Below are 72089 nucleotides of genomic sequence, written 5' to 3'. Positions count from 1 at the left end.
GACAGAGTGACTATATGGTATGATGACACAGAGTCTGTATGGCATGATGGCATAGTGTATGTATGGTATGATGGCACAGTGTCTGTATGGTATGATGACAGTGTCTGTATGGTATGATGACAGTGTCTGTATGGTACGGATGACACAGTGTCTGTATGGTATGGTCGCATGAAAAGGATGAGTGAACCGCAAATTCTTGGGGAAGATCACGAAGGGTTTAGAAACATCAGTGTGTGTTGACCAGATATTCAGCAACTATAGAAAAAATTCTGATTAAAACAAGTATGCAGTATCAAAGGCTTTCATGAAGGTGTCTGCTGGGCGCGGATTCTTATAACGGTCTGTTCACATCTTACGGTTGGTATCAAAGTCAAGCTATATATATATGCTTGAGGGAAGAGTGCCCTTGAGGATAGGGCAACCCTGGGGAGAGGGGAGGAAGAATACTCGTCCACGTCTTATCTCCTGCGTGTTGCGGGAGGCGACTTAAAAGAGGGACGGGAGCACTGAAGGCTGGAAGTTCTCCCCTCCTGGATGACAAATTTCGACATGGAGAAACAGCTGTTTCAGGAGACTGAAATGTGAGAAGTCAATGAACGGACGAAGGACGCCTGGTGACGACAGAAGTCAGCTCACACGACCCCGGGCAAGGTGAGGTAAGAAAGAAAATGATATAAACAATAACAATACATGACGAAGGAAGAGGAAGAGGTGGAGGAAAGGGACGTAAAGGAACTGTGTGTGTGTGTGTGTGTGTGTGTGTAAGAGAGAGAGAGAGAGAGAGAGAGAGAGAGAGAGAGAGAGAGAGAGAGAGAGAGAGAGAGAGAGAGAGAGAGAGAGAGAGAGAGAGTCACCGGACGAGGATTGAGATGATGAGGGACAAAAGGAATATGACTGTGAGGAAAGGAAAAGACAAGGAAGACTCGAAGGAGAATGAAGAGGAGGAGAGGGAGAAGAAGAAGAAGAAGAAGAAGAAGAAGAAGAAGAAGAAGAAGAAGAAGAAGAAGAAAGAAGGGAGGGGGAGGAGGAGGACGACGAGAGGGAGAAGAAAGAGAGGAAAAGGAGGAAGAGAAAGAGGAGGATAAAGATATGCTAATGATGATGACGCTGATAATGACCAAGATGACGATATTCAAGAAGAAAAAATAGTCTGTTACTCTTTAATACCCCTGAGAGCTCCCCCAGACGTACTCGGTACAAATCTGCAACATTAATAAACTTGTAACGACCGGTTCAAGCAAAATATAAGCCAACTAATTTACTGCAAGGCTCATTAATATGAATTTGTAATGCGCACGTATGTTCCCGGCTGCATACCAGCGTAATGCCCAGAGTAAAAGAAACTAAAAGATGAACCTAATCAAACCGACGTTTATTACAGTTTGCAAAGAATTTTCATGGCTTCTGCACAACAGAGTTTGCACAAAATACATTTTGAAGAACATGACCGTCATGGAGGGAAGATGTGCGGAGTCTTACGAGTTCTGCAACACCTCAGGGATTGTGGGATGTGCTCATACCCAGAGGAGAGCTACAAAGACAACCATTACAAGACGTTATCTGACCTACATCATACGGTGTTATACAACTACTTATCATACACACACACACGTTCACGTAAGGGTCCAGTGCTTTTAGTAATTCATTCATACACATGACGAAGACCAATGGTCCCAGCTCAGAGGCCTGTGGCACGCCATTGTTGACCTCAACTCATTTTGAGTACAACTCCCTCTGACATGCGTCCCTTGTGAGCAAGTGTCTGTAAAGTATAGAACAGTGCCTATGGTATGATGGCCAGTGTCTGTATGGTTTTTGCCAGTGCTGTATGGATGATGGAACTGTCTGAGGTATGATGACACAATGCTTATGGGATGATGACACAGTGTCTGGGTTTTAATGAAGACACAGTGACTATATGTATGATACACAATTCTTAGGATGATGGCCAGTGTCTGTATGGAAGACCAGTGTTTATGGTTATGGCACAAAGTCAAAAGTAGATAAAAAGTGTCTGTATAGTATTATGACACAGTGTCTGTAAAGAAAAGGATGGAATGACACGGTCTGTTGGTAGAACACAGTGTCTGTATGGGATGATGCCAATGTGCTTATGAAGATGGCACGTGCCTGTAGGTATGAGGCAAGCTGTAGGTAAAGAGGCAATAGGGCGATGGGAGAACAGTGTCTGTAGGAAAGATGACAAGTGCCGTATGGTAGATGAAAAGTCTTTTGGTATGATGACAGTGTCCCGTAGGTGTAATGGTTGATGACACAGTCTGTATGGATGATCCCGTGTTCTTAAGGGATGAGCACAGGCTGAGGATGATGAACAGTCTTTTGGATGATGACACAGTGTCTTATGGTAAAAATTCAAATCCGATGGTTGATGAAAGTGTTTAGGTAAGATGAAAAGTGTCTGTATGGTAGATGACACGTCTTTGGAATGACAAGTCCCATGGTATGATGGCAGTGTCTGTAGTATGATGACACAGTTCCGGGATGGGAGAGAACAGGTCGTATGAATGATGAACAGGCTTATGGAAGAGACAAGTGCCGTATGGTATTGCACAGTGTCGTTGGGATGATACACAGGGTCCAAAGGTATGATGGGCCCTGTCTGAGGTATGAAAAAAAGTGCTGTAGGGAAGAGGACAGGGTTCTGTATGGTAATGAAAGTGCTTAGGATGATGCACGTGTCTTATGAAAATGTGAACCCCGTGCTAATGGGAGAAAACAAGTCTTTTGGTATGATGACACAGGTCGTATGGAAAGAGCAAAGTGTTGTTGGTAAAAAGGCACAAAGTCTATGTATGATAAAGTGTCTGATGGTATGTGAACAGTGCGTATGGAATGATGACAAACGGGGCATGTCGGATGGTAATAGCACGTGCCTTTGGGAGATGCCTGTTTCGATGGTATGATGGCACTGGCCTGTATGGGGAAAGGGGAATTTTCTGTAGATATAAGGCCAATGTCGCATGGTATGAGGAAAAAGTGTCTGATGGTAAAACAAAGTGCCGTATGAAAAAAATGTCCGTATGGGAAAGGACAGTGTCTTATGGGGGATGAAAGTCGTATGGATGATGACAGTGTCTTATTTAAAATGACCGTGTCCCGTAGGAAAAGCCGTGCGTATGGTGATGCAAGTGCTTAAGGTAGAGACACGGTCGTATGGATGATGGCAAAATGTTGTAGGTATGAGGCACAGTTCGTATGGTAATGACAGGTTTTTATGGAAAGATACAGTGTGGTCTGCTCCATGTATCTTCCTGGTGATAGAGCTTCTTTACCAGTCTCCTATGTGGCACAGTGTCAGATGTCTTATAACAGTTCACATACTAACAGTCTACCCAGCCAGCCCGTACTTTTCCTTGAAATGGAGCTCACTTTCTCGAAGAAATCCAAAAGGTTTGTTACATGTGACCTCCATTCCCTACAACCATGCTGTCTATCACTCAGGAACTTTCTTCTCCGCAAGATGTCATCCATTTGCTCTCTGGTTACCTCCTCCAGTTCACTACAGACCACAACCGTCATGACGAAAGACCGATGTGCTGCTCAACGTATGTATCCTCCCGGTCTCCTTTCTTGAAGACAGGCATGACGTTTGCCATCTTCCACACCCTTGCCACTTCGTCATGTTTCCAGCGGCATCTTCAGCAACATTTTAAGTGCGTCTGCACATATGATCAACCAATATGGACATATTTCGTCAGGACCATGAGGCCTATCTGAGGCAAGATCCTTCAGTTTTCTCCTCATGTTCCCACTGGATATTTCAGTGCTTTCCAAGACTTCTTTCCCATCGCATCTCACTGGTGATGGAGCTATAATGTCTTCTACCATGAAAATATTTTTGATCTCTTCTTTCAGTTCCTTGCATATCTTTGTATTACCCTCTAAAACTGTTCCCTGTGAATCACTTAACCTTATTAGCTGCTCTTTAACTGACAATTTACTCCTAATGAATTTGTGGAAAAGTCTTGGGCTGTCTCCTGCTTTATTCACTTTATTAGTTTCGAAGTTTCTCCGTTCCTCTTTTCTTATCTTGCTATGGTCGTTTCTTTCTCATACCTTTTAAACGCTGGCGGGCTGGGGTGTTGCCTGTATCCTGTTCCACAGCACACTACAAGGCTTTCTCGGTTTCTGACTTCTGTTAATGAAAGTTCTGCATTTGAGGCCAGAGGTAACCATGTTGCTGCTCCTTCCCGGGAGATTTCCACCAACCCTCTTACCACACTGCTCTGGTTTCTCGCTACCGAAATTCGTTTCTGAATCCAAGTTATCACAGGAATCATTTTCTACATAAACTCCACGATTATATTTTCTCTTTGAGTTAGGCTCATCTTTCCCATCTTTATGTCCGAATTCATCACATAATCAAAACTCCAAGTTTACATGATCACTTTTATGAAAGGTGTATCATATATGACATTCTCACAATATCCATGCAAATATGTTTGTGAAGATACGACATAGTAATGATAGAGCATTAGTCCCTCCGCCTCTGTTGTGCTCACTGGCATGCCGGTATGAGAGATGGTCATGTACACAATGGAAATTCATATCCCCCCAGTCATCCAGCAACTGGAATCCTTCATTACTAGTACCTCACCACCTCTGGGAAATGCGTTTTCCAATGATTCTTCGCAGGATTCAGTATCTTCAATTCAACTATGATCTATGCACTTGTATGCATTCGTGCACAGGGGAAAAGATTAACTCATCACGGATTAGAAAAGACATTACCTATCTATTCCCATACCTCCCCACCAGCTCTCCCATCATACCTCACATCATAATTTGATCTAAGATGAAGACAAACGAGCGAGTCTTCCATCTCCGCACAGGACTGCAAAAAGAAAATCATAAACAAGGCTGTAAACATTTCTAATCAGAGTAAATGTTTATAATGGCCCCAAAGTTTACCCGAGGAGCCTTCATAAGTCTTACAAAGTTGCACACTTTGACCCCTCACGGATTCTGCTTGCACTGAGCTGAGGCATCAGATATTTACTGCAGAATTTCGACCATTTCAACCAACAAACACGCTTACTGCTATAGTGCTCCAGCCTGCAGGGGTACCAACTGCCCTCGATGGCGCTCCTGATCAGGGGTGCCAACACTGACGAATGTCCCAGCTGCTGAGGAAACCCTTGAAGAGATATAATGCACCTAGCGCCTCCTTCAGGAACACTTCCCTGACTCCAAATTCTATCACGGAGCCAGGATTCCCAGTGACCCTTAAGGGTGAGACCTTCATATCTAGGGGTCGTACCCTTCGTGATCGAGGGTCGACGCACCGTCAGGGTCAAGGGTCGCATCATCATACTCAAGGGTCGTACTATCGTGATCAAAGATCGCACCATCGTCTTTATAAGTCGTATCGTTGTGCTCAACAGTCGTACCGTCGTGCTGGACTGTTTAATGGACATAAGCATACACAGGCCCTCGAACACACATCCGGGTTCAACAGACGTGTGTGGCCATAGTAATAACCTCACCAAGTTTCGCTAAGGAGTGGCAGGGTGGCGGGGCGAGAAGACACAGAAGCAATAACGACCCTGCGGACTTGGCAATACTGTGACCTAAGAATGGGGTTCCTCCCTGGCAGGGGGTCTGGGGGCTGGATGGCAGGGAGGCAGGATCCGTGGGCAGCACACGGCATTGTACCACTGTAGATACATCCATACACATGATTCTCAAAGACGATTGTATGTCCAATGGTGCAAAACTTTCATCTAGTGTTTCTACATGGCTGTGCGCAACATAATAATAATAATAATAGTAATAATAATAATAATAATAATAATAATAATAATAATAATAATAATAATAATAACAATAATAATAATGAAAATAAGGGAGGTGTATATGAAATGTTTGATGGCAATATGTGTTGTGAGGTGGTTTGATCGAGTAAGTAATAATAGGGTAAGAGAGATGTGTGGTAATAAAAAGAATGTGGTTGAGAGCAGAAGAGGGTGTGTTGAAATGGTATGGTCACATGGAGAGAATGAGTGAAGAAAGATTAACAAAGAGGATATATGTGTCAGAAGTGGAGGGAACGAGGAGAAGTGGGAGACTAAATTGGAGGTGGAAGGATGCAGTGAAAAAGATTTTGAGTGATTAGGGTCTCAACATGCAGGAGGGTCAAAGATGTACACGGGATGGAGTAAATCGGAACAATATGGTATAAAAGGTCGACGTACAGACAATGGACTGAACTAGGGCATGTGAAGCTGCAACTGTAAACCATGGTTGTGGATAGGCAGCTGTGGTTTCGGTCCATTGCACATGACAGCTAGAGCATCAAAGTGAGCGAATGCGGCCTTTCTTCGTCTGTTCCTGACGCTAACTCGCTACCGCTGGAGCCGGCGATCAAGAATGAGGGGAGGATAACAATAATAATAATGATAATAATAATAATAATAATAATAATAATAATAATAATAATAATACATAAAATATCAAATTAAAGAATAAAATAAGATTGCTACATACTACTCAGTAATACGTAATGAGACAATACGTTTAGTGTCCTGCACAAATTCCCCTCCAAACCCCCCACCCCTCCACAAGGTCAGCCGCCCACAGAGGTACCCTCCTCCTCCTTCTCCGCTTACGACATGCCATTTACCAATGAGCATTTCTTGGTCGTGTGCATGACACGGAAACACAGGTCAGGTTGTCAGAGTATTAGTTAGTAGTCGCCTGAGAAATGACATACACAGTGTGTCATCATCACCACGACGACAAATGTGAGGGACAAGTGAACTGCCCAGTGATATTCACATGCCCCTGGGGACTCCCACCTGGTATCACAGCCCGCTGAATGAAGGCTGCATTCCTGACATGCTCTTAGTATACATCCCAGGGTTGTGCATTTCACCTCTCGGGCACGACACTTCGATCTCTGGGTATGATGGTGCGACCTTTCACCTGACCCGTAGAGGCGATGTCAAAGAAATAACAGGTCATCATACCACACGGGTCGTATGGTCGTGTTCAAACCCTGTATGGTCCCGCTCAAGGTTCGTACCGTCGTGCTCAAGGTTCGTACCGTCGTGCTCATGGTTCGTATCGTCGTGCTCAAGGTTCGTACCGTCGTGCTCAAGGTTCGTACCGTCGTGCTCAAGGTTCGTACCGTCGTGCTCAAGGCTCGTACCGTCGTGCTCAAGGTTCGTACCGTCGTGCTCAAGGTTCGTACCGTCGTGCTCAAGGCTCGTACCGTCGTGCTCAAGGTTCGTACCGTCGTGCTCAAGGTTCGTACCGTCGTGCTCAAGGTTCGTACCGTCGTGCTCAAGGTTCGTACCGTCGTGCACAAAGTTCGTAACGTCGTGTACAAAGTTCTTAACGTCGTGCTCAGGGTTCGTACCGTCGTGCTCAAGGTTCGTACCGTCGTGCTCAAGGTTCGTACCGTCGTGCTCAGGGTTCGTACCGTCGTGCTCAAAGTTCGTACCGCCGTGCTGGGGAGGCTGAATGACTTAACCCAGAAGGGTGAGGTCCAACGCATCTTGACTATTGTAAAAATAGAAAGAAAAAAAAAACGATAAAAAGAAACACAGCAAAAACAACACGCATTCCTCCGGAGGAGGAAATTGAGGAAATTGATCATTGTCCAACATACCAGAGATCATGAAGACCGTGATGTCGTAGGTCTTCCAAGATGACATTACTATATATATATATATATATATATATATATATATATATATATATATATATATATATATATATATATATATATATATTTATTTATTTATTTATATATATATATATATATATATATATATATATATATATATATATATATATATATATATATATATATATATATACTTTGTCGCTGTCTCCCACGTCAGCGAGGTAGCGCAAGGAAACTGACAAAAGAATGGCCCAACCCACCCACATACACATGTATATACATACACGTCCACACATGCACATATACAAACCAATACATCTCAACGTATACATACATATACAAACACAGACATATACACATAAACACATGTACATAATTCATACTGTCTGCCCTTATTCATTCCCGTCGCCACCCCGCCACACATGAAATGACAACCCCCTCCCCCCGCATGTGCGCGAGGTAGCGCTATGAAAAGAAAACAAAGGTCACATTCGTTCACACTCACTCTCTAACTGTTATGTATAATGCACCGAAACCACAGCTCCCTTTCCACATCAAGGCCCCACACAACTTTTCATGGTTTACCCGACACTTCACATGCCCTGGTTCAATCCACTGACAGCACGTCAACCCCGGTATACCACATCGTTCCATTTCACTCTATTCCTTGCACACCTTTCACCCTCCTGCAGGTTCAGGCCCCGATCACTCAAAATCTTTTTCATCCCATCCTTCCACCTCCAATTTCGTTCCCTCCACCTCTGACACATATATCCTCTTTGTCAATCTTTCCTCGCGCATTCTCTCCATGTGACCAAACCATTTCAAAACACCCTCTTCTGCTCTCTCAACCACACTCTTTTTATTACCACACATCTCTCTTACCCTTTCATTACTTACTCGATCAAACCACCTTACACCACATATTGTCCTCAGACATCTCATTTCCAGCACATCCACCCTTCTCCGTACAACTCTATCCATAGCCCACGCCTCGCAACCATATAACATTGTTGGAACCACCATTCCTTCAAACTTTCCCATTTTTGCTTTCCAAGATAACGTTCTCGACTTTCACACATTCTTCAACGCTCCCAGAACTTTCGCCCCCTTCCCCACCCTATGATTCATTTCCGCTTCCATGGTTCCATCCGCTGCCAAATCCACTCCCAGATATCTAAAACACTTCACTTCCTCCAGTTTTTCTCCATTCAAACTTATCTCCCAACTGACTTGTCCCTCAACCCTACTGTACCTAATAACCTTGCTCTTATTCACATTTACTCTCAGCTTTCTTCTTTCACACACTTTACCAAACTCAGTCACCAGCTTCTGCAGTTTCTCACCCGAATCAGCCACCAGCGATGTATCATCAGCGAACAACAACTGATTCACTTCCCAAGCTCTCTCATCCACAACAGACTGCATACTTGCCCCTCTTTCCAAAACTCTTGCATTCACCTCCATAAGAACCCCATCCATAAACAAATTAAACAACCATGGAGACATCACGCACCCCTGCCGCAAACCAACATCTACTGAGAACCAATCACTTTCCTCTCTTCCTGCTCGTACACATGCCTTTTCACTGCTACTAACAACTTGCCTACCACACCATATATTCTTTATATATATATATATATATATATATATATATATATATATATATATATATATATATATATATATATATATATATATATATATGACATTTTGAAACAAAGCCACCACAACGTTTATCTAAGCTGCATAAAACATACCGAACAATTTTGGGTCAAGACCATCCAGCCATTACCTCCTCACTACGATGCCAGGAAGCGGATATTAGACACTATCACCAACTACCAATCTCCTGTTGCTGACACTGATCATCTGAACGCAAGGGTAGACAATAATACTATTACAGGATATGACATGACGGGACAAAAATGTCGTGAGTAATGGGAGTAAAAAATTATATTCAAAAGAGAATAACAAAGCCAGAGAGAAGGAGGGAATGACAGAAGACTGAATACAGCGAAGACAAGCAACATACTACACGCGTTCTTAATACATACAACAGGAATGGAAGAAGAAACGAGAGATACGGACAGAGAGGACTTTCTATACCCGATGAATGAGATGAGGAACAGACGTAAGATGGAAGGGCAAATTACAACGAAGACCAACGCTATGTTGAGGCCTGGGTAAGTGTTAACGTTACGACATGTGTGGGTGTTGACGAAACTCCGTCTGCTTGGGGATACAATAAGGTTGTAGCACCGTCAGTTGACGTCATACGGTACAGTCTCATCAATGAACTCCTCGTTTCACGGGAGTCCATCCACTCCGTGCTACTAAGCACTGCAGAACCCTGGAAAGAAATAAACGGTCCTGGAGGAACATCAGAACCCTTAGAGAAAGGGCTCCTGAGACGGATGTGAACGTGTATAAACCTCGACCTGTAGTCCTGAAAATCGTGCGGGGACTGGTGAGTTCAGCACTAAATGAATATATATATATATATATATATATATATATATATATATATATATATATATATATATATATATTGTCTTTGCAAAGACGAATATCGTTCGAGGGTTAGATGCTGGTTGCAACACAAGAGAGATGTGCATATCGTCAAGGATGGAGGACATATATTGCTGGAAAGTGTTCTACCCAGTCCGTCAGATGCAAGACTAGTGTGACACGGTTTTCGAGGTGAACATCACCAAGAGCAGCAATATGTAATCCTCAGCAACAAGATGAAGTGTTCCTTGAATCCTTTATGGACGTAGAGAAAAATTTACGTCACTGGCTTATACCAGTCAGAGGCAACGGTACAGGGACTCAACCAGCCAGAACGATCAACAGAACAACAGTACAACGGTAAAGAGACTCAGTCAACGTGAGCAAGAGAAAAACATAACAGAGACTCAGCCAATACCTCCAACCGAACAACATGACAGGAACTCAGTCACCATAACCAACAGAACAACAGTACAACAACTCGGTCACCACAACCAACAGAACAACAGTACAACAACTCAGTCACCACGACCAACAGAACAACAGTACAACAACTCGGTCACCACGACCAACAGAACAACAGTACAACAACTCGGTCACCACGACCAACAGAACAACAGTACAACAACTCGGTCACCACGACCAACAGAACAACAGTACAACAACTCGGCCACCACGACCAACAGAACAACAGTACAACAACTCAGTCACCACGACCAACAGAACAACAGTACAACAACTCGGCCACCACGACCAACAGAACAACAGTACAACAACTCGGTCACCACGACCAACAGAACAACAGTACAACAACTCGGTCACCACGACCAACAGAACGGCAGTACAACAACTCGGTCACCACAACCAACAGAACAACAGTACAACAACTCGGTCACCACGACCAACAGAACAACAGTACAACAACTCGGCCACCACGACCAACAGAACGACAGTACAACGACTCGGTCACCACGACATTTCAGGGAATCAGCCACCAGGACAAGCAGAACACGACACAGCAGGGAACCATTAAAAAAACTCTCCAACCAACGAACTATGTGAACATCCTTCATACTTAACAACATCTAGGCAACGGAATCGCTCATTCCTGACAAGAGTTGCTTTTGGATCTGATCTCCTGACGGAGGCACACATCGTGATCGCATCTCTCACGGAACTCACACACAAGACTACATGGACAGCAAGGCACGAGTCCGCACTAACACTGTTATGCGATGGACAACACTGAAGGAGTTTATCATCACGGTAAAGACTCACTTATCAAAGATCTGCTTTATATCTTCCAAAGTGGTGGGTAGGGGAGGATGGGTGTAGTTATGGTAACGAGATGGAAACCCTTAACTTTGTGGCTGTCTCTCTCTCTCTAGGCCAACAGATGCGAACCACTGGATCGACCGCAGAACGACACAAACATAAAACTTCCAGTCTCGCGTTTCAAACTTTCTTGCATAAGTTGGAAGTGGACGAGACTGAAGGGCAAAGATAAAATCCTGCCAGGTAGTGCAGCTGACGAACACGTGAGAAGAGGGAAATGTATGATTTTCCTATGAAATAAGATCGTAATATAAGCTTTACATCGGATCGACAGGTTCTATATCGATCGGAGAACACAATGTCAACATTGCGATGCTCGAGACTGCTCAACTTTCAACCTGTGAACATGAAACATTATGAACTACGAAACACCTTTGATATCTCGTAAATATACCTGATTAATGAAGCTTCAGTGGTTACGTGTAGCTGCAGGATACGAGCACAAACAGCCCGGCTAATCAGACGAAAAACTGCAATTTAGTCTTTAAACAGAAGATATTATACATTCAATAATTAACGCCAGGTACACCAAGGTAAAGAGACAGATTGAATGGCTCACCAGTAATTAATGCAAACACATCTGATGACACATGAAATATAGTACAGAAAACGAGGACCAAAGACTGAGGGCTGAGGCCAGAGTGGTTCCAGTTCAACTCAAAGGCAGTGTGTTTCCAGCACCCACCGGAATGCCGAGATATTACCCACGCACATGTGATGAGTTCATGCTGTTACGTCACTCCCAATTCCTTTCTTATTTCACGGACATGAGCAATAACACGGCCAGAGTCTTCATGCGCCAAAACAGGCTGACGTAACACGTCAGGCAAGACGTTAAACCTTTAATGCGCCAATTACAAAACCCTCTCAGCACGCCAGGAACTCCGCCCGGGCCGTAATGCACCACTCATGAACTGAATTAACCCGCCAGGGAACCACACGCCAAGGTCGCATGGTTCCTCAATCGTGTAGCGGCGTCCGATACACTTCTGGCTACTCGGATCTCCTAGCGAGCGGGATGGCAGCTCAGCTTTAAAAGTGTCGGTCACAAACCTCATAGCCATGGGCGGAAACATCTCCCGTGATATTAGCTCCTAATTAAATCATATTCAGAGTTAATGACGTCCACGCCACGGTTTCCAACACCACGGACCCCCACACATCACCAGCCCCACACCACGACCCCCACACATCACCAGCCCCACATCAAGGCCCCCACACATCATCAGCCCCACATCGTACCCCCACACACCACCATCCCCACATAGTGACCCCCACGCTTCAGCAGCCCTACACCACGACCCCCACACATCATCCCCACACCACGACCACCACACATCACCAACCCCACACCGTGACCCCCTACACATCACCAGCCCCACACCGTGACCCCCTACACATCACCAGCCCCACACCGTGACCCCCTACACATCACCAGCCCCACACCACAACCCCAACACTATGGCCACTTTACCATTCCCATCCCCATAATCAGACCCACACAACAACGCCTGAACCACAACCCCAACACCATAACCCTCACATCAGAACCCCCACATCACCACACCCACACGAGCTGCCCTACATTACGCCACCCTCACTACCATCCTTCCGTCATGTTGTCCACACCACGACCCCCACAACAGTGTCGAGGGATGAACCCCAGACAACACACCAGACACCCTCCCCCACACAGTCCTGACACACCCTCACTCCCCTACTTACGTCAACCAACGCTACGTCACCATGGAAAAATCCACAGCCACTCGGCTCAATCTTCACCTGGCGTCGTAAAGATGCGTCAGTCTCGTCCACGTCTGTAAGTAAACTCTCATTCTATTGTACGACAAAGGGCGCAATGAGTCAGATAAGACACACACCATAACGAGGATGTTTTAAAGAAATAAACCCGAGTGTCCTGTTTTGTCACACGAAAGTTATGACGGAAAATAAATGATAAATTTCATTACATAAAACTCCAACATTACTGATAGCAGAGTATAGGGTGAAGAATTAGCCGATAATGAAGAATATATAAAAAGCACTAGAGAGAAAAAAATCAGAAAAAGATATTGAACAGAAACAAAGTCATACGAGTGAGGAGTTTAACACTGTAGAGTCGGTCTTCTGCAATGCATGTCAGTGTTGTAGTGCAATCATTACAAGGAGGAGGAGGAGGAGGAGGAGGAGGAGGAGGAGGAGGAGTGACACTTGTTAACACAGGGTCAACTAAAAACTGGGGAAATATGACAAATGTGTTCTGTATTGGACGTTGAAAGTTCATGAACTCCGAAAGTCATCCCATGAACCCAAGCTTGTTGAAAATACAAGGATATTGCCATGATAGGATGGGATGGAGAAAAGGTGTAGTGATGATGATGATGATGATGATGATGATGATGATGATGATGAGAGTAGTCTGGTGACGCAAAGGGCTGATACAGAACACACTATGTACGATACAATGCGTTGTTCATGCAACGCTCACACGCACGCACACACACACACACACACACACAACACACGTAAGCAGGCAGTAATGACAAAAACTGGGGAAAACAAGCGACGTTCGTGGGAAATATGTATGGTTATATGTCCTCGAACGGGGTAATGGCAGCATTTCCTCGTTCAAGGTCATAAATATTTTGCCAATGACCACATCTTCCCCTTCAAGGCCATATCTCACAACAATACATCCGCTGAACACGTACCTCTCTACAGTAATAAGCCATCGTCACAGCTTTAACGGGAAAGATGCAAGCAAAAGCTTACTTATTTCTAACCACAAAGATGTGGAACCTTCTCCAGTACATCACAGAGCCCTGGGAGGTGAGGCATCACCATCGGTACTGAGAGAGAGGAGCGTCAGGCTTCACCTTCACGCTGGGCAACTTGGCCTACCAGTACTCCAACGTTGGTGCGTCAAGTATGTGTTTACTGAGGCTTTATCTGCACCCATTCCTACTTTTAATCTTTCCGTCATGCCGCATAATTCCCAAGGTTCATTACGTAATTATAAAAGTCATATTTCAAAATGTTCGCCTGAGAATAATTGTCTCCCCCGAGACCCAGCGGCAACAACCCTCAGAAGCATCCTTGCCACCCTCACTCATCTGGGTCGCGATCGTGGGTTTGGGAACCACCGCCCTAGACTGATGCGGGTAAAACTGAACGTGGATGGCGAGAGATGGGGGATTATTAGTGCTCATGCACCTGGTCATGAATAGGAAGTTCATGAGAGGCAAGTGTTTTGGGAGCAGCTGTGTCAGCAGTTTTGGTGTACGAGGCCGGGTATTAGTCATGGGTGATTTAAATGCGAAGGTGAGTAATGAGGCAGTTGAGGATATAATTAGGGGTCATGGGGTGTTCAGTGTTATGAATGGAAATGGTGAACAGCTTGTGGAGTTGTTTGCTAAAAAAGGACTGGTGATTGAGAATACCGAGTCTCAAACTAAGCACTCCCAATCACCAGTGGTAGGTGAGGTGGCCAGCGAGCATTATTGAATTACATCCTATTTGATAGGCGTGCAAATGAGAGACTCTACATGTGGAAGTGCTCAGACAAGCAGCTGGTGGGGGTGTTTGGCCATTATCTTGAGGAGGCAAGTTCATGATTTGTAGAGGTTTTCGGAAAAGGGGTAACATTATGGGTGAGAAGGGAGTGGTGAAATTAAGTAAGCTTGGAAAAGTGACATGTGTGAAGAAATACCACGAAAGACTAAGTGCACAATGGAAAATGGAAAAAGGTTAAAGTAAACTAAGCTAGAGGAATGGGCGATGAAAGGGAGGGAAGCAGTGCCAGAATATGTAAGAGATGCATGTGGTATGTATGAGGCGGGAAGCGGGCAGATTAGAAAGGGTAGCGAGAGTAGGGGTGAAGAAGTAACGTTGCTAGTGAAAGAGAAAAGAGCCGTATATGGAAGGTACTTACAAGGAAGGAGTGCAAATGACTGGGAGAGATATAAGAGAAAGCAGCAGGAGGTCGACAGGAAGGTGCAGGGGTTGAAAAATAAAAATGAGAGTTGGGGTGAGTGAATGCGCGAAAAACGTGGGAACAAATGAGAACATTGGTGGCGACGACAAATGGGGAAGTGGTAACAGGTAGTGATGGAGTATTCTGAAGGACTGTTGAATGTGTTTGATGACAGGGTAGCAGATGTAGGCTGTTTAGAGCGGGGTGGTATGCGAAGTGAGAGAGCCATGGTGTGGATTAGGTATTTGTCTTTAAGAGAGTATGTGAGAAATACTTAGAGACAGATGGATTTCTGTGGAGCATTTATGGATGAGGAGAAAGCATATGATAGGATTAAAAGAGATGCTTTCCATGTCTTAAGGATATATGATGGAAGGTAAGCTGCTAGAAGCAATGAAAAGTTTTCAAGGGTGTAAGACATGTGTACGAGTAGGAAGAGAGGAGAGCGAGTGGTTCCAAGTGAGGGATTGTCTGCGGCAGGGGAGTGATGTCAACGTAGCTGTTTAATTTCATTATGGATGGGGAAGTGAGGGAGGTAAATTACGAAAGTCATGGAAAGAAGGGCGAGTATGCAGTCTGTAGATGAAGGGGCCTGGGAAGGTAATTAATTGTTCTTTGCTTATGATACAGCACTGAGGGACTAACTCGAGTGAGAAAATGCAGAAGCTGGTGACTGACTTTGGAGGAGTGTGTGAGTGCAGTAAATCTAGAGTAGATGTGAACAGAAGGTTATAAAGGCTTAGCAGGATTTAAGAACAGGTTACGTGGGCGTGAATTTCAATGGAGAAAATGTGGAGGAAGTGAACTATTCTAAGTACTTGGGAGTGGACATGCCAGCGAATAGAACCATGGAAGTAAAAGTGATTTACAGAGTGGGTGAGGGGGCGATGGTTCTGATAGCACAAAAGAATGTGTCAAAAGAGAGGACGCTATGCTGGAGGGCAAAAATGGTTATGCTTGATAGTATAGTAGTTCCAACAATGTAATACGAGTGCGAGGCATGGACCATAGATGAGGATGTGCGGAGGAGAGTGGATGTGTTGGAAATGAGATGTTTGAGGACAATATATGGTGTGAGGTGGTCTGATCAAGTAAGTAATGAAAGGGTACGAGAGATGTGTAGTAATAAAAAGTGTGTGGTTGGGATAGCAGAAGAGGGTGTGTTGAAATGGTTTGGACATATGGAAAGAATGAGTAAAGATTGACAAAGAGGATATATGTGTCAGAGGTGGAGTGAACAAGATGGAAGAGCAGGAACCAAACTAAAGACAGAAGAATTGAATGAAAAAGATATTCAGTGATCGGGGCCTGAACATGCAGCAGGGTGAAAAGCGTGCACAGAATGGAGTGACTAGAACGATGTGGTATACTGGAGTCGACGTGCTGTCAGTGGACTGAACCGGGGCATGTGAAGCGTCGGGTAAACCATGGAAGGGTTGGGTCTGGATGTGGACAGGGAGCTGTGGTGTCGGTGCATTACACATGACAGATAAGAAACTGAAGTGAGCAGATACAGCCTTTCTTGATCTGTTTCAGGCGCTACACTGCTAACACAGAAATCGGCAATCAATTATAATTAAAATAAAATGAAATATAATAATAATAATAATAAATAATTACAATACGTAGAGAAATATGATGGATAAAAGAGGAGCAACAATAAGAGCCAAAATCTTTCCAACTTATTGCAGAAAAAAAGAGAAAATCTAAGTAAGAAGAATTCCCACCGGATCATAAAAACTGCAGCTGACAACGCGGGAACTCCTGAGAGAAGTGGGGGAAACACCCACTCCGCACTTACGTCATATAAAGGAAACATATTAAAGTGTTTATAACGATATATATATATATATATATATATATATATATATATATATATATATATATATATATATTATCCCTGGGGATAGGGGAGAAAGAATACTTCCCACGTATTCCCTGCGTGTCGTAGAAGGCGACTTAAAAGCGGAGGGAACGGGGGGCTGGAAATCCTCCCCTCTCAATTTTTCAATTTTCCAAAAGAAGAAACAGAGAAGGGGGCCAAGTGAGAATATTCCCACAAAGGCTCAGCCCTCTGTTCTCAACGCTACTTCACTAACGTGGGAAATGGCGAATAGTATGAAAAAAAAATCTTTTTATATATTTCTAATGTACTTTGTCGCTGTCTCACGCGTTAGCGAGGTAGCGCAAGTAAACAGACGAAAGAATGGCCCAACCCATCCACATAGACATGTATATACATACACGCCCACACACACACACATATACACACCTATACACTTCAACGTATACATACATATACATACACAGACATATACATATATACACATGTTCATAATTCATGCTTGCTACCTCCATCCATTCTCGTCGCCACCCCACCACACATGAAATAGCACCCCCCTCCCCCCGCGCACGCGGGAGGTAGCACTAGGAAAAGACAACAAAGGCCACATTCATTCACACTCAGTCTCTAGCTGTCATGTGTAATGCACTGAAACCACAGCAACCCTTTCCACATCCAGGCCCCACAAAACTTTCAATGGTTTACCCCAGACGCTTCACATGACCTGGTTCAACCCACTGACAGCACGTCCACCCGGTATACCACATCGTTCCAATTCACTCTATTCCTTGCACGCCTTTCACCCTCCTGCATGTTCAGGCCCCAATTGCTGAAAATATTTTTCACTCCATCCTTCCACCTCCAATTTGATCTCCCACTTCTCGTTCCCTCCACCTCTGACACATATATCCTCTTTGTCAATCTTTCTTCACTCATTCTCTCCATGTGACCAAACCATTTCAATACACCATCTTCTGCTCTCTCAACCACACTCTTTTTATTACCACACATCTCTCTTACCCTTTAATTATTTACTCGATCAAACCACCTCACACCACATATTGTCCTCAAATGTCTCATTTGCAACACACCCACCCTCCTCCGCACAATCCTATCTATAGCCCACGCCTCGCAACCATGTAACATTGTTGGAACTACTATTCTTTTAAACATACCCATTTTTGGTCTCCGAGAAAACATTCTCGCCTTCCACACATTCTTAAACGTTCCCAGAACTTTCGCCCCCTCCCCCAACTTGTGACTCACTTCCGCTTCCATGGTTCCATCTGCTGCTAAATTCATTCCCAGATATCTAAAACACTTCACTCCCTCCAGTTTTTCTCCACTCAAACTTACTTCCCAATTGACTTGTCCCTCAACCATACTGAACATAATAAACTTGCTCTTATTTACATTTACTCTCAGCTTTCCTCTTTCACACACTTTACCAAACTCAGTCACCAGCTTCTGCAGTTTCTCATCCGAATCAGCCACCAGCGATATATCATCAGCGAACATCAACTGATTCCCTTCCCAAGCCCTCTCATCCACAACAGACTGCATACTTGCCCCTCTCTCCAAAACTTGCATTTACCTCCCTAACAACCCCATCCGTAAACAAATTAAACAACCATGGAGACATCACGCACCCCTGCCGCAAACGGACATTCACTGGGAACCAATCACTTTCCTCTCTTCCTACTCGCACACATGCCTCACATCCTCGATAAAAACTTTTCACTGCTTATACATATATATATATATATATATATATATCATAGGGGTGTTCCCGGACTCCGCCTGCTTGAGGCCACCAGTAATTGAAAAATCACCTTTAGTGGGGCTATATTACTGGGAATACAGTCTCATCAAAAAACTTCTCACTCCAAAGGGGCCTACATTTTCCTGCTACTGGAGGTGGTGGAATCCTGGCCTACAGGAGCCTTTAGAAAGAGGTTTTGGGTAACTAACACCAGGATTCTTTCACAGAAATTGGCCCTTTGGTAACTATAAAACAAATATAAAATACTATAGGTGTTACCGGACTCCGCCTCCTTAGGGCTAAACCGCAAGAGGACAGTCACTTCTGGCGAGACTGTACCATCGTCGGCTGACAAAACAAAAGTCTCGAAAAAGAATTTCTCATTTCAGAGGAATCCTTCTTGTCCCTGCTACTGAGTGTAACGCACCCTTGAAGCAGCAGGAGCCCCTGGATGAGGGTCCTGGGGCTGTATAATAATAATAATAATAATAATAATAATAATAATAATAATAATAATAATAATAACAATAACAATAATAACGTCTGTGTGTGTGTGTCTGTGTGTGTGTGTGTGTGTGTGTGTGTGTGTGTGTGTGTGTGTGTGTGTGTGTGTGTGTGTTCCGCCTAATCTTGGTGAAACCGTGAGTGACAAGTCACCTTCACAGGGCCGTATCATCGTCCTCTGACGAAGAAAGTACAGACAATCTCCTTCAGGAATTTCTGGAATGGAGTCCAGCGCAGCCTTGGTGCAGGTGCCCCTTCAATGGAAGGAGTCCTGGGGTTATAATAATACCCCACTTATTCCCTGTGTCGTCAATGTCTATATGAGCCGGGAGTCGGGAGCCGAAAACCCTACCCTTCTTGTATTTCAATTTCTAAAAGTTGGGAAAGCAGAAGGAGCCAAGCAGGAAGTGACCCTCCTCCTCGAGGTCTCAGGCTGGGGTGTCTGAATCTGTTTGGAGGTCACCAAGGTAAGGGAGAGATCGATAATATCTCTAGGGATACGAACCTGGATGTTCTGGCTCTGCGTGAAACAAAGCTTAAGGGTGAGGGAAGAGAATGGTTTCACAATGTCTCAAGGGTACCGTCAAGAGTTAACGAGAAGGCAAAAGCTAAGGAAGGGATAGCACTCTTACTGAGGGAGGAGTTGTGGGAGTATGCGAAAGAGTTTAAGGAAGTGAGCTCCAGACTGATGTGGGTAGAAATAAAAGTGGATTAACAAAGGTGGTGATTATTGGCGCTTATGCACCTGGAAACGAGAGGAATATGGAAAAGAAGCGAGTGTTCAGGGAGGAGCTGAGTGTTGTATCGGCAACTCTGATGAAAGGGATCAGGTACCAATGACGTGTGATTTGAATGCAAATGGTGAACAGCCACTGGAGTTGTATGCTGAAAAGGGATTAGTGGTCGGGAATACCTGGTTAAAAAAGGGTCATACATGGTGTAAGTGAGAAAGTAAATGAGATGGCAGGCGGGCAATACTGGATTACGTATAAGTTAACATGTGTATAAAGGAGACATTCCTGGATGTGAATGTGCTTGCAGGGGCAGCTGATGCGACCCCCGATCATTACCTGGCGAAGGCGAGGGTGAAAATTTGTAGAGGCTTTCGGAAAAGGGGAAATTATTTGGGTTGGAAGAGGGCGATGAAAGTGAGTGAGATTGGAAGAGAGGCTTGTGTGAAGAGTTACCAGGAGAGATTGAGTGTAGAATGGCAAAAGGTGAAACTAATTGAAGCTAGGAAAGTGGGTGAGGACTGGAGTACTTAGGGAAGCAGTGCTGATATGTGCGAGAGAAGTGTGTCATGTGCGGGAGTTGGGAGAAGGGTGGGAGAGATAGCGTAATGAGTGGAGGGACGATGAAATTAAGGTGCTTGTGAATGACAAAAGAGCTGTATTGGCGTTACTTGCAGGGAAGCAGTGCGGGTGACAGGGAGACGTGCAAGTGAAAGCTGTTGGAAGTCAAGAAGGCGCAAGGGCTGAAAAAAAGGGCAATTAGGAATACAAAGGCCAAAACAAGAGAAGTAATGGGAACATCGGTGAAGGGGGAATAGCACGTAGGATATGGCAACAGACAGAGATGGTGTACTGAAGAAACAAACTGAGTACTCTGAAAGGTTACTGAATGTGTTTGATAATAATGTGGCAGATGTGGGTGTTTGGGTCGGGGAGATATACAAAGTGAGAGTCTTAGCGAGTGGATTGTTGAACAGATATGAAAAGTTGCAAGGCGGCCGGAGTGAATGGGACGGTGGTTGACTTTCCCAGGAAAAGAAGTGACTTTTATTGCTAAGGTGATTAGGATTGCTACTGTATGTGTGGCTCAAGGTGGGGTGCTCGAGGCTTGGCAGGATGATTGTATACTGCCATCACATAATGGCACGCAAGACAATAGTGGAGGCTCGAATTATAAAAGTCTGTTCAGTATACGTGGTAAGTTGCAGAGGAGAAAAGTGGTTGAGGAGTTGGTGGCATAGTGGCATTACGTGTGGAAGAGGATGTCTGGACAAGGCGTTTGTGTTGAAGACTGTGTGAGAAATATCTAATGAAAGAGGGGGATTTGTATGTGGTATTTATGGATATGGGGAAAGCATATAATGGGTGTGATATAAATGCGTTGGGGAGAGGGGCTCCGGATATATGGTTTAGGAGAAAAGTAGTGAGGAAATTCTATCGAGAAAGACATGCGTTTCAACAGAAAGGAGATGAGTCAGTTGCTCTTTGCAGTTGACATGGCTCAGGTGGCAAACTCGAGTGAGAAACTGCAAAATCTGGTGTCTGAGTCTGGGAGTGTTCCAGCGTGGTGATGCCGCCTTTTCGCTATTCTAAAGCACTACTGTGATCACTCCTCTCTTGGGCAGTGCGCGTGTATCCCTCCACTATGTCTTGTACCCTTAATTAGCGTCTGGCTTCTACGTCCCACAGTTTCTGAGTAGAGACCAGCCACATGAGGATTGCTCGTACTGACAGCTCATTATATTCCCTCGAACTGCGGAGCTGTGGAATTCTCTCCTCTCTTTTATTGTCCTTCCTGCTACAACTTTTTTACCTTTGAACGTCAGGTTTACAAACACCTTGAGAATGAAGGTTTGACCCTTGGGTACGGTGGCCTCACCTTTGCAGGTCACCCTTCAGGGTCAGGGGAAGGATCAGCCTATCATACCCAAGTGTCGTAGGGTCGTGCTCAAGGGTCGTCGTGCCTTCGTGCTCAGAGATCAATCCGTCGTGTTCAAGGGTCGTCGTGCCTTCGTGGTCAAGGATTATCCTATCGAGATAGAGGACTACGAAAAAGACCCAATGCAAGTACAGAGTAAATACCAATAAACAAGAAAAAATGTTGAAGAAATCTGTAACAAATGGTGCGAACAAGAGCCCATGGATCATGGACGTGCATGAGCCGTGTTAAAGGAGAAAACACCACTAACACAGCCAGATGGCGAGGTAAACCTTCCCACACTATGAACACATCACGACGTTATCAGCAGTGTCCCACACCATGGATGTGCCATGTGAGGATTCCCTAGTCATGAACATTCCATGACAGGAACCATCTCGGATTATGTACAGGCACCATGAGGACCCACATGAACATGACTGTACCATAAGGAGCCACATGAACAATCTGTGATCATGACCGCACCATGAAAAGCCACATGAACCATGCCTTATCATGACCACACCATGAGGAGCCATAAGAACCATACCTGATCCTAACAACACCATGAGAAGCCACATGAACCATACCTTATCATGACCACACCATGAGGAGCCACAAGAACCATACCTGATCCTAACCACAACATGAGAAGCCACATGAACCATCCCTGATCATGACCACACCATGAGGGATCCCGTGAACCATCCATGATCATGACCACATTATGAGGAGCCGCATGAACCATCCATGATTATGAACGCATCATAGTTAGCAATATGAACCATCCCTAAATTAGAACTCATACATCTATGAGAGTGTGGTCAGCTCAACCAACTGAGGACGGGATCATAATAGTTACAGCGCGAAGGAATAGAGGTGAAAAACAGATCCAGAATATTAGGAGAGTGGTCACGGTGGTCAGGAGTATGGGTAAGGTGGGAGACAATTTGCTCTAGTTCAATGAGAAAGGAGAACGCGCGGTCTTCAAACCCTACATCATCCGTAAGGGAGAAGTTTAACCATTCCCTATGGTGAACGTTGAAATCCCCGAGTTAGAGGGCCACGTCTTACGGGAATGTCATAGCCTCATGGCAGGAGTTTAGATAGTCAAAGAAATATATAAGAATTGCTGAATTAGGAGAGCAGTAAGCGAAACAAAGGAAAACGTTCAGTGATAGATGGGAGACAGGCCTTAAGACACATAACATCAAAGTTTGAGGACTCAAGGTCCTTGAGGCATGGAACAGGTATGTTGATGTTGGAATAAGCACAAACACCACCTCTGAACTGGAATCGTGTAGTCACATCTTCAGGTGAGATACAGGAATACATCTGGTATCTTCCTAGATGTGATTGCAAAACGATAGCGCGCTTGGAACTTAACCTGTTTCATTTTTCCTCGTGGTTATAATCGTATCTTGATAATAGGAAGGACGTACAGTCTCTTCGAAGAAATTTTCACTCCAAAGGAGTCCATCATTTCCCCACTCAAGAAAGTAGCGCAGCCTTGGAGCTGCAGGAGCCCATGGAAAAGGGGTCTTAGTCCCCAGCATTAAGGGGTGCTAGAAATCTCCGGATTCCCGCCTGACTCTACCGCTTATGAGAGGGAGGGAGGGAGGGAAGGTGGGCTCTGACAGTAGTAGTAGTAGTAGTAACCTGCCGCCTTTTCCCCCCACGACCTTTCCCCTTCTGATCAACCTGCCTCTTTCTTTTCTCTGTACCAACACTTGTGATCTCTCTAGCAGTTTCTCTTCTGTTGAACACCTTGTGTGGAGTACCTCTCCTAATATCTTCCATGTTCCTGAGAGCCAACTGTTTCATGATGTTCTCACTCGCTCCTTCCTCATATCCAACTATTATATCCACTCACGATTCCAGTTCAGAGGTGGTGTTTGTGCTTACTCCAACATCAACACACCTGTTCCATGCCTCTAGGACCCTGAGTCCCCAAATACTACACCACGCCCTATCACCGTGACCTTACTGCAATGTATATGGTATACTTAATTTGCTGCTCCGAGCGGCTGTATCTCACTACACCTCTCCTAACTCCTCCAGAACCCGACCCAGCTCCAAGGGAGGATGAATGGGACAGAGCGCTCAGCCCTCAATGTCTCTCACCAAAAACCTCACAGTGTCCGTCTGCTTTCCGTCCCGTCAGTTTCCATCAGACTGGTCGGTAAAGCTGCAACATCCAGCCTAGAGGGTGTTCTCCCTGGACTCACTATATTTGTAAATTACAGTGGCTACCGAACCCCTCTGGGAGCTACCTTATACGACCCTCGAGCACGGAGGTGGTACGACCCTCAAGCACGAAGGTAAGGCCCTGGAGCGCGACCATGCAACCCACGGATACGATAATCTGGCCTTTGACGTGTACCCGAGAGAGTGAAGTAGAAGGATCGCACCGTCGTGTCCAATGGTCGTAACGTCTTCCTCAAGGGTCGTATTGTCGTCCAGAAGGGGCGTATCGTCGTCCTCAAAGGTCGTATTATCGTCCTCAAGGGTCGCACCGTCGACCTTAAGAGTCGTAATGTCGTCCTCAAGGGCTGCATCGTCGTCCTCAAAGGTCGTACAGTCGTCCTCAAAATGTTAAATGTGTTACATACATGCATCACAGATGAAATCCAAAAGGCCGCCAGAACAGATTAAAGTAACTAGTTTACATCCTATGCTAATGGAATTAATTACCTCCTTCACCAGAGGGGGAGCTGAATTAACACCCACACACGACTTGCCAGGCTCCGCCGGGTAATATGCGCCATACGATTGATTTTTGAGGCGGAGCCAATCGTCAATTGAGGTACGCAAGCTTGCCATACAAGACACAGATGATTACTGTAAGAAACGGGGACAATATCAACGCATATAAAAGAACCACACAGTCCAACCGTCTTGACTTAGAGTCTGGTCCTATACACGAGCGCTCTGCTTGTTAAACTTCCTCCAAGCTGACTACGTAGGCGCCCAAGCAACTCATTTCGAAATTACTCTGATGAAGTGTGGCAACCGACTGGCGGGCACAAGAGAGAGATGTGTAGATTGTAGATAAGAACGTAGGTTCCCATTACGTCCTAGACCATCCTTTCACATCTCAATAATATTCTCCGTCAATACACGACAACACAAACTGTGAATCTGATTTGTATTTCCAATACTCAGGAATTGCTTCGGCTTTTCAAGGAGTAATTTCCATGAAAGCCTTGTCCTCGTATTATATAATAGTCACGTTCGCTCCGAACTAAACAGTGAATTTATATAGCTATATACTTTTTGAGGAATATAGTTTGCTGATAAAACTTTCATCTTTATCGAATCAAAAAGAGCCACATTACCCTCTCCCTAGTATCTCTTTTTGAAATATATCTGGATCAATACCAAGGTTACTTCTGTGCAACAGTTCTTATCCAGATGAAAACACACACACACACACACACACACACACACACACACACAAAGTGTGTGAAAGGAGAAAGTTGAGAGTAAATGTGAATAAGAGCCAGGTTATTAAGTTCAGTCGAGATGAGGGACAAGTTAACTGGGAGGTAAGTTTGATTGGAGAAAAACTGGAGGAAGTAAAGTGTTTTAGATATCTGGAAGTAGACTTAGCAGCGGATGCAACCATAGAAGCGGAAGTGAGTCACAGGGTGGGGAAGGGGGCGAAGGTTCTGGGAGCGTTCATGAATGTGTGGAAGGCGAAAACGTTATCTTGGAGAGCAAAAATGGGTTTGTTTGAAGAAATAGTGGTTCCAACAATGTTATATAGTTGTGAGGCATGGGCTATAGATAGGGTTGTGCGGAGGAGGGTGGATGTGTTGGAAATGAAATGTTTGAGGAAAATGTGTGGTGTGAGGTGGTTTGATCGTGTAAGTAATGAAAGGGTAGGAAAGATGCGTGTAAATAAAAAGAGCGTGGTTGAGAGAGCAGAAGAGGATGTGTTGAAATGGTTTGGATAATGGAGAAAATGAGTGAGGAAAGATTGTCAAAGTGGATGCATGTCTGAAGTGAAAGGAACAAGAAGCGGGAGACCACATTGGCGTGAAAACTATTTTGAACGATCGGGGCCTGAACATACAGGAGGGTGAGAGGCGTGCAAGGAAACAGTGAATTGGAACGATGTGGCATACCGGGGGTCGACGTGCTGTCAATGGACTGAACCAGGGCATGTAAAGTGTCTGGGGTAAATCATGGAAAGGTCCGTGGGGCCTGGATGTGGAAAGGGAGCTGTGGTTTCGGTGCATTATACATGACAGCTAGAGACTGGGTGTGAACGAATGTGGCCTTTTTTTGTCTTTTCCTTGCGATACCTCGAGGGGGGGGGGGGGGAGTAGGAGGAGGAGGAGGAGGATATTCACCGTGTACCGGAGTAGCGACGAAAATGGATGAAGGCAGTAAGTATGAATACATACACGTGTATTTATGTATGTGTCTGTGTATGTATATGTACGTATACGTTGATATGTATATGGGCGTGTACGGATGTTCATGTATATATGTATGTGTATATGAGTGGTTGGGCCATTCTTCGTCTGTTTCCTTGCGCTACCTCGCAGTTAAGTATATATATAAATATATATATATATATATATATATATATATATATATATATATATATATATTTGGTAAGGCTATTTAATGTATGTATGACTCATGGTGAGGTGCCTGAGGACTGGCGGAATGCGTGCATAGTGCCATTGTACAAAGGCAAAGGGGATAAGAGTGAGTGCTCAAATTACAGAGGTATAAGTTTGTTGAGTATTCCTTGTAAATTATATGGGAAGGTATTGATTGAGAGGGTGAAGGCATGTACAGAGCATCAGATTGGGGAAGAGCAGTGTGGTTTCAGAAGTGGTAGAGGATGTGTGGATCAGGTGTTTGCTTTGAAGAATGTATGTTTGAAATACTTAGAAAAGCAAATGGATTTGTATGAAGCATTTATGGATCTGGAGAAGGCTTATGATAGAGTTGATAGAGATGCTCTGTGGAAGGTATTAAGAATATATGGTGTGGGAGGAAAGTTGTTAGAAGCAGTGAAAAGTTTTTATCGAGGATGTAAGGCATGTGTACGTGTAGGAAGAGAGGAAAGTGATTGGTTCTCAGTGAATGTAGGTTTGCGGCAGGGGTGTGTGATGTCTCCATGGTTGTTTAATTTGTTTATAGATGGGGTTGTTAGGGAGGTGAATGCAAGAGTTTTGGAAAGAGGGGCAAGTATGAAGTCTGTTGGAGATGAGAGAGCTTGGGAAGTGAGTCAGTTGTTGTTCGCTGATGATACAGCGCTGGTGGCTGATTCATGTGAGAAACTGCAGAAGCTGGTGACTGAGTTTGGTAAAGTGTGTGAAAGAAGAAAGTTAAGAGTAAATGTGAATAAGAGCAAGGTTATTAGGTACAGTAGGGTTGAGGGTCAAGTCAATTGGGAGGTAAGTTTGAATGGAGAAAAATTGGAGGAAGTAAAGTGTTTTAGATATCTGGGAGTGGATCTGGCAGCGGATGGAACCATGGAAGCGGAAGTGGATCATAGGGTGGGGGAGGGGGCGAAAATCCTGGGAGCCTTGAAGAATGTGTGGAAGTCGAGAACATTATCTCGGAAAGCAAAAATAGGTATGTTTGAAGGAATAGTGGTTCCAACAATGTTGTATGGTTGCGAGGCGTGGGCTATGGATAGAGTTGTGCGCAGGAGGGTGGATGTGCTGGAAATGAGATGTTTGAGGACAATGTGTTGTGTGAGGTGGTTTGATCGAGTAAGTAACGTAAGGGTAATAGAGATGTGTGGAAATAAAAAGAGCGTGGTTGAGAGTGCAGAAGAGGGTGTTTTGAAATGGGTTGGGCACATGGAGAGAATGAGTGAGGAAAGATTGACCAAGAGGATATATGTGTCGGAGGTGGAGGGAGCGAGGAGAAGTGGGAGACCAAATTGGAGGTGGAAAGATGGAGTGAAAAAGATTTTGTGTGATCGGGGCCTGAACATGCAGGAGGGTGAAAGGAGGGCAAGGAATAGAGTGAATTGGATCGATGTGGTATACCGGGGTTGACGTGCTGTCAGTGGATTGAATCAGGGCATGTGAAGCGTCTGGGGTAAACCATGGAAAGCTGTGTAGGTATGTATATTTGCGTGTGTGGACGTATGTATATACATGTGTATGGGGGTGGGTTGGGCCATTTCTTTCGTCTGTTTCCTTGCGCTACCTCGCAAACGCGGGAGACAGCGACAAAAAAAATATATATATATATATATTTTTTTTGTCGCTGTCTCCCGCGTTTGCGAGGTAGCGCAAGGAAACAGACGAAAGAAATGGCCCAACCCACCCCCATACACATGTATATACATACGTCCACACACGCAAATATACATACCTACACAGCTTTCCATGGTTTACCCCAGACGCTTCACATGCCCTGATTCAATCCACTGACAGCACTTCAACCCCGGTATACCACATCGCTCCAATTCACTCTATTCCTTGCCCTCCTCTCACCCTCCTGCATGTTCAGGCCCCGATCACACAAAATCTTTTTCACTCCATCTTTCCACCTCCAATTTGGTCTCCCTCTTCTCCTCGTTCCCTCCACCTCCGACACATATATCCTTTTGGTCAATCTTTCCTCACTCATTCTCTCCATGTGCCCAAACCATTTCAAAACACCCTCTTCTGCTCTCTCAACCACGCTCTTTTTATTTCCACACATCTCTCTTACCCTTACGTTACTTACTCGATCAAACCACCTCACACCACACATTGTCCTCAAACATCTCATTTCCAGCACATCCATCCTCCTGCGCACAACTCTATCCATAGCCCACGCCTCGCAACCATACAACATTGTTGGAACCACTATTCCTTCAAACATACCCATTTTTGCTTTCCGAGATAATGTTCTCGACTTCCACACATTCTTCAAGGCTCCCAGGATTTTCGCCCCCTCCCCCACCCTATGATCCACTTCCGCTTCCATGGTTCCATCCGCTGCCAGATCCACTCCCAGATATCTAAAACACTTTACTTCCTCCAATTTTTCTCCATTCAAACTTACCTCCCAATTGACTTGACCCTCAACCCTACTGTACCTAATAACCTTGCTCTTATTCACATTTACTCTTAACTTTCTTCTTTCACACACTTTACCAAACTCAGTCACCAGCTTCTGCAGTTTCTCACATGAATCAGCCACCAGCGCTGTATCATCAGCGAAGAACAACTGACTCACTTCCCAAGCTCTCTCATCCACAACAGACTTCATACTTGCCCCTCTTTCCAAAACTCTTGCATTCACCTCCTTAACAACCCCATCCATAAACAAATTAAACAACCATGGAGACATCACACACCCCTGCCGCAAACCTACATTCACTGAGAACCAATCACTTTCCTCTCTTCCTACACGTACACATGCCTTACATCCTCGATAAAAACTTTTCACTGCTTCTAACAACTTGCCTCCCACACCATATATTTTTAATACCTTCCACAGAGCATCTCTATCAACTCTATCATATGCCTTCTCCAGATCCATAAATGCTACATACAAATCCATTTGCTTTTCTAAGTATATATATATATATATATATATACATATATATATATATATATATATATATATATATATATATATATATATATATATATATATATATATATGGATGATTTCAGACCTCTTTCACCCGCTGCTTCTGAAGAGATGCGCACGACATATGTATAGAAGACACAAGTACTTGAAATCATGTCCTTCAAAGTACACACACACACACACACACACACACACACACACACACACACACACACACACACACACACACACACACACACATGTGGACAGATACACATGTAGAGAGACATATGCTCCTACGCTTCCAGTAGAGGGGAAGCAACAAGGCATCTCATGCTCTGTGACCAATAGGTCAAGAGATGTTGCATCCCCTTCAAGGTGAACGACCCAGTTCTCCAACCCCGAGAACACAGTACGTGGCAAGCCAGCATCCAGCTCTACCCTGCCACACATTTACTACAGGGAAAGCACATGGCAGACACACATACCACTACCCCTAATGGTCTCTATCGGGATGATCTGTTCACTATCATCACTTCTGCTCTACATACTATCCTTTAACTTTATCCCGCAGGTCTAAGAGAAGCTATCCTGGTTAGGTAGCAAAGAGGAGCATGTCGTATACAGACAGACATACGAGATGCCCCCATGGTATAGCGGTTAGCGTTACTGACCGCAAGTCAGGAAGGACCAGCCCGGGGTCGACCCCTGCATGAGTTCGAATCCTGGGCGCGGTAGTCGACCCAGAACCAACCCAGCTGTTTCTCCTACCCTCAAGGCTGGGCTATAAATGGGTACCCGGCTAAGGTTGGTGTGTGTGTGTGTGTGTGCGTGTGTGTGTGTGTGTGTGTGTGTGTGTGTGTGTGTGTGTCCTCGATTTGTTTCGAGCAATATCATTCCTTATAACAATAACAGCAGAATTCCTTCCATCCATCTGCATCACTACAGTCAGGATTTTGTACTCATATCTCAACCTCCAATCAACACTCAAGAAAATCTGTTCCCAACATTTTTCTTCTTTATATTTCTACATCAAGAATTACACAGATATACAGAGAGTAGAGACATCAACAGTGCAGTCTCTGAGCAAGATGGTACGACCCCTGAATACGACGGTACGACCATCTGAGCACGACGGTACGATCCCTGACCACGACGGTAGGACTCTCGCGCAAGGCGGTATAAGCCTTGGATATGATGGCCTAACCTTTAACCCCAACCCTTCCGGGTCAGGCTAAAGGTCAGGTCGGGCTTAAGAGGTTGAACCATTTTAGATTTTGTTTTAAAGGTGAATGAGATGACATGGGCAAGTAAATGCCCTAATCACTGCCATCTTACACACACCTTGTAATATACATATATATATATATATATATATATATATATATATATATATATATATATATATATATATATATATATTGCAAGAGGTCGCAGTGGTGCGCGTGATCTAATATATGCATAAAACCAAAGGAAAATGAAATACGATAAGTTACTTAGTGCGCTTTCGTGTAATAATCACATCGTCAGGGGAGATACAAGAATGAGATAGAAGACGTAGAACAGTCAGCTGATATACAATGAAGAGACGTAGCTAAGACGCCATTGGTAAACAAGCGTTGCCGGATGGTGGTGTTCGGGTCTGGCATCATGTCTGTCTTAAGATCTTTATTATGTGGACAAGAAAGGGAACTGTTTACAAATTTTGCCTACAGCAGAGCTATCCAGTTTGTATAGACCTTCACTAATATCAATGTTACAATCATTTGTGTATTTAATAATAGAAGATTTAATGATATTTCTCGTTGTAAAGTAGTCACAGTTAATAACTGAATTAGCGTTACACCAGTCAGCACAATGGTTATGACTTTTAACATACTTTGTTTAATCATGTGAAAAATCATGACCATTGTATTTGATATTAGTGACGGTCTATACAAACTGGATAGCTTTGTCATTGGCAAAATTTGTAAACAGTCCCCTTTCTTGTCCACAAAATAAATAATTTACGACAGGCATGATGCCAGACCCGATCACCACCATACGGTAACGTTTATTTACCAATGGCGACGTAGATAAGTCTCTTCCTTGTATATCAACTGAGTGTTCTATGTATCATATCCATTCTTTTATCTCACTGATGATGTGTTCACTACACGAAAGTGCCCCGAGGAACTTGTGTTTCATTTTCCTGTGGTTTTATGCATATACAACGTTATGTCTGAGAGCAAAAATGGGTATGTTTGACGGAATAGTAGTCCCAACAATATGGCTGCGAGGCATGGGCACGCACCCCTGCCGCAAACCAACATTCATTGAAAACCAATCACTTTCCTCTCTTCCTACTTATACACATGCCTTCCATTCTTGATAAAAGCTTTTCACTGCTTCTAGCAACTTACCACCCACACCATATACTCTTAATACCTTCCACAGAGAATCTCCATCAACTCTACCATATGCCTTCTCCAGATCCATAAATGCTACATACATATCCATTTGTTTTTCTAAGTATTTCTCACATACATTCTTCAAAGCAAACACCTGATTCACACATCCTCTACCACTTCTGAAATCACAGTGCTCTTCTCCAATCTGATGCTCTGTACATGCGTTTACCCTCTTAATCAATACCCTCCATTACAATTTCCCAGGAATACTCAACAAACTTATACCTCTGTAATTTGAACACTCACCTTTATCCCCTTTGCCTTTGTACAACTGCACTATGCATGCATACCGCCGATCCACAGGCACTTCACCGTGAACTATACGTACACTGAATATCCTTACCAACCAGTCAACAACAGTCACCCCCTTTTTTAATAAGTTCCACTGCAATACCATCCAAATCCCACCACCTTGCCGGCTTTGATCTTCCGCAAAGCTTTCCCTACCTCTTCTCTGTTCACCAAATCATTCTACCTGACCCTCTCACTTCGCACACCACTCGACCAAAACACCCTATATCTGCCACTCTATCATCAAAAACATTCAACAAACCTTCAAAATACTCACTCCATCTCATTCTCACTTCACCACTACTTGTTATTACCTCCCGATTAGCCCCCTTAACCGATGTTCCCATTTGCTCTCTTGTCTTATGCACTTTATTTACCTCCTTCCAGAACATCTTTTTATTCTCCGTAGAATTTAATGATACTCTCTCAGCTCAACTCTCACTTGCCCTCTTTTTCACCTATTGCACCTTTCTCTTGACCTCCTGCCTCTTTCTCTTATACATCTCCCAGTCATTCGTTCTACTTCCCTGCAAAAATCGTTCAAACGCCTCTTTCTTCTCTTTCACTAATAATCTTACTTCTTCATCCCACCACTCACTACCCTTTCTAATCTGCCCACCTCCCACGCTTCTCATGCCACAAGCATCTTTTGCGCAAGCCATCAATGCTTCTCTAAACACATCCCATTCCTCCTCCCACTCCCCTTACATCATTTGCTCTCACCTTTTTTTCCATTCTGCACTCAATCTCTCTTGTACTTCCTCACACAAGTCTCCTTCCCAAGCTCACTTACTCTCATCACTCTCTTCAACCAAACATTCTCTCTTCTTTTCTGAAAACCCCAACAAATCTTCACCTTCGCCTCCACAAGATAATGATCAGACATCCCTCCAGTTGCACCTCTCAGCACATTAACATCCAAAAGTCTCTCTTTCGCGAGCCTGTCAATTAACACGTAATCCAATAACGCTCTCTGGCCATCTCTCCTACTCACATACGTATACTTATGTATATATCTCTTTTTAAACCAGGTATTCCCAATCACCAGTCCTTTTTCAGCACACAAATCTACAAGCTCTTCACCATTTCCATTTACAACACTGATCACCCAATGTACGTACACCAATTATACCCTCAACTGCCACATTACTCACCTTTGCATTCAAATCACCCATCACTATAAGCCAGTCTCTTGCATCAAAGCTGCTAACACTCACTCAGCTGCTCCTAGAACACTTGCCTATCATGGTCTTTCTTCTCACGACCAGGTGCATAAGCACCAATAATCACCCATCTCTCTTCATCCACTTTCAGTTTTACCCATATCAATCTAGAGCTTACTTTCTTACACTCTATTACATACTCCCACAACTCCTCCTTCAGGAGTAGTGCTACTCCTTCCTTTGCTCTTGTCCTCTCACCAACCCCTGACTTTACTCTAAAGACATTCCAAAACCAATCTTCACTTTTACCCTTGAGCTTCGTTTCTCTCAGAATCAAAACATCCAGGTTCCTTTTCTCAAACATACTACCTATCTCTCCTTTTTCTCATCTTGGTTACATCGACACACATTTAGACACCCCAATCTGAGCCTTCGAGGAGGATGAGCACTCCCCGCGTGACTCTTTCTTCTGCTTCCCCTTTTAGAAAGTTAGAATACAAGGAGGGGAAGGTTTCTAGCCCCCCGCTCCCGTCCCCTTTAGTCGCCTTCTACGACACGTGGGGAATGCGTGGGAAGTATTCTTCCTCCCCTATCCCCAGGGAATATATATATATATATATATATATATATATATATATATATATATATATATATATATATATATATATACCAGCCTAAGCCAAATTACCCAGTTATCGAACACCGCAAAGGGAAGATGAACAACTGGGCTGGTTGTGGGTCGACTGCTGTTCCCAGGATTAGACAACGCTGATTAAATAGCCCTAAATTGTGTGTAAAATCTAATGAATTGCCTTCCCTCACCGGGAGTGGAGCTACACCAATACCCGGCCAGCAACGCTTGCCAAAATAACCCGCGTGAATGGTGCCTGATCCGTCCATGATGCGTCGTTGATCTCCCTCCTACGTATACACGATCGCCATGCACGGTGTGGACGATCGCCATGCACGGTGTGGACGATCGCCATGCACGGTGTGGACGATCGCCATGCACGGTGTGGACAATCGCCATGCACGGTGTGGACGATAGCCATGCACACTGTGGACGATCGCCATGCACGGTGTGGACGATCGCCATGCACGGTGTGGACAATCGCCATGCACGGTGTGGACGATAGCCATGCACACTGTGGACGATCGCCATGCACACTGTGGACGATCGCCATGCACAGCGTGGACGACCCCCATGTAAGGTGCCTAAAATCACCACAAAAGGCATGAGCAATCACCATGGGAGACAAGAACGAGTGTCATACAAGATGTACAGCATCCTCAACTGAAGTACACACGATCGCTTTGACAAGAGAAATAAGGACGCATTGCCAGTTGAAAATGGGACCAAAGATTTCTGCCGTATTTACAGCATTTGTGGGCCAACGGTCGTTCAACTCGTGAAACTACTCTCAAAGTGGATTACGACGAGGATAGGAAGGTGTCTCGCATCTTTCACGGTGTGGCCCGACACCACCAGCCGCCCTCACGCCTCCCTCTCTCCCTCGTGACGTGCAGCGGGTGAACGCTGGTGTGTGTGGCAGACAGTGGTGGAAACTTCGGGCGGAGGAGCGATTTAGTGAACGACCAGTAGAGAGAACAGGTACTTGAAGATCATGCCAGATGGTGGATGGTATGTGTCGCCCACACAATACTGTCAAATGAAATGAGTGATGGACGTGCTTCCTGCCCCCTCAGCAACACATAGACCCGTCCCTCATGTGGTGATAACCCACATGACCACTTCTGTGTGGTGTATGATCACACCCGAACAAACACAAGAACAAACGTGCATGGTGTCAAGCGTCCATCATCCCTTACACTACCACCACAAGAGGGACTAACAAGCACGACAGACCGAAAACACGGCAACTTTCTACCGTGACACCAGCGTTTTAAACAGTCTCCCCTATAATTAGCCTGGCTCAGTAAAATCCCCTCAACGCAAAAGAAAATGGATCCCTGTCAGCAATCTGCGAAAACAGGTACCGGCATACGTCAGCTATGGTGCTGTTCAGAGAGATCCCTAGCCCAAGGCTGCACCGTGAACACAACCTCTCTGAAAAGAGGAGGAATGAACCCCTGCGTATCTCCAAAATGAGCAGAAAACCATAAATGTCTCCAAAATGAGCAGAAAACCATAAATGTCTCCAAAATGAGAAGAGAACCTCAGTATGTCTCCAAACATGAGGAGGAGAGGACCCCATACGTCTCCTATATGAGGAGAGAACCCCATACGTCTCCTATAGGAGGAGAGAACCCCATACGTCTCCTATAGGAGGAGACAACCCCAGTATGTCTCCTACGCTAAGAAGCGTATACCCCGGTATGACTCCAACATGTTCTCCAAAATCAGGTTGAGTGAGCAATACTTGTCTCCAACTTGAGGAAAAATGAGCCCCAACTCTAACCTGAAACAAGAGGAGGAATCACTACGACCAGACAGTCTTCAACAAGAGACGTGAAGACCTTCAACTAGCAAGTCACTGAAAACCAACACATCTCCAACACGTTATAAGAATGACCCGCCAACATTAACCTCCAACACAAGGATGGAACTCCTAAACTCTATTGTAGAACGAACCTCGACACACCTCTCCAACACAAGGTAAGGAAACCTCCACAATCAGTATGACCCATAAAGTGAGCAGTGTGTCATCACACTGGGAGCACTCAAAACAGTAGCAACCACCACAAGATGTGAGTCCCAGCGCTGCCACTCTCCAGCACATGCTTAGGACAACCTCGATACTGCACTTCAAAACTAGGTAAGAAAAATTGCAACATACTCTCCACCACTAGGTGAGGAGGCCCCAATATCAGTAACACGGGCGGAAAATAAATCCACAATCAGTTCCATCCCGCCCACCCTCTAACCTTTCAACAGACCCCAACACATTCGTCTTCAAATTGGAAAAATTGGACAATCAAACATCTCGCCACTAACCTTAGTTAAGCATGACTAACACACTAGTCTTCAGCATATGGTAAGTACAACTCAACTATAAATTTCATCAGAACCTCAACACCAGTGCAGAACACACGGTATGGATTTCCCAAACGAATTTCAAAAGCGCAAAGGAGAAACAAGACTGCGAGTCTTCATTACATCGACCAGGTAAGGAACTCATACACTAGTCAACCAAACAGTGTAACGCATAGTTCTGCAGAAGGTATTACCTCCGGCAGTAGTCTGTGCTACACAGCACACGGTATTCATTCCAGCAATGGTCTGTACAAGTCAAAGAGAACCCTCCAAACTCTTCTCTAACAAAAAGCTAAAACTTCAAACACATCTCTAAGCCAAAGAGAACCCGACCACAAAAGCCGTCCCCAGAACACGACACTGGCAACTCCGGCAGTAGCAACCTTCACAATCACCGAACATCAAAGGCAACAGACGATTAGGGTGAGGAGAGACCCGGCAGGAGGAGGAGGCACACATCAAGAGCCTCTACTTATCTCCTCCAACAACAAAGGTTGGTCAGTGGTCCAGCATCTGTAGGGATAACTTCACGAAACTCACCCACCCGACGACACCGTCCTATCTCCATCCACTAACCTCCACATCTAATTACTTCCAGTGACATAAGAGCGGGAGTCTGGACTCACGCTACGGCACGCTAGCAGCAACAGACACACCCACCGCCCAAGTGTTACTACATAAAATGTTAATTAAGGTGGTTCGACGAGCGGAGATTGCCAGTTCCCGTCCGGAATATCCCAGCGCCACAGGGTATATCAGGGCTGAGGGGTTGGCATGCCTTATCGGAAGGCCAGCTGTGAGCCTGCACCAGTAAGGGAAGCGACATCACCTCCTACCATTTCAATGCGCCAACGTTAAACGTAACTAAATCTTATCCGACCACGATCTAGCTTTTGGTGATGTCTATTAAGTGGCAGATTGGTTTCCGACCACGATCTAGCTTTTGGTGATGTCTATTAAGTGGCAGATTGGTTAGGTATGGAGCGATGATATTTGTCAAGATCCTTTGTAAATCTTCACGGTTAAAAAGATCCTCCAAACCTAAAATGTTCAACCAACCTAAATCAAGTCTACACAGGCGTTAAGCTGTTGTAGTTATTCCTTTTAGCAGACGACCAATACACGTCCCACCGCTGGACACCTATCATCGCCAGCGACTACATCAAATGAAATTAATCACAGAAAAAGCCTCAGTAACCTAACCTGGCCTATATCAACACTGTACAGCCATGTTTCTTTTTCCATTCCTCCCGTAAAACCATAAGTTAAGTCCTAGTGATGGAAGAAAAAAAAGAATATCTATGATGTCTATGTCAGGTGATACGTTACCGGTCACAACGCAGTATATAGTGAAAAGATGAAGGGGTATGACGTCAATGTTGCGACCACATTACGAAGCCGACAGACACAAGGGTCATGCAGGTTAGATGCGCCAGTGTCCCGCCTGTTCATACATCGTAAGGAATTCAGTACCACACAGGTCTGGTCCCGTCAGCTCCCGCACCACCACCGTCCTTCCCCATCTTAAACAACGACACAAACTGCGAATTCTATTTCCGATACTCATGACTTCTTCACCTCGACCATAATAATCTCAATGGAGGATTTGTTCTTCAATCATACAGTCATGTTCGTTTCACTCGGTATACAGCTACATATATACATTTAGCAGCTTGTGTAAAAGAAATTGAGGAATAGTTTGGCTGCGGAAACTCCTACGTATAATGTATGCAAGAACCACATATTCAACAATAAGCTGACTTTTGCTGCAACAGCTCTTATCCCCCAAGCAACACACATGCATGATTTCAGACCTCCTCCACTCGCTGAGTCGGAAGCTGTACACAGAAATTGTGTCCAGACAAATACATAAAAACATTTCGTTAGACAGAAAACACACACACACACACACACACATATACACAAACACACACACACACACACACACACACACACACACACACACACACACACACACATGTGGACAGATACACAGGTGGAGAAACATATGCTCCTACGCTTCCAGTAGAGGGGAAGCAACAAGGCATCTCATGCTCTGTGACCAATAGATCAAGAGATGTTGCATCCCCTTCAAGGTGAACGACCCAGTTCTCCAACCCCGAGAACACAGTACGTGGCCAGCCAGCAACCAGCTCTACCCTGCCACACATTTACTACAGAGGAAGCACATGGCAGACACACACACCACTACCCCTAATGGTCTCTATCGGGTTGATCTAACCAGTAACAGAATTCCAAATTCCTGTTCTACACACTACCCTATAATCTTATCACGGAGTGGCTAGGATGAGTGTAGGAGGGTGCGGAGACACTACGCTGGATAGATAGCAGCGAGGAGTGTGCCACAGCTACGCGAAGAGGCAACACACAGGCTGCACCACCACCAAGCAACCACGACAATGTTAACCCGTCCTGGAGGTTCCTCCTGCACCACCTCCCCAGCCTGGGCGAACGCTACACATCCCCGTCATATCAGACGGACATTCAAACCCGAGGTCTGCACGTAGTCAACCATGACATAAGCGGGGACGTGACGGTGGTAGGTGTGGCACGTAACGTTTGTGTATCATGGACTTAGCTTGCTTATGGCTCACACCTGCTGACGGTGACACACCTCTATCCTACTACTGCCTCGTTATCCACCCTCATCATACCTGCTCGAGGCACTAGATCTACTGATAATAATGGGTCTAAATGTGTGTGGATGTAACCAAGATGAGAAAAAAGGAGAGATAGGTAGTATGTTTGAGGAAAGGAACCTGGATGTTTTGGCTCTGAGTGAAACGAAGCTCAAGGGTAAAGGGGAAGAGTGGTTTAGGAATGTCTTGGGAGTAAAGTCAGGGGTTAGTGAAAGAACAAGAACAAGGGAAGGAGTAGCACTACTGAAAGAGGAGTGGTGGGAGTAGGTGATAGAGTGTAAGAACGTAAATTCTAGATTGATATGGTTAAAACTGAAAGTTGATGGAGAGAGATGGGTGATTATTGGTGCACATGCACCTGGGCATGAGAAGAAGATCATGAGAGGCAAGTGTTTTGGGAGCAGCTGAATGAGTGTGTTGGTGGTTTTGATGCACGAGACTGGGTTATAGTGATGGGTGATTTAAATGCAAAGGTGAGTAATGTGGCAGTTGAGGGAATAATTGGTATACATGGGGTGTTCAGTGTTGTAAATGGAAATGGTGAAGAGCTTGTAGATTTATGTGCTAAAAAAGGACTGGTGATTGGGAATACCTGGTTTAAAAAGTGAGATATACATAAGTATGCGTATGTAAGTAGGAGAGATGGCCAGAGAGCGTTATTGCATTACGTGTTAATTGATAGGCGCGCGAAAGAGAGACTTTTGAATGTTAATGTGCTGAGAGGTGCAACTGCAGGGATGTCTGATCATTATCTTGTGGAGGCGAAGGTGAAGATTTGTAGGGGTTTTCAGAAAAGAAGAGAGAATGTTGGGGTGAAGAGAGTGGTGAGAGTAAGTGAGCTTGGGAAGGAGATTTGTGTGAGGAAGTACCAGGAGAGACTGAGTACAGAATGGAAAAAGGTGAGAACAAAGGAGGTAAGGGGAGTAGGGGAGGAATGGGATGTATTTAGGGAAGCAGTGATGGCTTGCGCAAAAGATTCTTGTGGCATGAGAAGCGTGGGAGGTGGGCAGATTAGAAAGGGTAGTGAGTGGTGGGGTGAAGAAGTACGATTATTAGTGAAACAGAAGAGAGAGGCATTTGGACGATTTTTGCAGGGAAATAATGCAAATGACTGGGAGATGTATAAAAGAAAGAGGCAAGAGGTCAAGAGAAAGGTGCAAGAGGTGAAAAAGAGGGCAAATGAGAGTTGGGGTGAGAGAATATCATTAAATTTTAGGGAGAATAAAAAGATGTTTTGGAAGGAGGTAAATAAAGTGCGTAAGACAAGGGAACAAATGGGAACTTCAGTGAAGGGGGCTAATGGGGAGGTGATAACAAGTAGTGGTGATGCGAGAAGGAAATGGAGTAAGTATTTTAAAGGTTTGTTGAATGTGTTTGATGATAAGAGTGGCAGATATAGAGTGTTTTGGTCGAGGTGGTGTGCAAAGTGAGAGGGTTAGGGAGGATAATTTGGTAAACAGAGAAGAGGTAGTAAAAGCTTTGCGGAAGATGAAAGCCGGCAGGGCAGCGGGTTTGGATGGCATTGCAGTGGAATTTATTAAAAAAGGTGGTGACTGTATTGTTGACTGGTTGGTAAGGTTATTTAATGTATGTATGACTCATGGTGAGGTGCCTGAGGATTGGCGGAATGCTTGCATAGTGCCATTGTACAAAGGCAAAGGGGACAAAGGTGAGTGCTCAAATTACAGAGGTATAAGTTTGTTGAGTATTCCTGGGAAATTATATGGGAAGGTATTGATTGAGAGGGTGAAGGCATGTACAGAGCACCAGAATGGGGAAGAGCAGTGTGGTTTCAGAAGTGGTAGAGGATCTGTGGATCAGGTGTTTGCTTTGAAGAATGTAAGTGAGAAATACTTAGAAAAGCAAATGGATTTGTATGTAGCATTTATGGATCTGGAGAAGGCATATGATAGAATTGATAGAGATGCTCTGTGGAAGGTATTAAGAATATATGGTGTGGGAGGCAAGTTGTTAGAAGCAGTGAAAAGTTTTTATCGAGGATGTAAGGCATGTGTACGTGTAGGAAAAGAGGAAAGTGATTGGTTCTCAGTGAATGTAGGTTTGCGGCAGGGGTGTGTGATGTCTCCATGGTTGTTTAATTTGTTTATGGATGGGGTTGTTAGGGAGGTGAATGCAAAAGTTTTGGAAAGAGGGGCAAGTATGCAGTCTGTTGTGGATGAGAGACCTTGGGAAGTGAGTCAGGTGTTGTTCGCTGATGATACAGCGCTGGTGGCTGATTCATGTGAGAAACTACAGAAGCTGGTGACTGAGTTTGGTAAAGTGTGTGAAAGAAGAAAGTTGAGAGTAAATATGAATAAGAGCAAGGTTATTAAGTATAGTAGGGTTGAGGGTCAAGTCAATTGGGAGGTAAGTTTGAATGGAGAAAAACTGGAGAAGTGAAGTGCTTTAGATATCTGGGAGTGGATTTGGCAGCGGATGGAACCAAGGAAGCGAAAGTGAATCATAGGGTGGGGGAGGGGGCGAAAATTCTGGAAGCCTTGAAGAATGTGTGGAAGTCGAGAACATTATCTCGGAAAGCAAAAATGGGTATGTTTGAAGGAATAGTGGTTCCAACAATGTTATATCGTTGCGAGGCGTGGACTATAGATAAGACTTGTGCGGAGGAGGGTGGATGTGCTGGAAATGAGATGTTTGAGGACAATATGTGGTGTGAGGTGGTTTGATCGAGTAAGTAATAATAGGATAAGAGAGATGTGTGGTAATAAAAAGAGTGTGGTTGAGAGAATAGATGAGGGTGTTTTAAAATGGTTTGGTCACATGGAGAGAATGAGTGAGGAAAGATTGGCCAAGAGGATATATGTGTTAGAGGTGGAGGGAACGAGGAGAAGTGGGAGACCAAATTGGAGGTGGAAAGATGGAGTGAAAAAGATTTTGAGCGATCGGGGCCTGAACATGCAGGAGGGTGAAAGGCGTGCAAGGAATAGAGTGAATTGGAACGATGTGGCATACCGAGATCGACGTGTTGTCAATGGATTGAACCAGGGCATGTGAAGCGTCTGGGGTAAACTATGTAAAGTTCTGTGGGGCCTGGATGTGGAAAGGGAGCTGTGGTTTCGGTGCATTATTACATGACAGCTAGAGACTGAGTGTGAACGAATGGTGCCTTTGTTGTCTTTCCTAGCGCTACCTCGCGCACATGAGGGGGGAGGGGGTTGTTATTTCATGTGTGGCGAGGTGGCGATGGGAATGAATAAAGGCAGACAGTATGAATTATGTACATGCGTATATATGTATATGTCTGTGTGTAAATATATATGTATACATTGAGATGTATAGGTATGTATATTTACGTGTGGACGTGTATGTATATACATGTGTATGTGGGTGGGTTGGGCCATTCTTTCGTCTGTTTCCTTGTGCTACCTCGCTAACGCGGGAGACAGCGACAAAGCAAAATAAAATATGAAATATATATATATATATATATATATATATATATATATATATATATATATATATATATATATATATATATATGTATATATATATATATATATATATATATAATATACATATATAGATAGATAAAATGTGTGAACGTCCCCCCAGGATGGCCGTCTAGAAGAGGGATGTGTGAGCGCTGTGGTCAGGCGACCAGACCCGCAGTGCCAGGCATCACCACCACACCCACCACAGCTGTACACACCCACCCACCACAGCTGTACACACCCTCCACCACAGCTGTACACAACCATCCACCACAGCTGTACACACCCACACACCACAGCTATACACACCCACACACCACAAATATACACATTCACCCACCACAATCATGATTCCAGGCAGTAACCAGTGCTGGCCTCCGCTGGAACTACACTGAACAGACTGGAAACTAGACAACTGCAAGATTCACTTTTTATCTTGAGGTTCTGTGTGTGTGTGTGTGTGTGTGTGTGTTTTATTGTCACTGCTTTTGTCTAGCTAAGAGTACGTGAATGTACTTTCTTTTAAGCGTACGTGAATGTACTTTCTTTTAAGCAATGTTTAATCCACTAGCAATCACAGTACAACTTTTTTCCATCCTCCTTCCCAATCAGGAGAGGCAAATCAGCACCCCAGTCATATATTCCCCACATTAGTCAAACTTATCGTAATGGAAACTGAAGAAACGCCACAGTCTAGCCTCATGCTTACCCTCGTAACCAAGACTGTATGATGGCCCGACCTTCAGCCAAACCCTTAATGGTGAGGTTACAAGGATACGCTATCATACCCAGCGATCGTACCGTCGTGCTCAAGGGGTTAATCTTATTTACTGCAGAGTGGTGGGAGCTTTAAAAGAAATTGGGTCACTGTTGCTCACTTCCAGAGGAGTTCTGGTCGCTTGCAGGCTGAAATATGGTCACTCTGGATATTCTTCGAGTAATTTTCCTACAATATTGTAAAAACTGAGATCATACGTTATGGTATTTCTAAGATTCTCCTCCAATTGGCAGAATGCTTAATTCAAAGAACTGGGATGACTACATAGGAAAGAGAAATACCATGTGACCTGACGGTCCACGACGAGGTAATGTCCTGAGGTCATCATCTTCCACAAAGAGGATGGTAAAGCAGAAGGCCTCTCTCCTGCCACTTATACCCTCGGCATAACAGCCAGCAGGAAAAGAAGAAAAATATATGGAGGAACACCATGCACAATGGATAGAGTATACTGTCATGGAAGTGCTATAGGAAAGTGAGAACGGGAGGAGTTCCCTGCTGACTCCAGTTGGCTTCACTGGGGAAAAAATACCTAGTTTTCCCTCTAATATGGGCCTTTTTACAAATGAGGGATATCATTGAAGTATCTATCAAGGCTTCATTTAAAGGAACAGACAGTCTTTCCAATTACCACATCTGGTAACATACTTTTTTTTCCATTATACAGCTCAACATATTAAGGCAAAAAAATGGCCGAGACTACATCTTGCCCGTTCACATTCCTACCGTCACTACCGTTATTTCTCGTCATCAGATCTGTATCTAAAGTGAAAGCATTTTCTTATATTCCTATATATTACCTTGTCCAAGTCATTTAGTATTCTTCCAAGCTTAACTTACACATCCACAGTGTCTACGTTATTTAACAGAGTAATCCCGTCCCTTCCTTCCATAAGGCTTATCACTGAGCGACCTCATTAGTTTTCCTACTCTTCTCTGAATTTGTTCTAGTTTTTCTTCGCCTGAGTTCAAGTTTAGCGACTGGAAATGAGGTGTGACCAGGCCGTCATTATGAGTATTGTGTCCTTCGTTTCCTGGTATGTTAACATCACTACCTAAGAACTCTAGTATTCTGCAGTTTTATAATCATTACAAGCAGCTAAGCAAGGTCTTCGTGGTATCTGGTCATCACTGACGACCAAAGGTCTTTTTCATCTTTTACTTGTAACAATGGCTCATCAAGCACTCTCCCAGGCATTTTCTTACTTCATATTCTTAATCGCCAAAATGCATCACTTGGCATTTGGCTACATTAATCACCATTCTATGAATGTCTAAATCATTTCGAATGTTTAGGTGGCCTTCTTTTAACTGGGTTACTATGATTCTTGAACGTGACTCTATTCCAAATATGTATGACTACAGACAGAACAAGAACGGGGTTGGCGGCTGGTTGGCTAGTTATCTGGGCTTTAAGCCTATCAACTGACAGGGTCGTGAGGCCCATCAACGTCATGTTATCATCGCCAATCGGAAACAACTTTATAACACCTTCTTCATGTGTTAGAGGTAACTGTTGGACCACATACACTCTCACTACGTATATGGTCCCTGAAGGATTGGGGGAAATTTAGATTTACTTTGAAGGTTCTGACGGCACGTAGTAAACGCATAATAACTGCACTATTCCCATTTCTAACTGGTGAATGATACGCATTAGATTTCTTTTCATGTGCTTCAAATGGGGAAGGGAGGTGTCAGTGTGGATTTCTTCGTCCTCCTTGCCATAAGGCCATTAAAATAGTATTATTAATTTCTAGCCCCAACAGTGTCTAGCTACAAAAAAGAAAGGAAATCTAGATGTCATGCAGGATGTTACTCGCGTCTTGTGTAACAAACGCCTGTGTTTCGTGAGAGTAAACAGTTTGTCTGATGTAAACTCTTGAACGATCGGCTTCTCGTATCAGTTATCGCTTGATGTAGATGACGAAGATGGTCAACCTTTGAAATAGCTATTTGGAAAAATAATAATATTATTATTATTATTATAATAATAATAATAATAATAATAATAATAATAATAATAATAATATGGCTGAGAGGAGGATTTGAATGAGATTACTTAGAACTGGAACCCATGTTTTATGGGAAAATTTACAAGCCTAAAACCCTCGCTATACGAACCAGAATAACCATGAATTGAAATAACAGTATTACGTGTGTATATATATATATATATATATATATATATATATATATATATATATATATATATATATATATATATATATATTCGCTAAACCACCGTACGTTTTCCAATGTAAAAAAGAAAAGGTAGTAAAAACTGGATTCGATTACACGGTTCAATGAAAACTTATTCTTTTTTCCTCGCTGTGGGGCAGGGAGGACTTTGTTGTTTTCAGACATTAATATAATTTTACCATTTTTCTACTTTGTGACCAAATTTCTAGCTAAGGCTTTATTTTTTTTTTTTTTCTGTCCAGTTGCCAAGTACAAGTGTACCATGTCTCTCTTGCAGAGGCTGGGGCACCCAGGTAAATAACATTTCTGAAAAATTATAAAAAAAAAAGGACGAATCTGTAATCACTTTCGCGTCTGATATTCATATCATCAATCTCACTTTTATATATGATCATTCTTCCTGCTACAGATTTCTTACATTTACTTTTTGTAAACTTTCTACTTTCCTCTTCCTGTCAATCTCTTAACTGATCAGGTACTTTAGTAATCATCTCCATACTTTCAGTCTGTGGCCTAGGCTGTCCTGCTAACGCCATTCGAATGTAAATATTTTACACTTAAAGATGAACAATGCAGTCAGTCCCTCCCACGCGCCCGCACGTCCAAGAAACGCTCCACCGCATCCCAACCACAGCTGACGTGAACCCATCTATGCCTCCCGCTCTTCCACACTTTCAATACAAATGATCATGTTTTCCAGACGAACAATCTTCTCTCAAAAATAAGCGTGCGATTAATTCTGAGAGAAAAAAAAATACTTTCAGAAGTATATCACCAAGACAGAAAAATGAACTTCGGCCCTGGGTTCTTGTTGATAAGTTTAAGTGGCAGTCGATGAGAGCGGGTCAGGGTGAAGCCACACACCACTAAATAACAGCGTAAACAATGAACTTCATCAAGATGGCGAGAAGTGGCAATGTACAACAACCCTTGAGCAGAGAAGCTGCTCACGGTCCTCCCTTGCTCGTTACTACTTTCACGTTTTCCTTCTGATCAAGTTTGGGACTTAAATACTGTAGGCTACGCTCCCGTTCTCTGTTACGCACACCGAAAGTCCGGTGGCGAGACAAACACACCGTGCGCTAGCGGCGCTCACATTTACATACAGACTCACTCATGGATATACGCAGAGGAAACAGGTGACACACAGTGCAGCCTAGCTATACCAAACACCGGCCAAGATAGCAGAAATCGCCTCACTGGTGCTCGCACCCCGCAGGCGGGCGTGCGACCAACGATGCTCATTTTCCTTACTAAAGAACACCGTGTTATATACTCACAATTTAAAAGTTCATCTCATCATGTCAGACCGCTACAAAGCATTAATTCTTTCCCAACAGGTCTTTGATCATGTGAATTTTCCAGAGCCTCATGAAGGTACTCACATATGTAGTCATGTACACATATATCAAGTATGTTACAGAGAACAAAGATAAATACAGTGAGCTGTTCCGGTGACAATTTCGTTTAATATTGTCAGGGTCTTTACCACTCCTACCTGCAACAGGCAACATAAAGGGCGCGTCCTCTATATATCACGCCAGCCCTCCTCGGCTTCCAAGGCCTGTACGGCAGTGTGTGTATCACACGCAATTAAAGGGATTTCTCGTTTGAATACATCTAGCTATCAAGAGGACTGACAGGTCCGCCATATTACTCCCACGACACAACCTCAGGTCTATTCACTAGATATTGCTGGCACACAGCTTGATGGATGTGTCCTGCAAGTGTTACTATCTTCAGTCACATTCAAAGAGGTCTATCCCTTATCCATCATCACCAGGCTATACACTGCAGGGGTCTGGCCACCATATATCACCAGCAATAAAATCTAGAGTTCGCTCTCCGTACACCATCAGCATTTGACATCACAAGCGTATGTGGAATGCCTCTAGCAAATGCATTATATAACACACGGGGCAGATTAGGAATAACATGAAATACGGTAGTCAACTCATCAAACACTAACAATATGAGCCAAGTTCGAATCGCAACTTCCTTGTAAGTAATGTGTATAATAAGTTCTCTCATTCCAATCGTGAACACGTCGATTCTTTAGCTTTCCTCCGTATGTACTCTACTGTCAATACATTGAGAATCTGAAAATCAAGTTCATACTTCGTAAAAAAGAATTAAAAAAAAACTATCATTAGTACATGGTGGAAACTCGTGGAACGTGGTCTCTGTTGCCTTAATATCAAATGGAGGTGGTTGGCTCATCTCTCGTAAGATGAAGCTGTGTGTACATATCCACGTCCTGAACATATGGTCCCTTACAGCCCGCCTCAGTCTCCTCCGTCGGGTACTAATCTACTGTCTACCTCAATAGCCACACTGGTCCAATAACCTCACCAGAGTTGAATGAACACCAAGTCCCTCACCCTTGGTACAGGAGGAAGTCCACACCACACACACACACACACACACACACACACACACACACACACACACACACCTGTAGACCTCCAGTTCTCCTGAGATCTGTATCATCAGCACTGACGCCCAGCATGACGTCCTCCGACTGCTCTGGCTGGACTCTGTTAACCCGCGAGTGAAGTTCGCTGATGCAACTCAACTGCAACATCATCATCGACATCAACTCTGTGCACTCCAGGTCTGGTGTCGAGTGCCTTCCATGCCTTACCCACACCACAGCCTGCGCGGGCTGCTAAATATAGCGATGAACGCGAAACTAACATAACTGAATTCATGGGATCTTCACTCCATTCATATCCCCCCTCGTTCCATTACAGCACACAGGAGAAGCATAACTAACTACACACTACAAATTTACCTCCAGCGTTTACTGGGTCAAAGGGAATGTTCAAACCACTCACATGAAGCGAGTGATGAATCTTACCTGACTTGTATTTATGAGTCATTTTTATAAAACCTTGAACATAATGACACACACACACACACACACACACACACACACACACACACACACACACACAAAATATTTCTAAATTTATGAAGTGATCAATAATCTACATTTTCTGTTTTCCGTTTCGTTAGCGAGTTTATAAATGGTGAGCATCAGTATTTACAATCCTTAAACGAATAACAAACGCTGGCATGCACATCAGGCGGGGCCATGACGTCATGTCAGGAGAGAAAATCCATGCGTCTATACTTAATCAGTACAGCATATATACACACGTGTCTCACATGTTCTACTTCCATCAATATTGCGTTTTGATCTCTCTAATCACCAGCGAGCTTAAACTGTACGTGCAATTAATCCAGTAAGTGAACAACTGTGTTGTACAAAAGTTACGAAAACAACCACATCCTCCACACATACATACATAAAAACACAACCACATCCCCAACACATACATACATACAAACACAACCACATCCCCCTTACATGCATACATACAAGCACAACTACATCCCCCATACATGCATACATACAAACACAACCACATCCCTCACACATACATACATAAAAACACAACCACATCCCCAACACATACATACATAAAAACACAACCACATCCCCAACACATACATACATACAAACACAACCACATCCCCAACACATACATACATACAAACACAACCACATCCCCCATACATGCATACATATAAACACAACCACATCCCCCATACATGCATACATACAAACACAACCACATCCCCCATACATGCATACATATAAACACAACCACATCCCCCATACATGCATACATACAAACACAACCACATCCCCCATACATGCATACATACAAACACAACCACATCCCCCATACATGCATACATACAAATACAACCACATCCCCACACATACATACATACATACATACAAACAAACACAACCACATCCCCCATACATGCATACATACAAGCACAACTACATCCCCCATACATACATACATACAAACACAACCACATCCCCCATACATGCATACCTACAAACACAACCACATCCCCATACATACATGCATACATACAAACACAACCACATCCCCCATACATACATACAAAAGTATGGGGCTTGTTATGGAGTCAACCGCAAACCTCGCCTTTATACCAAGAATCTTTTAGTTCTCCCATTCACTCATACGTTTACCTTAGTTTCCAAGTTACTCAGATCCTTCATTGTGAATGTAGCCTTCAGCAATAATAAATACTATCAAAAATATCTTAATGAAAAACTAGCGAGAAATTCTATGGGTTGTTTACAGAACACCTTGTAAAAGCTGTAATATTCTATATTGGCCAAACTGGTAAGGAATCTTTTTAGTTAGACTTGAGCAACATGAATACTGCATCAGAAGAGGACAACATTTAAATGTTTTGTTTGATCATGTTCGAAATTATGACCGTTGTACTGACTGGAATATTGCTACTTCAGTTATATCCAGTAACTCCTTGTTCAAGACAGAAATCGTCGAATTCATGTTACAGTGAATTGTAACATGAATATTAGTGAAGGCTTATATAAACTGGATAACTATGCCGGAGGCAAAATTTGGGAACGGTTTCTTGTTTTGACCTTAATTGAAATATACAGAGAATTATGAAACGAAAAAAGAAAAGACAAGGGGAAGTATTTACGAATTTTTGAAAAAGTGAAAAAACCTATCTTTTGAAATGTGCTCGGTCATAGTTATTGGGAAAGACGAGAAAGTAGAGTTCCAAAACTTCGACGTGAAGGGAAAGAAGCAGGTATCAAAACGGCCCACCCTGAGTTGCTGATGGCCACACAATAATCATTAGACGCAGCATCTTGTCGAGTATTGCGTGGTCTAGCGAGTGGTAGGGGCACACAAGCAGCCACGTGACACCATAGCGTCAGAAGTCCCTTTGTCAACGAACGTCCATTCTGTGCTTATTTGCCCTATTCTTTAGTCCTCAACCAGTCTCTCCACAGTGAGCCTTTTACACCCGCTACATGGTATCGTGTATACTATGCTGATTTTTTCCTGTTCCTCCTTGTACACTACTTTCCGCAGAGACGTCAACACAACTCTCTTCTTCCTCAATGTAGACTAGCGTCCGTGTGCTCTAAATATTCACTTACGACAGTTGCCCTTAATAAGTTGGTAAGGACACGGCCCTAGATCATGCTATGGGGGAGAAGACCGCCAAAACCATCCTTCGATACAAATCAGGTAAAGTAAGGTCCCAGACCCAGCTACCTTGGTAAAAGACATCCAAAAGCAACTTACGGTACATGATCAGTCTGCCGTGCAAGCAGCAGACTCTGAAAATCACAGTAAGGTATACAAGTCACATTTTATAATAATTCGTGAATGATGTAACACACTTATGCTCTAGACATTACGAGACTACATTTAGAGATTTCATTCAAGTCCTCCAGTAAACCAGCGGAAATGACATGTCCAACTGTTCCAGGCTTTAACTCCTTCCCTACAGAGAAGGAAATAAAAATGATAAAGAATAACACAATAGGAAACAAACATCATTACGTCACTGGACAGGGGAGGGAAAGATCCAAGAATAATTGAGTCTGGTACCTTACCCTCAGCCAGCACAATAAAGGAACCAATCCCTTCTTAAGACGATGGCTGTCTCTTGCTGTCCTTCACGATCAGGCAAACACGACTAATGATGATGACACTTTTCAGTCCCAAACATTCTCCAGGCCAGAGTACTGTTGTGTGATGACATCGCTGATATGACCTGCATCAAGTCTGGAGAGAACGGTCTAAACGCTGGACGATCTTGGCTCTTAAAAATCCTTTTGCTTTATCCATACACATGAGGAATTTAAACCATTTAGGCTACTCGGGCTACCGTTATCTGGCAGGAAACCTCGTCACAAACCATCAGGTCTTCCGTTACCTGACATTCCTGTGTACTGTTCTCCAGCAGATAACCTCGTCAGAGGCCATTAGCTCTTCTGTTATCTGGTATACCCGCATACTCTCCCCCATCAAATAACCCCGTCAAAGACCATCAGGTCTTCTGTTATTTGGCTTTCCAATGCCCTGTCCTACAGCAGGACGTCTCGTCACAGAACATAAGCTCTTCCGTTATCTGACTTTTCCATGTACTGTCCTCTAGCAGAGAACTTGGTCACAAACCATCAGATTTTCTTCTATCTCGCTTTCCCATGTACCTACTGTCCTCCAGCAGATAACTTCGACATAGATCATTATATTTCCTATTATCCGGCTTTTCAATGTACCGTTCTTCACTAGAAAACTTCGCCACAAACCACCAACCTTCTGTCATCTGGATCTCGGATGTACTGTCCTTCTCGAGCGAACCTCGTCACAGACTATCTGGTCCTCTGTTATCTGGCTTTCCTTACGCAACTAGTAATCCCCAAAGCCCGGACTCTGTGCATTAATTTAACGTGGTAGACTTTGTCGAACGCTCTCTGGAAGTCTAGAAACATCATAACTACTGTTTTTGTAGTCATGGGTAGTGAATGATTTATGATAAAATTCGAGGACGTTTGATCTGCGTCCTCTACAACCATGCTGTGTATGACTGATTAGGTTGTGTTGTTTCAGATAGGCTACGATTCAACTCTGATAATCGACTGCAGAAGTTTACATATAATTGATGTGAGGCTAATAGGACGGATATTACCAGGCAATTCATGGATTCCCTTATTGTATACAGGAGTGACGTCTGCTAGTCTCCAGTCCTGTGGGACTATTACATCCTGGAGCATCTTACTGAAAATCTGGGTTAATGGTCCGGCTATTCTGTGTCTGACGTTTTTAATCACTCGTGGATAGAAACAATCAGGACCTGGGCTTTAATTAAGCTTCAACTTATCCATCTGTGACGGTATATTCTGGCATCGTGTAAGTGGTGTTTACCACTGTCTCAAATTCATGTTGTTACTTTGTAACGTAAAAACAGAACTGAAAAACTTGTTCAGGGTTGTTGCTATGCTTTTATCATTCAAATTGGGTTCCCCATCCTTGTATACTAAGGTTCCTATTCCACTCCTCCTGTTTCTTATTACTGATATATCTATAAAATCTTTTAGGATCTCTGTTACTGTCTATTGCAATATTTACTTCGTATTCTCTCTTGGCATTTTTGATATGTACTTTCACTCGCCTTCTGACTGAGGTCATTCATATCCCGCTTTAGTCGGCTACATTTCGGAACTTAAGAGAGCAGTAGAAGATGAGGATCAAGAAGAGAACCTCTGTGTGACGGACAACCTGAATGGACTGGCGGCAGCACAGTGTGGAGGAGTGAAGTACTGGATAGGCGGGTGTTGTGGGGTACCTAGTGCAGATGACAATGGCGAACGTGGAATTGCACACATCATCAGGCATGAGTACTGGAAATACGTCCTTTACAAACATATATCCATCAATATACATATTATACTTATGAATATATGAGGAAAACAAGAGCACGATGCTTCGGGTAAGAAGGAATACGACAATAGAGTGCATGATGATGTGTAGTGTGTGAGCGGGTTGGCAGGGAGACTGTCAGATCATATGGTAGTAATGGGTAACTTAACCATTTACTGCAGATAATTATACAGCATTAGAGTGAGAAAAAAAGTGAAGGAAAAAAAAAAAGGAAAAAAGTTGAGATATTAAAGCTATTAAAGTGTAAGACTTGGCTTCCAAGAGAAGTTAAATAAAAAGCTTTGAGGATCGGAAAAGGTAAATATGAGGCTGGTGTTATGTTCAAGCTGTTTACAAATGCATTACTGGAGGCTGTCATGAAGATAAGAGGCTTTGTGTCTACGGCATGAGCTGCGGACAGAGATGCACACCATGATGGTATGAACACAATGATGGTATGAAGATTTACGAAAGTTGTTGAAAGAGACTTTGATAAGTGAAGCTAACAATTAGGGAAGAAACGTTAAAAGAATGATATTTATTAGTAAAATAACAACAAAGGAGAAAAAAAATACAAGATATAACAAACTCATCGAAGAAAGTAAAGAAAACGTAAAGAGAAGTATGTGAAGGAAGAACGCTAGTAACAAGAGGCTGGAGGTAGCATTTCTAAATAAGCGACTAGTAACAATGGTGAGAGACTAGGGAAGAGACGTGACGGTCTGTGGTGAGGTTCGTCTGCTGGAGGACAGGACATGAGAGAGCCAGATAACAGATCTTATGTTCTTGGACGATATTTTCTGCTGAAGGCAACGGTAACTATTTATAGTTTAAGAAAAGAGGAAAAACTATCAGTGAGAGAGTGAGGAAAGTAAGTGAGCTTGGAAAAGAGAACTGTGTGAAGACATGCCAAGAGAGACTAAGTGTAGAATGACAAAAGGTTAGAGTAAAAGAGGCAAGGGAAGAAGTGGCTGGGGAATGGGAAGTATTTAGGAAAGAGGTGCTGACATGTGTGAGAGATGCGTAAAAGCGGGAGACGGGCAGATTAGAAAGGTGTAGTGAGTGGTATGATGAAGCAAAGTTGCTGGTGAAAGAGAAAGAAGAGACTTAAGGAAGGTACTTACTGGGAAGGAGTGCAAATGATTGGGAGATGTATATGAGAAAGCGGCAGGAGGTGTGAAGGAAGGCGCAGGGGTTGAAAAAGAGGTCAAATGAGAGTTAGGGTGAGCGAGTATCAGTAAACCTCAGGGAGAATACGATGTTTTGGAAGGAGGGAAATAATGTGCAAAAAACAAGAAAACAAATGGGAACATCCGTGAAGGGGCGAATAGGGAAGCGATAATAGGTACTGATGAAGTGAGATGGTAAGTATTTTGAAGGATTGTTGAACGTGTTTTATCTGGGTGGCAGATGTATACTGCTTGAGTCAGGGTGGTATGTTTATTAATACAATCCTGGAGAGTGGTTTGATAAAGAGAGAAGAGATGGTGAAAGCCTTGCGAAGGATGAAATGTGGCAAGGCAGCTGGAGTGGATAGTATTGCCGTAATACAAAAGGGGGTGAGTGTGTTGTTGAATGGCTAGTTAGGATTCTTAATGCATATATGGATAATGTTGACTGGTGAGGTGCCTAAGGATTGGCGGAATACATGTATAAAGCCACTTCATAAAGGCAAGGGGGATAAAGGCGAGTGTTCTAACCACAGAGGTATAAGTCTGTTGAGTATACCTAGTAAGTGGTATGGAAGGTTATTGATTGAAAGGGTGAAGGCATATACAGAGCATCAGATTAGGGATGAGCAGAGCGGTCTCAGAAGTAGTAAAGGATGCGTGGATCGGGTTTTTGCATTGAAGAATGTGTGAAAATACTTAGAAAAACAAATGGATTCATTTGAGGCATTTATGGATCTGGAGAAAGCATATGAAAGGGGTGATAAAGATGCGTAATGGAAGTTGTTAAGAATATCCGGCGTGGCAGGAAAGCTGTTAGAAGCACTGAGAAGTTTTTTTTATCAAGGGTATAAGGCAAATGTTTGAGTAGGAAGAGAGATGAAAAAATTCCAAGTGAGGCTGGTCTCCGGTAGGGGTGTGTGATGTCACCATGGTTGTTCAATTTGTTTATGGATAGGGTGGAGGAAGGTAAATGTGAGGATCTTGGAGAAAGGGGAGCGTATGCAGTCTGTAGGAGATAAGAGGGCCTGGGAAGTAAGTCAGTTGTTGTTTGTTGATGATACAACACTGTTGGCAGATTCGAGTGTGAAACTGCAGAAGCTGGTGACTGAGTTTGGCAGGGTGAGTGAAAGAGGATGTCGGGAGTAAATATGAATGAAAGCAAGTTTATTACGTTTAGCAGCTTACCTGGGATGTGAGTTTGAATGGAGAAAATTTGGAGAAAGTGGAGTGTTTTCGATATCTAGGAGTGGATATGACAGCAAATGGAACCATGGAAGTGGAAGTCGGTCATAAGATGGGTGAGGGGGTGAAGGTTCTGGGAGCACTGAAGAAAGCGTGGAAAGCGATCGTTATCTGGGATGACAAACATGAGTACGTTTGAAAGTATAATAGTCCCAATAACATCATACGGATGCGAGATGTGGGCTGTAGACAGGGTTGTGTGAAGGAGGGTGGGTGTGTTGGAAATGAAATGGTTAAGGACAATATGTGGTGTGAGGTGGTTTGATCGAGTAAGTAATGAAAGGGAAAGAAAGAGGTATGGTAATAAACAGTGTGGTTGACGAAACTGAAGAGTGTGCGTTGAAATGGTTTGGGCACAACGAAGATATAAGTGTTAGATGTGAAGGGAACAAAGAAAGGGAGGAGACCAAATTGGAGGTGGAAGGATGGAGTGAAAAAGATTCTGAACGATCGGAGCCTGAACATGCAGGAGGGTGAAAGACGCGCACAAGAGAGAGTAAGCGAGCTGCAACGATGTGGTATACTGGAGTCGACGTTGTGTCCTTGGATTGAACCATGGCATGTGACACGTCCGGGGTAAATCAGGGAGAGGTCTGTGAGGCCTGGATGTGGACAAGGAGCTGTAGTTTCGGTGCATTACACATGGAAACTAGAGCATGGATGAGGGCGGATGCGACCTTTCTTCGTCTGTTCCTGGAGTTCCTTCACTAGCCCGGGAGACGGCGATCAAGCAGGAAAGAAAAAGAAGATATGCGTATGCCTTCCTTATCATTTTTCTTCTCTCATTCCCTCCGTTTTCTTCTTCGTTTCCCACCTTCCACCCGTCTTATACCCTCTCCACACACCACTCTACTTCAGTCCCTGGTGAAGCTTCTTATCGTCACCAGGTTCTAGCCACCACAGCCAGCCTCGCCCTACGCAATCGCTCTCCTCTCCGGCAAATGCATAATCACATTTTTCCCCCCGTCTATTCTCCTCTCCTCTCTCCCTCTCCCAGACATATCATTACTGCATTCCTGGCCTTTGACCAGACCCCACCATGTGTAAGGGCTGGATTCACAACGGTGCCCGAGGCTTGGGGTGGGAGGGGGTCGCTTACATCTTGCGCGGGGGGGGGGGGGGGGGGGGGGGGGGGAGAGACCTCCCCTCACTCCCTCGAGCTTTATCTGCATTCGCCATTATTCTTTTTTATCATTCAACAGGTCATTACCGTGTAGGAAGAACACTGGAAAAAAAACCATTATTCATCATTCACTATTATGATATAGTTATTATGACGAATACCGGGGATTTATTACGAATACCTGGGATGTAATACGAATACCAGGGATTTAATACGAATACCTGGGATCTAATACGAATACCTGGGATGTTATTTTTTTCCATGTTCTTCTGTATCGGTTTCCCCGTCTGTATGACCATCCTGGGCGACCCCTGCGAACCTGACAGCCCTGGACGACCTTGATGAATCATAAAGTCCAGTGTGACCTCTGTGAATGTGAACGTCCAGCAGGGGCCCTGGCCAGGACTCAGCGCCGGCCCTGTTAAGGACCATGTGAGAAGCCAGGCCATCATATCCAAGGATTGTCTCGTCATGCTCAAGGGTCGTACTGTAGTGCTCATCGGTCGCACAGTTGTGCTCATGAGTCGCTCCGTCGTGTTCGAGGAGGTGCTCATGGGTCGTAACGTCGTGTTCGAGCGTCGTACCGTCGTGCTCAAGGGTCGGTCCATCGTACTAAAGGGTTGGTTCCCACTTCCTGGTCTAGATTCACGAAGAAATACTGTAAACATTCTAACCTCCTCTTCCAAGGGTGTAGCCAAGTACCCGTCTTTCCCGGGTGTGGCCATGTACTGGTATACTGGCGGACGGACTACTGGGTGTGGCACGTGGTGTTGCCAAGTCCTGAGCACGTGCCAGTGTCGTGTAGTTTCTGTGTACTCAGGTATAGTCTAGTGTTGATATGTGGTGTAAGTATAGTGCAGTGTAGTGTACCAGGGTATATGGTGCAGCACGATGTAGTGTACTGTGTGTTCTAATATGGTGTACAGTGCAGTATAGTGTAGTGCACTGTGGTTAGGTGTGTTGTACTGTGGTGTAGGTGTAGTGTACTGTGTACTGGGGCGTTGTGTAATGTGTAGTGGTGCAGTTTCGTACAGCTCCGCATGGTGTGGTGTAAAGCTGTGTACTGCAGCCTGGTGCGGTCGTGTGTGGTGTGGCGGTGTAGCACAGGTGGGTGTAGCTCTCTGTAAAGCTATGTAAGGCTTGGGGGGTAGCATAGAGGGTGTAGCTCTTATGTACTGTAGTGTAAGACTTGGGTGAAGAACAATGGAGTGTAGCACCGTTGGGTGTAGACCTAGCGTACTGTGGGTCAACAACTGGGTGTAGAATAGTGTTGTGTAGTACAGTTGGATGTAGCACTCGTGAAGTGTGGCGCAACATCCAGGCGTAGAACACAGCAGTGGAGTACCGCCTCTTCCATAAACTCCCGTGAGCCAGGAAACGCATACACAGTGCTCTGTGCCTCGTACTCAATGAGAGGGAGGTAAAAAAAAAAAACTCTATATTCCTTTTATGCTTTTAACCACTAGCCAGGTAAAAAACAAAATGGGTGGAGCGTGTGATGGGAGGGAGGGAGGGAGGGAGGGAGAGAGAGAGAGAGAGAGAGAGAGAGAGAGAGAGAGAGAGAGAGAGAGAGAGAGTCAGCATCTATACTGCAAACAACACATCACCCGTTTCAACGGTGTGTGTAGCAGAGGAAGGAGGGGTTCGACCCCTGGCCTTAGGTGGGTCAGACACGTAGCAAGGTGAGGTGGTCAACGAAGGACTCGGTTTCCAGAACGCAATCAGGTCCACCAGAGGCCACACGTCACGGTAGGTGAGCTATTGTGTGTGGTTGTGATCGCATGTTTGGTGTTTGTATCGACTGATGACCTCGGTGATTCTACTGGCATAGTTCTATATAATGAATGCTCTCTCTCTCTCTCTCTCTCTCTCTCTCTCTCTCTCTCTCTCTCTCTCTCTCTCTCTCTCTCTCTCTCTCTCTACGAGTGTCCAGAGGAACAAAATGATATTTTATCCTCCCCACTGAATATGAAGGCGCATTGTATGTTTGTAGGTCCACGAAACTTTATGGAGGGGGGGGGGGGTTACTGTACTACGCTACAGAGAGCTACACCTGCCTGTGCTACGCTGCACCACACTGCACACCACTACACAACACTGCAATACATCACATTCCAACACACTATATTTTCCCAAGAATTAACTACACCATTAACCACCATAATAATGTTTCACACAAACAAATACCCCACAGCTTGGGAGCCAGCATACGTCACTTTACCCAGAGTCTCGTAACAGCCTATGCAATAGCCCTGGTCCCCAATCGAATTCGTGACAGTCTTGTGTTTGACTGAGGCCAAGCTGACACTGCTGATCTAGTCGATCCTCAGCAGTTTGGAAACATGAAGTCTTCCTCAGTCACTCACTACCTTGTCAGCCTTCTAGACTTCATTTACTGCAACTTGGAGAAAAGAAAGACCTCGAAGGCACTCACCGTGGTAGAATTCACCAAGGCGTTCGACTCGTTAAACCGTCACATCGTCATAAAGACAGCCGTCAACTGGCACAACCTGGGGTGTCTCGCGTCGTGGCTGGCGGACTTACTGACCGGGCGATACCAAGCCGTCCGCTTTAGGGAAGCCACCTCGACATCACTGCCGCCAACTTGTGGTGTACCACAAGGCACCAAGATGGGGCCGCTCTGCTTACTCATCCTCACCAGTGATGCCCTGAAGGACACAAACCATCGCTGGAAGTACGTAGACGACTCCACCTTTGGCATCACAATCGACGACAACTCTCCTGACTTCAGTGTCCTTCAGCACATCATCATCATCAACCTTCAGGAGTGAACTACGGCCAACGACGTCACCATCTACCACACCAAGACTGTGATGATGCACGTCAACCTAGACGTACACAACATCCTGCCCCATGACATCACAGTAGGCACTGACATCCTCTGGGGAGTCAGAGACTTACTTGAAACTTCTGACTACAGATAATGGCTTGAACTGGGAGAGTCAGGTCAGCAGGACCATCAAATCTTCCTCGTGCCGTCTGTACCTTCTGCACCAACTGAAATCACTAGGCGTCCCGCTAACTGAACTCAGGATTGTCTACCATCGTCATTCTACCGGAGATCACCTACACCTCCCCAGCCTGGTATTCCTCACTAGCACCTACACTCAGAGACCAGCTGGAAGAGGGCAGTAATGAGCATGCAGAATCATCCAGGGCCCTTCTTACACCTACCAAGAGGCCATCAACCCGCTAAACCTGTCCACCATCTCCGACCAACACCGGCAGCTCACACGGCAGTTTGGGAATGAACTTCTGACACAACCCCGTCTCAGAGACACTCCTTCATCCACCCGACGTCCTACTCCCATGAAATCGACTTGTATCAATCAGAGTCGTACAGCGAGATGTAACAAGTCTTATACCTAGCACTGTGAACGTCATGAACAATTCATGAACAAACGCAAAGCTAAGCAAGTAAACAGCTCGATTTCCTTTTAGTCTGGCTATGTGGTATGTCAAGTACTATATTACAGAGAAAGGAAGTGCACGAGATAAAACGAACTGGATCTATGTGGTATACAGTGGTCGATGCGGTGTCAGTGTGAAGCGGCTCGGGATAAACCATGGAAAGGTCTGTGGGGCCTGGATGTGGATAGGGATCTGTGGTTTCGATGCACATGACAGCTAGATAATTATAATGGATGTGAGTAAATGTGGCCTTTCGTCGTCTGTTCCTGTCGCTATGTCGCTAACGCAGGAAACGGCGATCAAGTGTGTGTGTGTGTGTGTGTGTGTGTGTGTGTGTGTGTGTGTGTGTGTGTGTGTGTGTATGTAAGTGTGTGTGTGTATGTAAGTGTGTGTGTGTATGTATGTGTGTGTGTGTGTGTGTGTATGTAAGTGTGTGTGTGTGTATATATATATATATATATATATATATATATATATATATATATATATATATATATATATATATATATATATATATATTTCATTCATTCATTATACTTTATCGCTTTCTCCCGCGTTAGCGAGGTAGTGCAAGGAAACAGACGAAAGAATGGCCCAACCCACCCACATACACATGTATATACATACACGTCCACACACGCACATATACATACTTATACGTCTCAACGTATACATATATATACACACACAGACATATACATATATACACATGTACACAATTCATATTGTCTGCCCTTATTCATTCCTGTCGCCACCCCGCCACACTTGAAATAACAACCCCCTCCTACCCACATGCGCGCGAGGTAGCGCTAGGAAAAGACAACAAAGGCCACATTCGTTCACACTCAGTCTCTAGCTGACATGTATAATGCAACGAAACCACAGCTCCCTTTCCACATTCAGGCCCCACAAAACTTTTCATGGTTTACCCGCGACGCTTCACATGCCCTGGTTCAATCCATTGACAGTACGTCGACCCCGGTATACCACATCGTTCCAATTCACTATATTCCTAGCACGCCTTTCACCCTCCTGCATGTTCAGGCTACGATCATTCAGAATCTTTTTCACTCCATCTTTCCACCTCCAATTTGGTCTCCCACTTCTCCTCGTTCCCTCCACCTCTGAAACATATGTCCTCTTTGTCAATCTTTCCTCACTCATTCTCTCCATTTAACCAAACCATATCAAAACACTCTCTTCTGCTCTCTTAACCACACTCTTTTTATTACCACACATCTCTCTTACCCTTTAATTACTTCCTCGATGAAACCACCTCACACCACATATTGTCCTCAAACATCTCATTTCCAGCACATCCACCCTCCACCGCACAACTCTATCTATAGCCCACGCCTCGCAACCATATAACATTGTTGGAACCACTATTCCTTCAAACATACCCATTTTTGCTTTCCAAGATAACGTTCTCGACTTCCACACATTCTTCAACGCTCCCAGAACTTTCGCCCCCTCCCCCACCCTATGAATCACTTCCGCTTCCGTGGTTCCATCCGCTGCCAAATCCACTCCCAGATATCTAAAACACTTCACTTCCTCCAGTTTATATATATATATATATATATATATATATATATATATATATATATATATATATATATAGCCCCTCTGGGGCTATAGTTGAAAGAATACTGCCCTCGTATTTCCTGTGTGTCGTAAAAGGCTACTATCATAAGAGGGACGGGAGCGGGTGGCTGGAAATCTTCCCATCCTGCATTTCTTTTCAGAAGGAACAGAGCAAGAAGCCAAGTGAGGAATATTCCCTCTAAGGCTCTGTCATCTGTTCTTGACGCTACCTCACTTACGCGGGAAATGGCGAGCATGTATATTATATACTGCGGTTCTTCACATCAGAATTTTCGGGCAATGTTCTTTCCAACGTTAGATATCTAAGCCACCGTAATCAGTCAGCTCAGAAAAAAAAAAACTCTGATAAGATATTGGGAAAACAAAATGTCCTTCTATCGACCTTACTACCATTCTTTATACTTAATCACAGCTCGCTGTAAAATCTCTTAAAACTTGGGGTAAATTCAATTATACTTTAAACAAAAATAGACGACCATAAACGACAGTGTGCGTCATTGTAAAAGAATAATCATGTAAACTGAGCAAGGCACAGCTTCAAATCTTATAATGAGATCGAATCTTTAAAGTTAAACATTCCAGCCAAATCGTAAGCTAAGGGTCTGACGTGGTCACTTGAGGGAAAAAAAAAACAAAAAAAAAAGTCAAATGAGAATCTTTTTAGCGTTAAAGGTTTTCCCATTTTCTCTGCCAGCAACGGTTTCCTCTGATGTGTCTCCAACCGAGTAGGATGTTGGGGATGATGGAGTTGTGAGGGAGAGAGGGAGGGAGACCGAACCTTTCCTCCCTCTTATCCTATCACATCCCCTTAACTGGGTTAGTCTTCAAGATGAAATAACATTCTCTTTCCCTGTGTAGCCACACCAATATCACCGTTAAATCCCGAAGAGACATATTACAGTGACTAAAACAGAAAACGTGGAAAAACACATACATAAGAATGTGTAAACATATTCACATATAAATAGGGAATAAATAACTATACATCGATGGACCTCCGTGGTGTAGCGGTGAGCGTTGCTGACCTTGACGTATTCACGGACCGCCCAGGCTCGAGCGCACAAGTTCGTATCCTAGTTGTGACGGTCGGTCCACTGTCAACCGAGCTGTTCATCCTCATCAAAGGGTTGGTCAATACACTAAATAGCTGGCACATATACATATAAAAATGGCGTCCTAGCTTCGTCTCTTCGATGTATATCAACTGACTGTTGTATTTCTCTCTTGTGTCTCCCCTGATAATCTGATTATCACACGAAAGTGCAATTGAGAACTTATCGTGTTTCATTTTCCCTGAGGACTCATATATATATATATATATATATATATATATATATATATATATATATATATATATATATATATAATTTTATGTCGGCATATAGTTCTTTTTATTAGCTCGAAGTCTTTTGTGGGAAATTTCACACGTCTTGCGACCTACATATGCAATGAAGGCAAATATATATATATATATATATATATATATATATATAATGTGTGTGTGTGTGTGTGTGTGTGTGTGTGTGTGTGTGTGTGTATGTGCGTGTGTGTGAATAAGAGCAAGGTTATTAGGTTCAGTACGGTTGAGGGACAAGTTAATTGGGAGGTAAGTTTGAATGGAGAAAAACTGGAGGAAGTGAAGTGTTTTAGATATCTGGGAGTGGATTTGGCAGCGGATGGAACCATGGAAGCGGAAATGAGTCACAGGGTGGGGGAAGGGGCGAAGGTTCTGGGAGCGTTGAAGAATATGTGGAAGGGGAGAACGTTATCTCGGAGAAAAAAATAGGTATGTTTGAAGGAATAGTGGTTCCAACAACGTTATATGGTTGCGAGGCATGGGCTATATGATAGGGTTGCACGGAGGAGGGTGGATGTGTTGGAAATGAGATGTTTGAGGACAATATGTAGTGTGAGGTGGTTTGATTGAGTAAGTAATGAAAGGGTAAAAGAGATGTGTGGTAATAAAAAGAATGTGGTTAAGAGAGCAGAAGAGGGTGTGTTGAAATGGTTTGGTCACATAGAGAGAATGAGAGAGGAAAGATTGACCAAGAGGATATATGTGTCAGAGATGGAGGGAACGAGGAGAAGTGGGAGACCAAATTGGAGGTGGAAGGATGGAGTAAAAAAAAAAAAAAAGATTTTGAACGATCGGGGCGTGAACATACAGGAGGGTGAATGGCGTGCAAGGAATAGAGTGAACTGGAACGATGTGGTACATCGCGGTGAAGCGTCTGGGGTAAACTATGGAAAGGTCTGTGGGGGCTGGATGTGGAAAGTGAGCTATGGTTTCGGTGCTTTACACATAACAGCAAGAGATTGACTGAGGGAGTGTGGCCTTTTTTTGGTCTTTTCCTGGCGCTAACTAGCTGGGGGGGGGGGGGGGGGTCTCCTGGGCGGCGGGGTAGCGACGAGAATGGATGAAGGCAGCAAGTATGAATAAATACATGTGTACACATATGTATGTGTCTGTGTATGTATATGTATACATTGATATGTATATGTAAGTATATGTGCGTATACGGGCGAGTATATATGTATATATGTGTGTGTGTGTGTGTGTGTGTGTGTGTGTGGTTGGGCCATTCTTCATTTGTTTCCTTGCGTTAGCTCTGTAACGGGGAAAATAGCGGTTAAGTAAATAATATATATATATATATATATATATATATATATATATATATATATATATATATATATATATATATATATATATATATTTTCTTTTTCTTTCTTTCAAACTATTCGCCATTTCCCGCATTAGCGAGGTAGCGTTAAGAACAGAGGACTGGGCCTTTGAGGGAATACCCTCACCTGGCCCAATTCTCTGTTCCTCCTTTTGGAAAAATAAAAAAAAAAAAAAAAAAAAAACCGAGAGGGGAGGATTTCCAGCCCCCCGCTCCCTCCCCTTTTAGTCGCCTTCTACGACACGCAGGGAATACGTGGGAAGTATTCTTAATCCCCTATCCCCAGGGATATATATATATATATATATATATATATATATATATATATATATATGACTCATGGTGAGGTGCCTGAGGATTGGCGGAATGCGTGCATAGTGCCATTGTACAAAGGCAAAGGGGATAAGAGTGAGTGCTCAAATTACAGAGGTATAAGTTTGTTGAGTATTCCTGGTAAAGTATATGGGAGGGTATTGATTGAGAGGGTGAAGGCATGTACAGAGCATCAGATTGGGGAAGAGCAGGGTGGTTTCAGAAGTGGTAGAGGATGTGTGGATCAGGTGTTTGCTTTGAAGAATGTATGTGAGAAATACTTAGAAAAGCAAATGGATTTGTATGTAGCATTTATGGATCTGGAGAAGGCATATGATAGAGTTGATAGAGATGCTCTGTGGAAGGTATCAAGAATATATGGTGTGGGAGGAAAGTTGTTAGAAGCAGTGAAAAGTTTTTATCGAGGATGTAAGGCATGTGTACTTGTAGGAAGAGAGGAAAGTGATTGGTTCTCAGTGAATGTAGGTTTGCGGCAGGGGTGTGTGATGTCTCCATGGTTGTTTAATTTGTTTATGGATGGGGTTGTTAGGGAGGTAAATGCAAGAGTTTTGGAAAGAGGGGCAAGTATGAAGTCTGTTGGGGATGAGAGAGCTTGGGAAGTGAGTCAGTTGTTGTTCGCTGATGATACAGCGCTGGTGGCTGATTCATGTGAGAAACTGCAGAAGCTGGTGACTGAGTTTGGTAAAGTGTGTGGAAGAAGAAAGTTAAGAGTAAATGTGAATAAGAGCAAGGTTATTAGGTACAGTAGGGTTGAGGGTCAAGTCAATTGGGAGGTGAGTTTGAATGGAGAAAAACTGGAGGAAGTGAAGTGTTTTAGATATCTGGGAGTGGATCTGGCAGCGGATGGAACCATGGAAGCGGAAGTGGATCATAGGGTGGGGGAGGGGGTGAAAATTCTGGGGGCCTTGAAGAATGTGTGGAAGTCGAGAACATTATCTCGGAAAGCAAAAATGGGTATGTTTGAAGGAATAGTGGTTCCAACAATGTTGTATGGTTGCGAGGCGTGGGCTATGGATAGAGTAGTGCGCAGGAGGATGGATGTGCTAGAAATGAGATGTTTGAGGACAATGTGTGGTGTGAGGTGGTTTGATCGAGTGAGTAACGTAAGGGTAAGAGAGATGTGTGGAAATAAAAAGAGCGTGGTTGAGAGAGCAGAAGAGGGTGTTTTGAAGTGGTTTGGGCACATGGAGAGAATGAATGAGGAAAGATTGACCAAGAGGATATATGTGTCGGAGGTGGAGGGAACGAGGAGAAGAGGGAGACCAAATTGGAGGTGGAAAGATGGAGTGAAAAAGATTTTGTGTGATCGGGGCCTGAACATGCAGGAGGGTGAAAGGAGGGCAAGGAATAGAGTGAATTGGAGCGATGTGGTATACCGGGGTTGACGTGCTGTCAGTGGATTGAATCAAGGCATGTGAAGCGGCTGGGGTAAACAATGGAAAGCTGTGTAGGTGTGTATATTTGCGTGTGTGGAGGTATGTATATACATGTGTATGGGGGTGGGTTGGGCCATTTCTTTCGTCTGTTTCCTTGCGCTACCTCGCAAACGCGGGAGACAGCGACAAAGTATAATATATATAATATAATATATATATATATATATATATATATATATATATATATATATATATATATATATATATATACAAGTACAGTGTTATTGGGATGGCCTTGATTAGTCAGTTGTCCGTGCATTCGCAGCTTTTATATATATATATATATATATATATATATATATATATATATATATATATATATATATATATATATATATATATATATAAGCATCAGTGATTCCTTCCACCATAACGTCACAACTGGAAGTAATAAAATCTCCTGCGTTCCTCAAGCAAGACTAATCACCGGCAGGAGGTGAGTTGAGAGCCAAGACTCCTCACCATCGAACTCACGACTACTATTTCGAAGCTGGTCTTCGAAGATGATGAGTTCAACTACGATTTCGAAGCTGGTCTTCGAAGATGATGAGTTCAACTACGATTTCGAAGCTGGTCATCGAAGATGATGAGTTCGACTACGATTTCGAAGCTGGTCTTCGAAGATGATGAGTTCAACTACGATTTCGAAGCTGGTCTTCGAAGATGATGAGTTCAACTACGATTTCGAAGCTGGTCTTCGAAGATGATGAGTTCAACTACGATTTCGAAGCTGGTCTTCGAAGATGATGAGTTCGACTACGATTTCGAAGCTGGTCTTCGAAGATGATGAGTTCAACTACGATTTCGAAGCTGGTCTTCGAAGATGATGAGTTCAACTACGATTTCGAAGCTGGTCTTCGAAGATGATGAGTTCAACTACGATTTCGAAGCTGGTCTTCGAAGATGATGAGTTCGACTACGATTTCGAAGCTGGTCTTCGAAGATGATGAGTTCGACTACGATTTCGAAGCTGGTCTTCGAAGATGATGAGTTCGACTACGATTTCGAAGCTGGTCTTCGAAGATGATGAGTTCGACTATGATTTCGAAGCTGGTCTTCGAAAATGATGAGTTCGACTACGATTTCGAGGCTGGTCTTCGAAGATGAGTTCAACTACGATTTCGAAGCTGGTTTTCAAAGATGATGAGTTCGACTACGATTTCGAAGCTGGTCTTCGAAGTTGAGACATTTCCTTCGGGTTGAACAGAAAGGTAAGTCATGCGCTGTATAGCACACCATCATTATGAGAATCATTTTCTTCCTCAAACAATGACAGGCACGCAAACAATATAAATGGCAAGCCCTCGGTACAGATACATCGGGGGAAACAAGAAAACGTCTCATATCACAAAACTGCTATTCAAAGTAAACTGTGACAAGGGTCATTTGGTAATTTGGTAATGAACGTAAACTGTCTAACAACCTAATTCTAGCATTCTGGCGGGAATGACCACCATGCAGATGTTGCCGCAATGCTACAACGTCGCTGTGCAATGCCCAGCATTTTCCTGCGAGCATTTAACACTGGCGAGGCTCATGAAAACTGAAAATTAGACCAAGAATTCTTTTTCGTTGGATTAGTTCAAGACGACCACGAAGATCCCTGCAGCTTGCCTCTTATCCTCCTGAGCATTATATTACCACCCCTGAGCATTATATTACCACCCCTGAACATTACCACAACTGAGCATTATATTACCACCCCTGACCATTATATCACGACCCCTGAGCATTATATTATCACCCCTGAGTATTATATTACCACCCCTGAGCATTATATTACCACCTCTGACCACTATATTACGACCCCTGAGCATTATATGCATTATATTACAACACCTGATCATTATATCACCACCCCTGAGCATCATATTACTACCCAAAGGCATTGTATTACCACCCCTGAGCATTATATTGCCACAACTGAGCATTATATTACCACCTCTGTGCATTATATTACCACCCTTGAGCATTATATTACCACCTCTGTGCATTATAGTACCACCCCTGAGCATTATATTGCAACCTCTGTGCATTACATTACAACCCATGAGCATTACATGCATTATATTACAACACCTGAGCATTATATTACCACCCCTGAGCATCATATTACCACCCCTGAGCATTATATTCAACACCTGAGCATTATATTACGACTTGAGCATGACGGTACGACCCGTGAGCACGACATTACGACCCTTAAGCACGACGGTACGACCCTGAAGCACGCCAGTAAGAACTTTAAACACGACCCAAGGGTCGTAACTTTGTGCCTTGAGGGCGTAACGTCGTGTTCAAGGCTTCACATAAACTTGTTTATTCTCAAATTTGTTATGGTAAGATTCAAATTCCCATATGATCGTGTTCTATCCAGTCCTTCTAATTGAGACGATTCTTGTTTGATCCTCCTGTTCAGGAAGTACTAATTCTAACAGTAATTGGGAAGAGGCCGATTACGAGACTGAGAATCCCATTTTTGACATAACCGAATCCTGATTCCGCAAGATAATCTGCTCCTAATTTGAATACTGCTCAACCCTTTTCAGTACTACCAACTTGTATACTACGCATATAAACCCCCTTTTCTAAAGCGCCAATTTACTTCAGATACTACTAAACCCTTTTCGGTGCTGCCAGTTTGCTATGGATATTGCCGATCCTGAATTCTAATTCTTTCGGTTTCACTTCCCATCTTCATCACCGTTACCAACTGGAGGAGGCGGGAGCAAACGATGCTGTCTGTTGCCTGCTATCATTAGCGGCCTTCCCAATACCCAAACCTACACCCAGTCTTCTGGAGGAGGCCACAGGCGACCCATTGTCATCCCAGAGCGGAACAAGGGTAGGAAGAAAGGCACGCGGAAGCATTGTTGCCCAGCTCCATAATGCTGCACCACGAGACAACCCAGGCCTTAAGCAGCAGGGTAAACGAACCACCATCATCACTTTCATACTGGTTCCCCTCAGCTCACCTTGCAACCTGCTTTTGGCCAGTTCCTGGAAATCCTTTAACTTTTTTTAGGGATGGGGGGAAGGTTTACCTGTCACGTGTTTTGCAAGGTGGTTCCTGGATACTTAAAACTCTGAGGCTGGGATCTAGTCTGTTTTCAGGTCCAGTGTTGTTCATGGAAGCTGTGAAGGGCGGCTGGGGTCCAGTCTAGTGCATGGAAGTGTGAGGGGCTGGGGTCCAGCCTAGTTCATGCCAGTGTGAGGGGCTGGGGTCCAGCGGAGTACATGAAAAGTGTTGGGCTGGGGGAGGGGGAGGGGAGGTGAATTCATCCAGCCTGGCCCAAAGAATTGTTTACCTCCAGTTTATTAGCTTTATTCCACTAGAAGACTCTTCATGGATACCTAAACCTTTGGCTACGTCGTCCAGGTTTACCTCCACTTCAGCTGGAGTATACAGAAAGGAGTGGGTGGTGGGGAAGGATGGGGTCTCAGATATTCTCAACTTCTGGCCAGAACTCAATATCTCTTTCAGGGTAGTTTGCCGTCAGCGTACGTGGAAAACGCCAGGTCTTTTTTTTTTTTTTCTCTTTCTTTTTCGAAATTCTCAACTGTCCAGGATTCAGCGAGTGTTTCAGTAAGATTTAACTTCAATCTACCTGGAAGGGGTTCTAGGCTGGCTCTTGAGAATCTCTGTCAATGCAGGGGGGTTGTACCGTCGTGCTCAAGGGTCGTATCTTCCAGCACAAAGGCAATGGCGTCGTGCTCAAGTCGTACCGTCCAGTTCGAGAGTCGTATTAATGTCCTCCAGAGTCGTGCACTAGGGTCGTGCCGTCGTGCTCAAGAGACGTATTCATGTCCTCAAGAGTCGTACTGAGATGCTCAAGAGTCGTACTGACGTGCTCAAGGGTCGTACCGTCGTGCTCATGGGGTTCCACGTCTCTCCAGTGCATCCCAGGATCAATGAGTAAACTCTGTGTGGCGAGCAAAAAAATAATGAACCCAAAACGAGAATCGCAAACAACAACAACTACTGAATTCCAACAGTAACAGACCGCTGGGTCCTAACGAGGCTGTTTGTAGTAGTGGAAGGGAACAGAAACTCACGTATTATTGTGGTCATAGAAAAAAGACACACAGATTGTTCAAAGGGGAAGATCTATAAACTTAAAGCTAAGTACGTGCAAATACTCTCAGTCGTGGATTTTCAGCTATTTATCACGTCTTTGTTTTACCGTATGTATGGTACTGCTTTCAAGAACCATCCCAGTAATGGAATATACCCGCATCCACCTACATGTGTGGAGAAAGAAAGAAAAAAAAAACCCTGATCCATGTATCTCACAGTTCTTGCACTCCTGGCAGAAAGAAACTGCTGGAAGCGGTTACGAACAGCACATATGTATTCACTGAAGCACAGGCACAACAGAGACTCCGGCCAAGCATGAAGAAATAGTGAGAAGTCTGGTGCCAAGTCTGCACGAGAGCCACGGCGGACTCTGGCGACCAGACCCCGTGGGATGTATAGGTGAACTGGTGAACACCACAGGACAAACACTAACACCTGGGATATACAACCAGACATAAACAACAACAACAACATTAACAGCACAATCAAGAACAACATGACTGACAATGAAAACACAAGCTCTAACCCTTACGGTAGAGGGAAGATGAAGAAATCAAAAGCAATACGGGATATCGGACAGACACAGACGCTATCATAAACCTCAGTGATGTCTAACCTAACGTAACCTTCAACAAACTTAACACAACAGCGGTTGCCTCATGCAGAAGGATGGCAGGCTAGCTCCTGCAGACCCTCTAAAACATGGGGGAAAAAACACGAATGATTACTTCATTCACGGCGCTAATTCTCTCATGAACTGAATATGGCTGCGCTCAAACACCAAACTACAAGATGGAGGAAATTGCGGAATCGGACAGTGTTCAGAGATGTTTCACACCTCATACTAATGTGTTAAAGGAACTAAATTACTGGGAACGACTGAAATCTCTGATGCTATACTTCCTGGAGCACAGACGTGAGTGGTATATCATCATCTATACCTGAAAAATCTTAGAAGGTCTGGTTCCCAACTTACATTCGGAAATAACATCCAATTGGCACGACAGGCATGGAAGACTTTGTAAAATATTACCTCTGAAATCCAAAGGTACGATATGCACAAAAAGAGCGAACACCTTAAACATCCGGGTCCCAAGACTCTTCAACACCTTGCCATCAGATACTGCATGGGATGAAGGGTAGAGAAGTTTGAGTGCATTGGACAAGTGCCTACAAAGTGCAGCCAAACCAGCCAGGCTGTGGGGGCTTTGTGGGCCTGAGGGAAATGGCTTCCAACACCTTGGTCAACCAATGGGCCAATCCAACAGCCCAGCCCAGGCTATGGAGGTGAAGACCCCTGAAGACTTCACCAAGTGTTCACCAGATATAAGGATTTCAGATTCGTAACAGTGCTAGTACCTGATATCAAGTACTTACTTTCGATATATATATATATATATATATATATATATATATATCAAACATCAACAGGCCCAATGCGTGCCAACCTGAAGAGACTTTTCAAACAAGTACTAGTTGATGATAACCGAACCAGGAACCAGGCGGCCAAAGGCAGGAAATAGGAGAACTGGCGCTACATGTCAAATATTCCTGCCAGAAAAACACACACAAAAAAATAATAGCAAAGTTCGTGACCATTTTTGCAGATGAGATTGGCGCGCGTGGTGGGAAGAAGAGACCACACTGCCTCCGTCTGTCTGTCCGTTTGTCTGTCATGAATACCAGCAGCGTCCGGAACACAGTCAGGACAACAAGGGGACGGGATTCCCGCTGTTCCTTACTCTTAAAATAGGGACCTTAGGACGCGACAGACTCTCCTTCTAGGATCTCGTTCTTGAAGAGCATGATGCCTCGAATTACAATGGCCTTCTTCAACCTGGGCGTTCAGGAATTAATTCATGTACTCCGGGTAATCCATATGATCTCTCTCTTTTGTAGTGCAACTCCACGAATGT

Source organism: Panulirus ornatus, chromosome 4 (genome assembly GCF_036320965.1).
Source record: "Panulirus ornatus isolate Po-2019 chromosome 4, ASM3632096v1, whole genome shotgun sequence".
NCBI classification, from domain to species: Eukaryota; Metazoa; Arthropoda; class Malacostraca; order Decapoda; family Palinuridae; genus Panulirus; species Panulirus ornatus.
Note: the sequence above shows the minus strand (reverse complement) of the source record.